General features: G+C 39.8%; 1 protein-coding gene across 2 annotated transcripts; it reads right to left on the bottom strand.

The window, feature by feature from the left end:
* Nucleotides 1–19,826: 19,826 nt before the first annotated feature.
* LOC123516511 (arginine and glutamate-rich protein 1-like) lies at nucleotides 19,827–54,784 on the bottom strand. 2 transcript variants are annotated; one of them, XM_045275919.1, is made up of 5 exons: nucleotides 54,521–54,784; nucleotides 48,989–49,099; nucleotides 42,756–42,981; nucleotides 40,783–40,866; nucleotides 19,827–22,069 (listed from the first exon to the last, which is right to left on the bottom strand). In XM_045275919.1, exons 1-5 carry the CDS (start codon nucleotides 54,658–54,660, stop codon nucleotides 21,917–21,919), a joined length of 714 nt encoding a protein of 237 aa, XP_045131854.1. In that variant the 5' UTR covers nucleotides 54,661–54,784; the 3' UTR covers nucleotides 19,827–21,916. The 2 variants fall into 2 exon arrangements, 1 of the variants encoding a protein (XP_045131854.1); XR_006678211.1 differs by having other exon boundaries at nucleotides 21,998–22,069; nucleotides 41,755–42,981.
* Between the last annotated feature and the right edge of the window lie 17,305 nt (nucleotides 54,785–72,089).

Genomic DNA, 72,089 nt, shown 5'->3' with positions numbered 1-72,089 from the left:
TGATACTACAGGCGACTCGGGATCACTCCTGAGCCAGGCCTTTGGATCGGCAGCTCCTGTAGATGACAAAAGAAAGGCACACAGAAAAAAAGGAAAAAAAAGAAGAAAGAGTAAACAGGGTTTTTTGCTCTAACCGTCTGTACATCTGGCACACCACATTCTCTCCAGAAACTCCTTCACCGCCTCAGTCATCCTTTCATTCGTTTTTCTACTCAGTCCCAGCAGCACCACCATCCACTCCCTCCCCGTCTTTTCCACTCTTTCGTTCCTATTATGCCCTAACTCAGTCAACACCACTTGCATCATCTCATACCTGTCTCTGGCATACTTCACACACTCCAGCATCACATGCTCCACTGTCTCGTCCTCTCCCGAGTCACACATCTGGCACACTTTGCTGCGGGACTAAGACCACCTGTAACTCCTTGCATTTACATCCATACACTGTGCCCTAGCTCTGAAGAGAAGATCACCATCCAGGCTTACATCGTACCACCTCTCATACATTGATACATCGGGACCTCTTTCACCTTGTACCATTCCAGAGTAGTCTTTCGTTCCATCCCATTCCTCCATTCATTCAGTCCCATACCATCGAGGGATTCATCGCGACTCCAAGGGTTCCAGCAAGGGCCCATGCTCCACGCCGCTGGACTTACGCTACCGACCCTCTCATTCTGAACTGCCAACAGACGCTCGCTGCCTACCGGTGACATTGGCAGCTCAACCCAGCAGACACAGAGTCACAGGATGCCATGGTTACCGTGGCTCAACACCTCACGGATCTGCGGCAACAGGAGAGGAAGAAGTACTGGGTCTCCTTCCTGGATAAGGTGCGCAGGACCCGGTCCCTCTGGGAGGTGTGGCACCATGTCAACAGCGTCCGGGGCAAGTCCAGACGGCAGGTGTGTGACCCTGATCCTGCAGGCAGGGCACGAGAACTCGTCTTGCAGTGGAAGGAAGCCTCATCCTTCTCTGGCTTGATCAGCAAAGCCCACGAAGGATGGAGTTGCTATGCCACAGTGTTCCTATGCTGGACGACACCTGTGTGCCTATCACGCATGACGAACTCCTCTTGGCAGTCAAGTTGGGCAAGTCAACAGCTCCTGGCAAGGATGGCATCACCTATGATATCCTCAATGCTCTCCTGGAGGTAAAGTTAGACAACCCTATCTTGGATTTATTTAACGTGTCTTTCACTGCAGGCAAGCTTCCCCGCTCTTGGAAAACAGCCATTGTCATCCCAATCCCCAAAGGTGATGGCACCTTTCGCCCTATTTCTCTCACCAGCTGTCTGTGTAAGATGATGGAATGGGTAATATTGAACAGACTTATATATAAGGTGGGCCATGTACTCTCTGGCAATGTACATGGCTTCCTAAAAGGTCACTCTACAAGTCATTGTTTTGTTGAGTGTCTTATAAATAAGGATGCTACGTGCAGAGCTTTCGTTGATCTCAAGGGTGCCTTTGACAGGGCCAACAAAGATGTTATTATGGAGGAACTCATTCTCAAAGGTGTCAAAGGTAGATTATTAGGATGGATCAGGGACTATTTGTACAATAAAACAGCACAGGTTTGGTTTCAAGGTGCAGTCTCCTCTGAGGAAGTTTTTGAGCTTGGAACACCACAGGGTGGGTGGGTATCCAAGGCTTTTCAATGTTTTAATGGACAAAATTGCACGCTGTTCCTTTCTGCAGGGCACCCAGGTCCTCATCTATGCTGATGACATACTCCTCCAATGCCCCACACCCAGGATTCTCCAGGTTGCTTTGTCACAACTGGCAGTGTTGTGTGACCAAATGGGACTAGTGATTAATGAATGTAAACAAAATTTCAAGCTAACTGGAAGGTCTCTCGGCTGCCCACTGTAAATAACATTCCCATCCCTAGAGTTCACATACACAAGTACCTGGGTGTTCAGATGAGCTTTAGGAAGTCTCTTCAAGCCGTCCACTATGTTTGAGACCTCTGTCTGCCACGGCTAGCACCACTTTGGCTGCTAGCCAACAGGGGCCTGAGGGGGGGCATTCCAGTCCTAAGAATGTTCTATCTATCTGTCATACAGTCCCTTATTGATTATGCCGCCCCTGTTTTAATACAGTTTAGTGCCACTCAACTCCGTCCCCTGGAGCTTGTTCAGAATGAAGCCATGCGGATAATCTTGGGATGCCCCAGGACTGCACGGATTGAAGTCCTCAGAGCTGAACTGCACCTGCTGAGTATTATGTGTAGGGTACAGGAAATTACTTGTTGCACAATTAGTCGGATGCTATGCACGGGCTCTGACTCTCTAAAGGGATCACTGACCCCCTGTATCATGATCCTCGCACTCCTACAACACCATACCTCAGGAAGATCTTGGGAGTACTGACAAGTGTAGGTGTAGCCGAGGCTTGTATTAACGTTGTTATGTCACCGCTGCAACCCGCCTGGAACCCTCACCGTGTCAGTGTTGATATTCACTCACTGCATCAGCCCAAGAGGGACTGGCTCCCTCATGTGCTGCAAGACATGTTCATGACTAAATTGTCCAAGTACCCACACGTTCAGGCTATTCATGTTTATTGTGATGGGTCAGTCAATGGCAGCAGGTCTGGATGTGGGCTGTTCATCCGTGACTACATCTCTGCCAGTCTCTACACTGACACTGAGGTTTCCAGGCGGCTCCCTGCACCCATGTCTTCCACTAGAGCAGAACTGTATGCTGTTCTGGAGGCGCTCCACATTGTGGCGCCTCTCCATAAGAATGTATATTTCTTTATTGACAGTCAGGCTGCATTGTACGCCCTTCAATCCACCTCCCCCATGGACTGTGATCTAGTTAATAAGTGTCTTGATCTCATCCACGCCCTAGAAGGTGCTGGTGCCATGGTCCATTTCATCTGGATACCTCTCATGTGGGTATCCCGCTAAATGAAAAAGCAGACCACCTTGCTCAGTGTGCCCTACAAGATGACACAGTGAACCCTGGCACTGAGTACACTCTGGGTTATGTTAAGAGTAGCATTAAGGACTTTGTACAAAGTAGCATTAGTGATCAGTTGGAGCTTTGTTGCCATAGGGGCAGTAGCACTAGTCTTCACTATGCACGTGTCTCCCAGAGCTGTGCTTACACCTACGGGAGACATACTGTATCACGTGACAGGGTGGCAATGAGGCTCAGATTAGGCTACAAATACTTTTGGGAAGTCAGTGCTTCTCCTGGTGTGTGCTGTGTGCTACACCAAGGGGACACACTCTGCGTCACTATATCATAGAATGTCCTCTCATTGCTAAATTTAGGCCACAAGGTCAGCATGACTTGTACTGCCTCATTGACCATCTCCTAGACTCTGCCACCCTCAGGGATATACTCAGGGAATATCCTCAGTTTGCTCCCAAACTGTAGGATGTCTTAGGCAATAAGGCAATATGTGTATTTATTTATTGAAATACTTGTATTCTTGTTGTGTATACTGTCCAGAGTTATTTTTGTGATACTTTAACCTTAAGTCTTTGCCCAGGGGTGGGTGGCAAGGCCCATCCTCCTCCTTTGTTGTAATTATTCATTAATTCAACAATAAATGTATCAATCAATCAACAAATAGCTGCGAGGAGGGACAACAAAATGATGGCCCAGCAACCAAGCCCCTCCCACTCTGACCCCACTGAGTCAGCCAGCCAGGCTTCACACCCAAACCTCGCTTGCCGCTCAGTATGCCGTCAAACCCAAACACCAGCAGACACACAAACAGTGCCAATCACAACAACAAATATGTCACTGAAGGTGCTACAATGGAATATTCACGGTGTGGTGAGCAAGGCAGCTACTTTTCTTCAGTACATACACTCCAACAACACAGCCATTGTTCTCCTTCAAGAGACTGCTCAGCGATGCCACCTGTGTGAGGTTTGGAAATTATCAAGTATTTAAACAATCTTACCAGCAAGGCGGCTCTCGGGGACTCATCACTCTGGTTCGGAAGGACATCCCAGCCACCCTTTCACAGACTCCACCACACCTTGGGGAACAGGTGGACTCACTATGTGTCAGGTACACATTGAGTCCTCCACCAGCGTGGATGTGTGCAACGTTTATTGCAGACAATGATCAAACTTTGATTTGCTACTTACAATGATTCATTCATATGAATAAAAGTGCTCATAAATCTCTGCAAATACAATAATGAACATTATTATTATTACTATCATTGTTATTACTCCCATTAAACATAAGATTGTAAGTTAAGTGTCCTTTTTGGGCCACACAGTCTTTTTCACAAACTATGTATATTTTTTGTGAATAAAAGTTATGAATCTGAATCTCATCCTTGCCGCACTTCCTAAACGATACGGTAGGTTATGCAGGTGTCTTTGGAATGGTCTTCAGTGTTCTAGAATTTAACATATTTATATACTTTTATTCCGACTGAAATTCTGTGTTTAGTATAACTTTTAGCATAACTGACTTTTTAGAATAATTTTAGCATAATTCTGATATGTTTGGAGTAACAGCAGCACATTTGTCTTATTAAAGGCAGGTTCACACATGCCAATTTAAGACTGAAAATTCTAGCTCTTAAATAATATGATCATATTCATCACATTCCAGGCGTTTCATACTTGCTTGATATACCAAATTCCTTTTCCTCTATTTTTCAAGGCTAAAGATAACATTAATAACTCCTCTTCCTCCATCACCTCCTCCTCCTCCTCTACGTCAAGACCTGTCAGTCAAGTCAACCGGCGAATGTCTCGCCTAGCATCGCGCCTAGTATGAACATACCCATAGCAACCAAAGTCAGCTCGACTCGTGCGTCGTGTACCTTGTCTCCGGTGTGAAACTGCCTTAATTTAAACCTGGTTTCCTCCAGTGGCCTTCATAGTGATCCGTCCTTGCCATTTATCTGTCCTCCGTGGCGATCTGATGGCGTGAATGGCAGCAGCGTATAACCATCTCATGGTTTATTGCAGGGAGCTGCACATGGTGGTATAGCGCTGTCCAGAGTCCTATATGCAGTTGCCAACCTGGCTCTGATCCTCAATGCAGTTACCAATCTGGCTGTTTCCAAACAATCCTTTTGAAGCCGAGTGCAGCAATGCAAATCACAGATTTTCATCTGTAGTGGTATTAAGTCTTTTAGGTAAAGTACCGATCTGGTCAGCCAAGAATAGAAAGGTAGATTGATTGATTGATACATTTATTGTTGCATAATGAATAAATACAACAAAGGAGGAGGATGGACCTTGCCACCCACCCCCTGGGCAAAGACTTAAGGTTAAAGTATAAAAAATATAACAATAGACAATATACATAACAAGAATACAAGTACTTCAATAAATAAATACAGATATTGCACACCTTATTGCATAAACATCCTACAGCCTGGGAGCAAACTGAGGATATTCCCTGAGTATATCCCTGAGAGTGGTTGTGTTTAGATGGTCAATGAGGCTATACAAGTCATGTTGACCTTGTGGCCTAAATTTAGCAATGAGAGGACATTCCATGATATAGTGGCACAGAGTGTCCCCTTGGTGCAGCACATAGCACACAGCACACGCCAGGGGAAGCACTGACTTCCCAAAAATATTTGTAGCCTAATCTGAACCTCATTGTCACCCTGTCATGTGATACAGTATGTCTTCCATAAGTGTAAGCACAGCTCTGGGAGACACGTGCATAGTGAAGACTAGTGCTACTGCCCCTATGGTAACAAAGCTCCAACTGATCACTAATGCTACTATGTACAAAGTCTTTAATGCTACTATTAACATAACCCAGAGTGTACTCAGTGAAAGGGTCCACTGTGTCATCTTGTAGGGCACACTGAGCAAGGCAGTCTGCTTTTTCACACATGAGAGGGTATCCAGGTGAAATGGACTGTGGCACCAGCACCTTCTAGGGCGTGGATGAGATCAAGACACTTATTAACTAGATCACAGTCCATGGGGGAGGTGGATTGAAGGGCGTACAATGCAGCCTGACTGTCAATAAAGAAATATACATTCTTATGGAGAGGCACCACAATATGGAGTGCCTCCAGTACAGCATACAGTTCTGCTTTAGTGGAAGACATGTGTGCAGGGAGCTGCCTGAAAACCTCAGTGTCAGTGTAGAGATTGGCAGAGATGTAGTCACAGATGAACAGCCCACATCCAGACCTGCTGTCATTGACCGAGCCATTACAATAAACATGAATAGCCTGAACGTGTGGGTACTTGGACAATTTAGTCATGAACATGTCTTGCAGTACATGAGGGAGCCAGTCCCTCTTGGGCTGATGCAGAGAGTGAATATCAACACTGACACAATGAGGGTTCCAGGCAGGTTGTAGCGGTGACATAACATTAATACAAGCCTCGGCTACATCTACACTTGTCAGTACTCCCAAGATCTTCCTGAGGTATGGGGTTGTAGGAGTCCAAGGATCATGATAGAGGGGGGTCAGTGATCCCTTCAGAGAGTCAGAGCCCATGCATAGCATCCAACTAACTGCGACAAGTAATTTCCTATACCCTACACATAATACTCGGCAGGTGCAGTTCAGCTCTGAGGACTTAAATCCATGCAGTCCTGGGGTATCCCAAGATTATCCGCATGGCTTCATTCTGAACAAGCTCCAAGGGACGGAGCTGGGTGGCACTAAACTGTATTAAAACGGGCGGCATAATCAATAAGGGACCGTATGACAGATATATAGAACATTCTTAGGACTGGAATGCCAGCCCCCAGACCCCTGTTTGCTAGCAGCCGAAGTGGTGCTAGCCGTGGCAAACAGAGGTCTCTAACATAAGGATAGCTTGAAGAGACTTCCTGAAGCTCATCTGAACACCCAGGTACTTGTGTATATGAACTCTAGGGATGGGAACATTATTTACAGTGGGCAGCCAAGAGATCTTCCCTTTAGCTTGAAATTTTGTTTTACATTCATTAATCACTAGTCTCATTTGGACACACAACGCTGCCAGTTGTGACAAAGTTAACTGGAGAACCCTGGGTGTGGGGCATTGGAGGAGTATATCATCAGCATAGATGAGGACCTGGGTGCCCTGCGGAAAGGAACAACGCACAATTTTGTCCGTTAAAACATTAAAAAGCATTGGGCTAAGGACTCCACCCTGTGGTGTTCCAAGCTCAAAGTCTTCCTCAGAGGAAACTGCACCTTGAAACCAAACCTGTGCTGTTCTATTGTTCAAATAGTCCCTGATCCATCCTAATAATCTACCTTTGACACCTTTGAGAATGAGTTCCTCCATAATAACATCTTTGTTGGCCCTGTCAAAGGCACCCTTGAGATTGACGAAAGCTCTGCAGGTAGCATCCTTATTTATGAGACACTCAACAAAACGAAGACTTGTAGAGTGACCTTTTAGAAAGCCATGTACATTGCCAGAGAGTACATGGCTCACCTTGTATATAAGCCTGTTCAATATTACTTGTTCCATCATCTTGCACAGACAGCTGGTGAGAGAAATAGGGCAAAAGGTGCCATCACCTTTGGGGATTGAGATGATAATGGCTTTTTTTCAAGAGTGGGGAAGCTTGCCTGCAGTGAAAGACATGTTAAATAAATCCAAGATAGGGTTGTCTACCTTTACCTCCAGGAGAGCATTGAGGATATCATAGGTGATGCCATCCTTGCCAGGAGCTGTTGACTTGCCCAACTTGACTGCTGAGAGGAGTTCGTCATGCGTGATAGGCACACAGGTGTCATCCAGCAGAGAAACACTGTGGCAAATCAACTTCATTCTTTATGGTCTTTGCTGATCAAGCGCCTCCTGGTGTTCCACAGGAAGGCCAGAGAAGGATGAGCTTCCTTCCACTGCAAGACGAGTTCTTGGGCCCTGCCTGCAGGATCAGGGTCACACACCTGTCGCCTGGACTTGCCCCGGACGCTATTGACATGGTGCTACACCTCCCGGACTGGGTCCCGTACACCTGGTCCAGGAAGGAGACCCAGTACTTCTTCCTTTCCTGCTGCCGCAGATCCGTGAGGTGTCGAGCTGTGGTAACCATGGCATCCCGTGACTCTGTGCCTGCTGGGTTGAGTTGCCAACGTCTCTGGTAGGCAGCGAGCATCTGTTGGTAGTTCAGAATCACAGGGTCGGCAGCGTAAGTCCTGCGGCGTGGAGCATGGGCCCTTGCCAGAACCCTTGGAGTTGCAATGAAGCCCTCAATGGTGTGCAGGAGTCCACCGTGCAGTGCCTCTGCATCAACAAAGGAGCCCTTCACGGCAGCACACCACGCCACCACATGGACGACGAGGCCCTCCATCCTGGATGGTGGCACCATCAAGCACTTCCTAGGCACTACCAAGGCAGACTGCACAGGGAGGATTCTCTCCAGGGCAGAGTGGTCACTCAGCAAGGACCTAACAAGAAAGGTTTCAGCAATATATGTTGGCATATTGACAAGGGCTACATAGTCAAGTCTGCCTCCTTGTACATGTGTGGGTGCATGTTCCCCAGTAAGCATAGCTGTATCTGTGGTGTCAAGGAAAGCCTTCCAACGCACACCATTGGCATTGGTGTTGGAAACATTGTAATAATTTCTTCCTTTTATTTATTATCAATCACTCTAATGCTGGGGTCACACTACAGCTTTTTTTTACTACGATGCCCCCGACGGTCATCGTACAGGCCAATTTTCTGCGACTGAATACAACTGCCGTAATGGTTGGGAGTATTTCAGTGCAAGAAGGAAACGCAAAACGCAGGACGTCCACCTTCGTGGGGGTCTGAAGGTAGATGTTTAGTCCTGGTGTTGGAGGTGGCCCCTCCATAGTCATGTCCAATATGCCTGCGATGTCTAAGGATGTCCAAAAGAGATCTTGCGACGACGATGGGACATCATACCCATTATACCCTTCCTGTCCCATCGTCTTCAGTGTTTTTTTTTTTTTTTTTTTTTTTTTTTTTACTGGCGACAACACATGATCGGTCACGCTGGTCACAATGATGGTAGCAACAACGTTTTCGTGCGTTACTGCCAAACGTATGTTCAAAGACCACTCGTAACTCAGTATTTTAACAATTTTTGACTCGTACGATGTTGAACGATGTCATTAGCAGCACATATCTCTCATAACGTCATTTTACGTCATCGTACGCCTGATGAATTGGCTTTGTCTGTCGTGATTCTCTTCCCAACAGTCAAATGCAGCCCTCGATTGTTGTAATGCCTCTACGATGTCATGTGACAACAAGAACATTTTACGACATAGTACGATATCGCCGCATTAACATACAACTTAATTTACGACATCTTATGAGAGGCCAAAAGTCGTTAAAATGACGTCATTGCTGCCGGCAACAGCCCTCCTATGACCGTCGGGATGTCATAGTAAAAAACAATGCTGTAGTGTTACTCCAGCAATAGGTTTCTTTTTGAAGGCGAAAAAAAAAAAAAAAATTATGAAACCTTTAATTTTCTATTTTTATTTTTGACAAATGGTAGCGGTAGCTGAGTTAAGGCGCTGGTTCTTATTTAAACTGAAATCACGCGAATACAAATTTACAACACATTTTAATAAATTTAATGAGAAGGAAAAATATAAATAAACTGATTGAATAACACCAAGAGAACTTTCCCTCCCCAATCACATATGCTCTGACTTACAGTCCAGCTCACTGGAAGAGGATTTATCACTCACCACGAAGTAAATACTCAAAAAATAATTACATGGCAAAATTCTCTACTTCACAGAACAGTACTGTACTTTTCTCTTTTCATCTGCGATGTTTTTATGCCGACACGTACCACTTGCTTTACAATTCCTTATTTCCTCAAGAAAAACTCACTTAGCTTAGTCCTTGGCCTAAATACACTGTTTTATGGGAGGGACATACCCAGTGGTGACATTCCCCCTTCCTTTCTCAACACCACTGTCAAATAAATAATTTCACATCTTTCTCCTACTCTATAAAATATCCTAATCAAAATCAAACACACAAGAATATCAAGTACAGAGAGAGCAACTACTGCTGCTGTCTGCTTGGAGAGAGAATGAAGCCTGACTGCATAAACATATATATATATATATATATATATATATATATATATATATATATATATATATATATATATATATATATATATATATATATATATATATATATATATATATATATATATATATATATATATATATATATATATATATATATATATAGAGTCATACCTCGCCGAACATGAAACTCGCATGTACACGAATGGTAAAATATCTCATATTTCACCGAGCACGACTTTGACTTGTGATTGCACGATATGGTCTCCATTTGAATCTCCCGCTGGTCCTGGTGGATGCACGTGACCTTCCCTCCCAAGCGTCTTGGACTTGCCTCAGGGCTTGCGGTAGCACGCTGCCTCCCACCACTCACTCTTTCCTTGTTGTGCTGTTATGTACAGATGTGGCTCCCTTGCGCTCTCTTCATTTCATTTTGGCCATGGTCCCCAAGCGTCCTATCCCATCTACTCCTGCTGCCAAGAAGAGGAAGGTGCTGAGCCTAGCACAGAAGATGGAGGTGATTGAGAGTGTTGAAGGAGGGCTGGGGTGGATCAAAGCTGCCAAGAAGTTTGGGCTGCATGAGGCGTCTGTCCACATGATTTACAAGGCGCAGGACAAAATCAGGCAAAGTGTGCATTAAGTTCAAGAGGGGTGTTGAGGAGCTTTTTTTGCCCTACAAGGAGACCTTATGCCATATGGAAGCATCTGCCAGTCAGAGGCCCATCACTTCATATTTCAAGGCCTCTGCAACCAGCAAATAAACTAAAGGTACTAGTACTATAATTAAATAAAATGTGTGCTGGTACTTCATTTATTGTTTTTTTTCAGCCTTTTTGGTAAAAAAAAATTTGGGGGCAGGAGGATCTGGGAACGTAACCCCCATTTTTCCATAGGGCCTATTATTCACCGAACACGAATCTCGCCATACACAATGAGCTCAGGAACGTAACTGTCATGTTGGGCGAGGTATAACTGTGTATATATATATATATATATATATATATATATATATATATATATATATATATATATATATATATATATATCCTCACATCCTCCACAGCCGCGACAGAAACTCACTTACCACAGTGGCAGCCCAGAAGAGCACAGAACAGACGGCAACAGACACAGGGATACTTCTAGGCGAAAATTCGTGGCTAGCAAGGGGAAGCAAGGCACAATTAATTAAATAAAAGGCACAATTAATTAAATAAAATGTGTGCTGGTACTTCATTTATTGTTTTTTTTCAGCCTTTTTGGTAAAAAAAAATTTGGGGGCAGGAGGATCTGGGAACGTAACCCCCATTTTTCCATAGGGCCTATTATTCACCGAACACGAATCTCGCCATACACAATGAGCTCAGGAACGTAACTGTCATGTTGGGCGAGGTATAACTGTGTATATATATATATATATATATATATATATATATATATATATATATATATATATATATATATATATATATATATATATATCCTCACATCCTCCACAGCCGCGACAGAAACTCACTTACCACAGTGGCAGTCCAGAAGAGCACAGGACGGACGGCAACAGACACAGGGATACTTCTAGGCGAAAATTCGTGGCTAGCAAGGGGAAGCAAGGCACAAACACACACCCTAGACTCAGGCAGACTCACTCAGAGAGGCAGGGTAACAAGAAACACTTGGCACTATTTCTTTAGTTTACTGGCACAAAAAGTAAAACACAGCACAAAGTGGCACACAGAGTACTTACATTACACCATTATATACAAGTGCAGTGAAATGGCAGTGGTGGGCAGGTAACAGGTAACTCTCGATGTACGCAATAGATGTGTTCCAAGAGGCATCGCATATATCAAAATTCGCGAAAAACAAACATGTAATTCTCATAAGAAACAATAGATAATAGGGGGGATGTGGGATGTGGTCCAAAAAAATTTGTACAAAATACTCTATTTATTTGGCTAAATTAACATGTTTTTATTATTTACCATTCTAAATACTAGAAGTATATTTAAAGTAAGGGGAAAAGCAAGATATAATAAGAGAAAGCAAAAAATAATGAGAAAACAACAAAACAAAGAATATGTAAACAAAACACTCACTGCGTCACTGCCTTCACCACTCACACCAGTCAGTCACCATCTTCCTCTGAGCTTTACCACTTGATCAAAAATCCATTTATAAAAAATAACCCCATGAGAAGATGAAGGATGTTTTAGGGCCATCTTGGGGAATTATGGGCAGATTGAAGAGATTCCATCTGTACTCAGTGCTGGCAGACTGCAAATGAGGCATCAAAAGAGCAGGAGCTGGATCCAAGATTCTTTAACAACATCAGAGCAACCTCCTGCCACGAAATGGCATCCATGAACGCTTGGAGGGACTGTGACTGGGTCCTTGTGGCATTGGAGGACGTAGTGTGGCCGAGGACACCCTAATTCAGCAGGAGGGGGGCAGTGTGAAGCCAAAGACAGCCCCACAATAGGAGACTGGGCACAGCCGGCAGAAGCTTAGTGCATCACTCTCAGAGGCCCGAGGGGTAAACAGTGGTATCTTGAGATATGAATTTAATTCATTCAGTGATGGAGCATTTATCAAAAAGCTCAAAACAGTACAGGTAACTCGATTTGTGCGTGTTTGATTTACGCGTTTTTGTTATAACACGACCAAAAAGATATTATAATATAATTTAATTTGTGCAATCAGTTTGCTTATACGCGATTTGGCCCAACCACATTTTCAAACTGAGCGCCAGACGCAATTTCAAATTGCACGCCAGAGAGTTCCGCAGCTGGCCGATAGGTGGGAGCTCCAGGGCCCAGGTCCAAGAAGCAGGTTGCTGTCTATGTTGGTACAGACAACCTCCATAGCAACCTCCTGCTCACATACCAACCTTCGTAAAATAGCATCCACAAAGATTCGTTGCTGTTGGCGGGTGGAGGTTGGTAGCTCGCCTAAAAGTGCTCATTGGCTGCCAGGAGCTGGATCCAAGAAACTTTAACGTCAGAGCAACCTCCTTCCGCGAAATGGGATCCATGAACGCTTGGAGGGACGGTAACGAGGTTGCTATGAGGTTGCTCTTAGATTGCTGGGAACACCACCTCTTGAGGTGGTATTACTGTCTTATATATATTTCTATTAGCTTTTTACAAACCTTGCCCCCAAGAAAGGATTGTTTTGTAATGCATAAAGTGAAATCTTACATGGAATACCAAAAAATAAAGCAGAGATGAGATCGGCCACAGTCGAGGCGGAGACTTGCAGTGACTTGGCCGCTTCTTCTTCGTCTTGTGACCCTTTCAGCTTGAGTGCTGCTTTCACTACAATATTTATATTTCCACTCTTCTATTGCCTGCTATAATGGATATCATATCTTAGTATTCATATACGCTCATGCCATGAGGATAACCTCGACTCCATGGCACTGAGTGATAGTGAATTACTAATGAAATACCGTGGTATTTCATTAGCATTTCACAGCAGGAGGTTGCTCTGACGTTGTTAAAGTTTCTTGGATCCAGCTCCTTTTCTTTCTTGGATCCAGCACTTTTAGGCGGGCTACCAACCTCCACCTGCCAACAGCAACGAATCTTTGTGGATGCTATTTTACGAAGGTTGGTATGTGAGCGGGAGGTTGCTATGGAAGTTGTCTGTACCAACATAGACAACAACATGCTTCTTGGATCCGGCCCCGGAGCTCCCACCTATCGGCCAGCTGCGGAACTCTCTGGCGCAGTTTGAAATTGCATCTGGCACTCAGTTTGAAAATGTGGTTGGGCCAAATCGCACATAAGCAAACCGATCGTGCAAATTAAATTAATTACAATATTGTTTTGGTCGCATAATAACAAAAACGCGTAAATCAAACACGCGTAAATTGAGTTACCTGTACTGTTTTGAGCTTTTTGATAAATGCTCCATCACCAAATGAATTAAACTCATATCTCAAGATACCACAGTTTACCCCTCGGGCTTCTGAGAGTGATGCACTGAGCATCTGGCAGCTGTGCCCAGCCTCCTATTGTGGGGCTGTCTTTGGCTTCATACTGCCCCCTCCTGCTGAATTAGGGCATCCTCGGCCACACTACGTCCTCCAATGCCACAAGGACCCAGTCACAGCCCACAGTCAGGCAGGGATGCGACCTACTTGCCAAGGTGGTAGTGCGGTAGATGTACAGCTGCTCACCCAAGGCCACAGCGTCTCAGACGTAGAGAAAGAACTTGCAGCGACAACAAGCAGAAACTATTGACGGTCCCTCCCAATGACGCCCACGCAAACTTCATGTTGAAGGGGGTAGGGTAACCATACCTGAGTCCTCCATCTTCAGTGTCAGGCAGCAAAGAGAGTTGGGGGAGGGGGGGTGAGCAGCACTGTTCGCCCTCCCTGGTCTGGGTTGCCAGGAATCACTGGTGGGGGTCATCTAAGTCGTTCATCTCTGCTTCTACCAGCCAATCACCCAATCTTTGAGGAGCATTCACTCTTTGTGCATAGAACCATGATTGTGACTGCGTGTGATTGTTTTATGTTATTTTATATCTTTAGTGGAGTAAAGAGGAGACCATAGAGCTCGGAGAAACCTACCAGAAAGAAGGACTTAATTTGATTTAGGAGCCAAATACGGTGAAGATTCAATACTCGAGCATCTAAATAATCAAACTTTTCAATAGTCAAATGCAAAAGTTTGACTCAGTACTCAAAAAAAAAACCTAATAGTCGAACGTTCATCCACGTGGCTGTAAACAACAGGTCTCTCCCTTTCCGCTGTCCCACACGCCCTACTGGGCCACCACAACCAGTTGATCCTTTGCTGTTGTAAGAATAACATTGTCCTGTGCTTTCTCTCTGGAGTTTTTCTTTGCATTTAGAAGTTTACAATGGCACCAAAGAGGCTTGTTAGTGGTGAGAATAAGCCTACAAGAAAGAATGTAGTGACAACCATCAAAAGGAAAAAGATTATAGATAAATATGAGAAAAGAGGAAGAATAACCAATTTTGCAACTGAGTACTGTATGGCTAAATCTACAGTAGCCACAATACTGAAGAAGACAGAGCTCATTAAAAGACCTGATGTGGCAATTGGTGTGAAAAGGCAATTTAAGCGACCTGCGGCAGTGGAAAAGGAAAAATTGTTGATTGGATAAACCAAAGACAGATGCAGTTGGTGATTCTTTGTCAGAGGGCATAATTTGTGTGAAGGTTAGACTGCTGCATCATGATCTTATTTCTGATCCTACATCTGACTCCAATGATGATTTTAACCCCTAAAACTCAGGACACGTTGATAGACGTTCATCATGCAAGACTCGGTGCATGTCGATAGACGTTTAGGCGTTTTTGGGCTATATTTTGGCAATTTTCTTCCCATTTTTATTTATTTTTCAAATTTTTTGCTTGCGAGCTGGCAACACTCATCAGGAGTAAACATATGCTATATGTCACTGTGTCACCAACTCCCACAATGCATGGTGGGAGCGACAGTGATTTCATGGTGTCCAATTCCGCCACATCTCCCGCCTTACTTCAACATCTCGGATCTCTTGCCATGTTCCAGGGAGACAACTTTTGAATGAGAATGGTATCAGAAGGGCTTTTGAATTAAGTTTCTACAATAACAGAGAGCGAAGATAGTGATGTTCTGGGCTCTGATATGGATATAGGAGATTCAACCACTGAGGGGGAGGACATTCCACCAGCAACTCCTATTGTGTGTATTTCATATATTTTTTGCAAAAATATACAAATTAGATCACTTTGTGAACAATTTGATTGATTGATTGAGAGAGAGAGAGAGAGAGAGAGAGAGAGAGAGAGAGAGAGAGAGAGAGAGAAAGAGAGAGAGAGAAGATACAAGGCGCCCGTTTTCTATCGCTCTAGCCAATGCCGCTGCACCTGATCGGATGCAGGGCCACATACATTGATGATACCACCTCATTCAACCTGTGATATTTTGGTAACCATAGCATCTAGAGACTTCTGGTTTTTTTGCATTGCAAAGAAGAGGAGTTCCTTGTGAGCAGAACACCATTTGTTCTCACTCTTTATTGAATTTCTAAGTGTAATCAGTATGTGAATACAGGCTATTTTGTGTGTTTCTCGCCAAACCTCCCGAGTTAGCATGAGCTAAAAATCCCAACATCCCCGAGTTTTAGGAGTTATAACAAGTAAAGGGTCGTTTGGGAATTTCAAGAAAAGAACTGGAATTCATTCTGCTTGTGAGGCACGGTGAGGCTGTAAGTGTTGACAGAGGTGCCACTGAGTTAGTTGTGCCTGAATTTAAGAAATTTGTGGATAAGGAGTGCTTAAGCCCACAACAGATCTTTAATTGTGATGAAACTGGCCTGTCTTGGAAATAAGAAACTACCAAACATGATCTATATGACAAAGGAAGAAAAGTGTTTGCCAGGACACAAGCCTATGAGACAGGATAACCCTGCTTCTGTGCTTCAGTGCTAGCGATAACTGTAAAATTAAACCGCTGCTTTTTTTCTAAACTTGGGTTTGGCAATGGCTGGAATGAATTACCTGATTTATAGGTATCAATAGTTGAACTTTTTAATACTCGAACAGCCATTTGGAACAAATTAAATTCGAGTATTGAGTCTCCACTGTATATGTGGACCATTATAATCAGCATTTAAGAACAAGCAGGGAGGAAATTGTCAAGGAAATGGGAACAATGGTAGATGTGTGCAAGAAGAAAGTGAATGACACTATTGCACAACGAAACAATTGTGATATTCGGATACAAAATCTTGTTGGAACATATTGTATCACTGGTTGATATGTAACAATGATGTGATACAGGGAAACGCAAGAAGTGTATAATTGGCTGAAGGCATAACGATGAACATGTGGTTGCAATGCCAACAGTTCTCTGCCAATAAGACATTAAGTAACTTGTGATGTTTATTAACACCCACCAAATGTGGAAAGTTATCATCACATAATGAAATGAAACATTGTCTTTTAAAAAATGACAATGAATCTTAAAATCTGAAAGGAATTATAATGTTTTACTTACACATATCTCAACAAAGTACAGTGGTTTCCATTTAAAGTAACTTTCATGGGCCTAAATAGATTTTACTAGGTGTGTGTGTGTGTGTGTGTGTTATTCACCATGGTTATCTGCTGGTCACTCAGCCAGCCTTTCCCCTATGGAAAGAGGTCCAAGCTCACACTGATCTTCAGATAGGACTGAGACTACATCACACACCAGACACACCAAGAAAGTGAGGCTACAACCCCATGAGTTACATCCCATAACTATTTACTGCTAGATGAACAGAGGCTACACATTAAGAGGCTTGCCCATTTGCCTTGATGCTCCCAGTTATCGAACCTGAGCTCTCTTGGTTGAGCCAAGCTTGCTAACCACTACACTATGAAGTGTATTAACCTAGTCGTATTTTTTTTTTTGTATGTAGCAAAGAGGGCCAGCCAAGGGCAAAAAAAAAAAAAAAGCAGGGTTCATAGAATCCTGTCTCCATATCTGCATTTGTCTAATTTTTCTTTAAAGCTATGCACATTATGTGCTGCAACAACTTCATCATTCAATGCATTCCACTTTTCCACCGTTCTATGTGGAAAACTGTATTTTCCAATATCCTTCACACATTGCCTCTTCCTAATCTTTTTTGCTGTCCTCTTGTCCTTCCAGTTTCTTCTGTCACCAGCACCAGGTCTTTCTTGTCTTTTTCAATGCCATTAACTATTTTATACATTGTTATTAGGTCTCCTCGCTCTTCTATATTGTAAGGTTGGCAGTCCCATTTCCTTCAACCATTCTTCGTATGTTAGGTCCTTTAGTTCAGGCACCATCTTTGTAGCTATCCTCTGGATCTGTTCTAATCTTGTATCCTTTTTCAAGCTCGGCGACCACACTACTGCTGCATATTCCAACTTTGGAGGTACTATACTCATAATCATTTTTTTCATATCCTTGTCCAAGCACCGAAATGCCACCCTAATATTAAATATTTTATACATTTATTCAAATATTTTACTTATGTTTTTTGAGGGTTAGAGTTTCTTGTATAACCACTACCAGATCTCCTCTTTTGTCTTCATTATTTGTTCTTCTCATCAAATAGTTCCATACTAGTCTTCTTCTCTTTCTTAATTCCATTATGTGGCATTTCTTGCCATTGAATTTCTAACTTCTTACTCCATTCATAAATTTTGTCTATATCTTCCTGCAGCAGTAAACAGTCATCTCGGGTCTTGATTACTCTTAGCAATTTTGCATCATCAGGAAACAAATTAATATAACTGGCCATTCTATTCTGTATGTCACCTATATGTATCTAGAACATAATGGGGCTAACACTGACCCTTGTGGCACTCCACTTGTTACTTTAATCCAAGATGAGTATGTATCTCTGATCACAGTCCTCATCTCTCTGTCTTTCATGTAATCCCAAATCCAATTTAACATTCCTTTCAGTCCTCCAATGTTCTCTAACTTCCAAAGTAGTCTGCTATGAAGAACTTTATCAGAAGCCTTTTCATGTCTAGGTACACAGTGTCCACCCATCCATCTCTGCTCCCCAGTCCTTCTACTACTCTTGAGTAGAAACTTAGTAGATTTGACACACATAATCTTCCTGTCCTGAACCCAAATTGTCTGTTCGATATATCTCGTTTTTCTTCCAGATATTTAACCCATTTATCTTTTGATAACAATTTCATATATCTTCCCCACAACACTTGTAAGTGACACTGGTCACTTATGGTGTGTCTGTGTGTGTGCATCATCTATGTAGAACATATCTATTTATGTAATACATTATAAAGACCATTTCAACTGTTAGTGGTAACAAGCATGAAGTGTCAAAAAAAAAAAAAAAAAAAAAAAAAAAAAAAATTAATAAAAACAATTTCTGATGACTGACTTGGATTGGCATTTCCCTAATTGATCCAACTTATGTGGGGGTTACTGTACGTGCGCACAAACACACATGCACACATGCAAGCATGTACGCATATGCACACACACGCGTGCGCACATACACACACAAAAATGGCTACAAGAATGGTTCCAGAATTTGAAGGAATGACATATGAGGAGACTAAAGGCTATGGATCTACCAACCCTGGAACAGAGAAGGGAGAGAGGGGATCTGATACAAGTTTATAAATTGATTAACAGAATGGATCAAGTGGATAATGAGAAACTGATTCTGAGAGAAGAATATGACATTCGAAGCACAAGATTGCATAGCAAAAAACTGAGGAAGGGAAGATGTCTGAGAGATGTTAAAAAATATAGTTTCCCGCAAAGATGTGTTGAGACTTGGAACAGTTTGAGTGAGGAAGTGGTGTCAGCAAAGAGTGTGCATAGCTTTAAAGAAAAATTGGATAAGTGTAGATATGGAGATGTAAAGCCCAGGCCCTGTAAAACTACAACTAGGTAAAAAATGCAGACACACGCGCACGCACACACACACACACACACACACGCTAGAGCGCTTGCTTCACAAGCCAGAGGACCAGAGTTCGATTCTCCGGCCGGGTAGAGATATTTGGGTGTGTCTCCTTTCACGTGTAGCCCCTGTTCACCTAGCAGTAAGTAGGTACGGGATGTAAATCGAGGAGTTGTGACTTTGTTGTCCCGGTGTGTGGTGTGTGCCTGGTCTCAGGCCTATCCGAAGATCGGAAATAATGAGCTCTGAGCTCGTTCCGTAGGGTAACGTCTGGCCGTCTTGTCAGAGACTGCAGCAGATCAAACAGTGAAACACACACACACACACACACACACACACACACACACACACACACACACACACACACACACACACACACACAGTAAAAGTAAAATTCAACTAAAGGATAATAGTAAATTAAGAGATATAATTTATTGGGATATAAAGAACATGAATATTGGCAAAAATTTTACACATATGAATCCTGCCTGTAACATAAAGCTGACAGTTTAGTTGTTCTACAAGAGCAAATTGTTAACTTTGTACATGGAGGGTAAATGAAGGCGCAAATAATGAAGGTAAATGTGACTGCCAATCTGGCACAGATTTTGAACAAATAAATGACAAGGTTAATCAATCATGAATTCAAGTAAAGATACTTGAAAGGCTATACTATAGTACCAGTAAATCTTGCCTTCTTCTTAGTGTAGTCCTGTTTTGAGTACTGACTCCTCTGGAACAAAGACTTTAATATATATATTTTTTTTTTTGACTCACCTTAAGGGGTTCTTCAAATAAATTTAGCAATGCTGCATATCAAACCTTTCTCTCCAGGTATATAAGTAATAGATGCTAGCCCTAATATACAGTCTCCAAGCAGTCTCAATCTTGTGTGCAGGGCTCACTTGGAATATTTTACTGAAATTCATTGCTTTTGGGAAGTTATTAAAAAAAATCAATGTGGATATATATATATATATATATATATATATATATATATATATATATATATATATATATATATATATATATAAACACAAGGTGTCTTGTCAACTTAGTTTTTATTTAGCTCCAGAAGTGAAAGGTCAGATCATAATAGAAATTTAAAGATATATTATGAATAAGTGTTTTCTGTGCTACCCTGTATTTTGGGTGAATGTAATTCTGACTCAAATGCATTGGCTGATGACAAGTGGCAACTCTATATATATGAAGGTACTGTATTAATCCACTAATATAATTCAATTCAACTGAAATTATTCAAGTAAAAAAGTAAATAAACAAAACAAAAACAAAAGCACAAGTAAAAATAATAAAACAACTTTTAGCTTAGGGTTGGATGGACTGAAAGACTGAGGTACTGCATTAAAGAAATCATGTGACACTGGGCATAATCTACATTAAAATACAATGAAGGTATATCTTCATTGGTATAAATTTTTACCTGCTGTACAGGTATTACATGTAGTGCCAGAAACCAGCTTATAACAGTGTGTTATTGAAAAACGTGCTTCTTTGGAAATTCTAAAATATGCTGATAACTTTCAAAGCAGTGAAAACAGCAAGTGTAATACCTTACTCCATTGAAACACTGAGAAAAATATCTAAAGGTAAGATAAATTCTCACCAGAACAGTGAATTGAACTCCTGACTGGATGAACAGAGGGCAGTGTCTCTGATGTAAGGACCATAACAACCACCAGGTCACATGGTTTCTACGCCATTGTACTCCTACCACTATATTAGCATACAAAACATTTTCTTGTTTTGAATGACCAGCCATTGTGAAACATTTAATGCTAGTATAATCAAGATAATTAGGATTTGTGATCACAGTCTTAATATATTCTTTAACTCTCCTCTTATAAGGCTGTCTGCTGCTGCCCTATACAACCATACCACAGATATTCATTCCACTTTGAACTTAGTAATAGGTGAAAAATAGATAAAAATCAATAAATCTATAAATAAAAGAAAAAGTAAATACGAATACAATTACATTCAATTAGATAAACAAATGAATATATATATATATATATATATATATATATATATATATATATATATATATATATATATATATATATATATATATATATATATGAATGATATGAGCTTTAATTTCTGAAGCCAATTAAAAGCTTACAAGACACAAAGTGAATACCCACCTAATTTCCTAACATTGGCCCTATCTTACTCATAACATATATACATATGTTCTAATAGTAAAAAACCAGACACTTTACAGTGATTGATTAGTAATATTTGAACTTAATGACAATCCTGACAGCAGTATAAAATACACTTCTAGTAATGAAATATGAGATGGTATGACAGCAAGTATCTGGGTTTTTACAAGCACACATTCTGTTGACTTCCATGCAGGAATTAAAGCAACAGACCTGAAAAAAAAAAATAATAAAGAGAGAGAAATATAGAATAAAAAATAATATGAAGTCTGAAGAGTGCTGATGTACACATAAGGCCCATGCAGATTGGTACGCAGCTTATATTGAGAAAGATATCTTGGGTCGGGCATTATTCTTCCCCAAGATGATCTTCTGCTCCTCACGAGTCTTTTTCTCAAGTGCTCTCTTGATTTTCTGCCGCTCCTCATCAATCTTGCGTTGTTCCTCAACCATCTGCAGCTGCTGTTCTGCCTAAAAATTCATAAATAACATGTAAATGAAAATACATCATTATATATTGAGCTCTGTATATATATATATATATATATATATATATATATATATATATATATATATATATATATATATATATATATATATATATATATCAAAACAAAATTTGTACTGTATACTATACCCAGTGTGACATTAAAGGCATTTCATATATTTCATAGATGCAATTGTAACCTTCTATAACAAGTCAATTAGTTCCGCTATCTTACTCCCTCTTAGGGTAATTGAAATATATGTACGGGATGGAGTTGGAGAGAACAATTTAAAAATTGTTATAAACAGCTCCTATTTTCATCTACAATGGATCCTTGGACTTGAAAAAAATTTGGACTCGGAACAAAAATTTTAACAATTTTTACCCTTGGTATTGGAATAAATTTTTGGACTTGGAACAACTCGAAGGCGGCCGAATTTGGCAAATCCAACTTACATTAGTACCATTGGTGGGAGGTAAACATATTTTTTTTTTACACAAGAGGGAGGGATGCCAAGGGCAACAAAATATTAGGAAAAAAAAAAAAATTTGCTGGAACTACAGTCTCCCTAAAAGATTAGAAAGAATTAGCCAAAACTCTGGGACAAATGTCTTCACACCTCTCTCTTAAAAGAAGTCAAATCGTAGGAAGATGGAATTACAGAAGCAGGTAGGGAGTTCCACAGTTTACCAGTGAAAGGTATGAATGATTGAGAATAGTGGTTAACTCTTGTATTAGAGCCGTGGTTCCCAACCTTCCCTTACCTAAAAGTTTGAAACCCATGTGACCCCCTACTTAGGACTTATTATCAGCAGCTTAATTTTCCTTTTATTTTGTGACACACACATTCACACAGGCATATTCACTCAGAAACATGCATACATACACCAATAATATCACCTAATGACATTGAACTAATATAGCACACGTTTTGCTTTGCACTGCAAAAAAAAAAAAAATAAATAAATAAATAAATTAAAAAAAATTAAATAAATACATAAATAAATAAATAAATAAATAAAAAAAAAAAAATAAATAAATAAATAAAATAAAATAAAATAAAAAATAAGAGCACAAAAAATGTAATTGATGAGATAAAATCAATATTATCCCAAGCTACTTCTGGAAAGGCTATGCGACTCCCCTACCAAGGCTTTGCAACCTCCCAGAGGGTCGCGACCCACCAGTTGGGAACCCTTGTATTAGAGGGTTGGATAGAATAAGGATGAGAGGAAAAAGAAAGCCTTGTGCAGCGAGGCCGCAGGAAGAGGGAAGGTATGCAGTTAGCATGAAAATAGCGATTAAAGATAGAAAGAGATGCAACATTTCGGTGGTGAGAAACAGGCTGAAGACAGTCAGTCAGAGGACGGGAGTTGATGAGACAAAAAGCTTTGATTCCACCCTATCTTACAGCTTTATTAGCTGTATGAGTGGAGCCCCCCCTCCCCCAAACATGCGAAGAATACACCATACAAGGACGGATAAGTCCCTTGTACAGTTGGAGGGGCGAGAAAACTGGCAGAGACGCCACAGAACACCTAACTTCATAGAAGCTGTTTTAGCAAGAGATATGAAGCTTCCAGTTAGGATCATGAGTAAAGGACAGACCGAGGATATTCAGTGTGGAAGAGGGAGACAGTTGAAGGTCATTAATAAATAATAGGACAGAACCTGAGGAACACCACTGTTAATAGATTTAGAAGAACACTGGCCGTCTACCATGGCAGCAATAGAACGGTCGGAAAGGAAACTTGAGATAAAATTGCAAAGAGAAGGATAGAAATTGTAAGAGGGCAGTTTGGAAATAAAAGCTTTGTGCCAGACTCTATCAAGAGCTTTTCATATGTCTAACGTGACAGTTTGGAAATAAAAGCTTTGTGCCAGACTCTATCAAGAGCTTTTCATATCACGTTAGCAAAAGTTTCACTGAAATCTCTAAAAGAGGATGACCAAGACTCAGTGAGGAATGCCAGAAGATCACCTGATAGAAGCCATACTGGCTATCAGAAAGAAGATTCTGAAGTGACAGATATTTAAAAATCTTCCTACTGAGGATAGATTCAAAAACTTTAGACAAGCAAGAGATTAAAGCTATAGGATGGTAGTTTGAGGGATTAGAACAGTCACCCTTTAAGGAACAGGCTGAATGTAGACAAACTTCCAGAAAGAAGGAAAGGTATAAGTTGTTAGACATAGTTGAAAAAGTTTGACCAAGCAAGGTGCAAGCACGGAAGCACAGTATTTGAGAACAATAGGAAGGACCCCATCAGGTCCATCAACCTTTGAGGGTTTAGGCCAGAGAGGGCAAAGAAAACATCATTACAAAGAATTTTGATTGAAAACATGAAATAGTCAGAGGAAAGAGGAGAGGAAGGGACAAACCCAGAATCATCCAAGGTGGAATTTTTAGCAAAGGTTTGAGAGAAAAGTTCAGCTTTAGAAACAGATGAGATGGCAGTGGTGCCATCAGGATGAAATAAAAGAGGAAAAAATTAAGAAGTACAGTCAACCTTCGGCTATCGCGACTTCGGCTATCACGTTTTATTGCTATCGTGCACCCATGAAAAACTGCTAAGATTTCATTATCGTGACCTCAGATGCCTGCTATCGCATGCCCACCCATGATGTCATGGGATATCTGAGCGCTCATTGGCCAAAACCGCCTTCACGCCAAGATCAATTCCGCTATCGCGTTTTTGACTATGGCACGGCTATTTCGGCCCCAATTGGGCGCGATAGCCGAGGGTTAAGTGTAAAGTTATTGTAGATGTTTTTTTGGTCAGATGCCAGAAGTCACAAAGGGAGTTTAAGTTTAAAAGATCTTGACATTTTCTACTTATACAGGAGTGTTTGGCAAGTTGAAGAACAGACTTGGCATGATTCTGGGCAGAAATATAAAGTGCATGAGAAGGTTTAAATTGAGAAAAAGAATGAGGAATGTACGCCTCCATGCCAGACACATCACCTCCATTATGCGTTCAGCACACAGAGATGGGTCTTTTACATGGAAACAGTTATCATTCCAGGGAAAATCAGCATAATACCTCCTGAGGTTCTCCCCATCTGGCAGAGGTAAAATGCCAGAGGCACCTCCACTTTGGCAGATCCTGAGGAGGGATTGGAAAAATAGGACAAGATACAGAAATGAGATTGTGATTGGAGGAGACCAACAGAGAAGATAGGGTAACAGCATAAGCAGAAGGATTAGAGGTGAGGAAAAGATCTAGAATGTTGGGCGTATTTCCAAGATGGTCAGGGATATGAGTAGGGTGTTGCACCAGTTGATCTAGGTCATGGAGGATAGCAAAGTTGAAGATTAGTTCACCAGGATGGTCAGTGAAGGGAGAGGAAAGCCAAAGCTGGTGGTGAACACTGATATCTCCAAGGATGGAAATCTCTGCAAAAGGATAGAGGGACAGAATGTTCCACTTTGGAAGTTAAGTAGTCAAAGAATTTACTATAGTCAGAGGAATTAGGGGCGAGACAGACAGCACAGATAAATCAAGTTAGAGAGTGACTATTGAGTCTAAGCCAGATGGTGGAAAATCTGGAAGATTCAAGAGCGCGGGCACGAGATCAAGTTAAGTCATTGCGCACATAGATGCAACATCCAGCTTTGGAACAAAAATGAGAAAAGATAAAGTAGGAGGGAACAGAGAAGGGGCTACTGTCAGTTGCCTTAGACACCTGTGTTTCAGTGAGAAATAGACGATGAGGTTTAGTAGAAGAGAAGTGGTGTTCTACAGATTGAAAATTAGATCCAAGACCACAAATGTTGCAGAAGTTAATGAAGAAAAGTTGAGGGAGGCGTCAAAACATTTTCAATTGCCAATAAGAAAGCAGTCAGACCTGGGGACATTTCTGGTCACTTCCCCAGAGGGGAACTCCGAGGCTGGATATGGAATCACTATTTTTTTTAATTTTGAATTCTAAGTGAAGGGTGTGTGTGTGGTAACTGCATGCAGTTTTGTGATAAGCAAGAGTTGTCTTTAGAGTGCAGGCTGTGACTGCCCCCTTGAGTTGTGAGACACAAAGGGAAATGTTCAGTGAGATCACAACTAGCTTTAATGGAGAGTTCACTGAGTTAGTGCTATTAGACCTCGCTGGGAGTAAATGATCATTTTGGTAGGTGTCTACTACCTCCTCCTTGTTTTTATTCTGTGTTGTGGCCTTAATCTTATTCCCAGCTGTGGTCAGAACATTTGACCAGTTTTTCATTTGACCAGTCACTTAACCAGGTAGGTTGGTTGAGTAATATTTCATAAGTGTACACTGATCTCCTAACTAACAAAAATATCACTTAACTACTGCAGTGACAAGGTGTAACAAACATGAAACAGAGAATCCACATAGGACTAACTGACTATGCTAATGATATTGCTGCCACAACCCAGTATATTCTTCATACCTGTTTAAGTGACACTTGTCACCTAAAGGGAAATATTGATTTTACATAGTTCATTTCTTAACTATTTAGGTAAAAATTTTGGGTCTTGGAATGGATAAAAATGATTTACATTACTGGTGTAGTCTTGTGGTGGTGGCCACTGATGTTTTCATTATTATTATCATCATCATCATTATCATTATTATTATTAACATTACAATGGCACTGTATTATGTTTATGTATGTGCCTTGTGCCTGCACTCTCTCTGTTTTTTTTTTTGCCTCGGCATCTCTCAGTTGCTGTTAGTGTCTTATGCCGCTATGCTCTCATACACTCCACCCTTATTATTCTGCATCTGGCTGGATTAATACACTGTGTAGTCCACACAGTCTTTGCAATTTATATCTTGAGACTGGACTGCTGCGTGTTAGCCAAATGTCCCTACCTAAAATAACCTCAAATGCAAATATCACCCAAAAAACAACCATCTGCATTAGTAACTACATAATGCCAAGCCTCCCTTGCCCTCCTATGCCATCATCTACATGTGCCATGTAGATGATATTGATTTTACATAGTTTAATTCTTATTTACTTAGCCAAAAATCTAAGATCTTGGAACAGATTAAAACAATTTACATTATTTCCTATAGGGAAAATGGTTTTGGACTTGGAACAATCTGGACATGGAACAGCCTTATGGAACAAATGATGTGTCTTTGTCTAGCTACAAATGGTGAACACTGACAACTCTCCCAATAATAGTGATCATTTGATGATAATGATACCTCAGTAGTTTAGCATCACAAAATTAAACATTTGCACCATCTCATGCTACCACTTCTGCCTCCCACAATTGACTGAAGGTTACACCTTATCTACATATCATTAGTTTTCAGATAATTATTATCACTACCATTCTACATCTATTTGATTGCAATGTAAATGATATTAGAGGAGAGATAGGGCAGTTTAATCTCAGTGCTGTTGCAGAGGCAGTGTGTGTAGTTGTATTTACCAATTTGTATTGTACAGGGTTCAAGTGGGGCTCATAGTGTCCTGCCTCCATATCTCCACTTATCTAATTTTCCTTTAAAGCTATGCATCATTTGATGCATTCCACTTTTCCACCGTTCTATGTGGAAAACTGTATTTTCCAATATGCTTCGCACACTAATTCCTAATCATCTTTGCATGTCCTCTTGTCCTTCCAGCTTCTTCTGTCACCAGCACCAGATCTTCCTTGTCTTTTTCAATGCCATTAACTATTTTATATATATTAGGTCTCTTCTTTCTCTTCTATCTTGTAAGGTTGGCAGTCCCATTTCCTCCAACCATTCTTTGTATGTTAGGTCCTTTAGTTCCGGCACCACCTTTGTAGCTATCCTCTGGATCTGTTCTAATCTTGTATCCTTTTTCAAGCTCAGCGACCGCACCACTGCTGCATATTCCAACTTTGGACGTATTATACTCGTAATAATTTTTTTCATCATATCCTTGTCCAAGTACTGAAATGCCACCCTTATATTAGTCAACATCTTATACGTTGTTCCAAATATTTTTATTTATGTGCTATTTGGGGTTCAGAGATTTTTGTACAAACCACACATAGATCTTTTTCCTCTTTAGTCTTCATTATTTGTTCCTTTCCCATCAAATAGTTCCATACTGGTCTTCTCTTACTCTTTCCTAATTCCATTAAATGGCATTTCTTGGCATTGAATTCTTCTCGGGTCCTAATTAACTCTTAACAATCTTGCATCATCAGCAAAGAAATTGATATAACTGGTCAATCCATATTGTATGTCATCTATATATACCTAGAACATGATGGGGCTAAAACTGATCACTGTGACATTCCACTTGTTACTTAACTCCAGGATGAGTGTGTATTTCTGATCACAGTTCTCATATATCCTTGTGTGTGTGTGTGTGTGTGTGTGTGTGTGTGTGTGTGTTTACCTATTTGTGTATTACAGGGCCAGAGCTAAGCTCTATGTGTCCTGCCTCCTTGGCCACTCCTGTCATATCTCTCTTTCATCTGATTGACACACACTGCATCAACGACATCACTGCTCAGTTTATTCCACTTATCAATACTACGATGCGGGAAACTGTACTTTCTCATGTCATTTAGACGTGTTTTATTAGTTTTTTTTCCATGTCCTCGGAGATGATTACTTGTGGTCACCTTTATCAACTCTCTGTCCAATATGTCAATCTTGTTCACATAGTTATCATGTCTCCCCTTGTTCTTCTCTCTTCTAATGTGGTCAGCCCCAGTTCCCTCAGCCTTTCCTCATAGTCTAACTCCCTGAGTCCTGGTACCATCCTTGTTGCCAGCCTCTGTACCCTTTCCACCTTCTTCACATTTTTCTTCATATGCGGTGACCAGACACAAACTGCATATTCTAACTGGGGTCTTATTAAAGTGCATAGTATCTTCTTCATCATTCCTTCATCTAGGTAGTGGAATGCAAGGCCAATATTTTGAAGCATGTTATATGTTTTCCAAAATATCTTGTTAATGTGTTTCTCCGGTGACAAAGTGTTTTGCACGGTTACTCCTAAGTCTTTCTCCTCATTGGTCTCTTTAATTTTCTCATCACCCAGCCTGTAATCCCTGTTTGGTCTGTATCTACTTCTTCCCATTTTCATAACATGGCTCTTGTTTATATTAAATTCCATCTGCCACTCTTTACTCCACTCATATATTTTATCAAGATCTTCCTGTAACTTGTTACAATCTTCCACATTCTTTACTCTCCTCATAATTTTAGTATCGTCCGCAAACATGTTCATGTAACTGTCAATTCCTACTGGCATATCATTAACATAAATCAAAAACATGATGGGACCAAGCACTGACCCTTGTGGAACTCCACTGGTTACCTTCTTCCACTTGGACTTCTTCCTCTCACCACTGTTCTCATTTCTCTTCCCACTAAGTAATTTTCCATCCATTTTGCTAGTTTATCATTTACTCCTCCAATCTTCTTTAGTTTCCACATCAGTCTATTGTGTGGTACTTTATCAAAGGCCTTTCTCAAGTCCAGGTAGATAGCATCCACCCATCCCTCTCTATGTTGTAGTATGTCAGTCACTCTTGAATAAAAACATAATAAATTGGATACGCACGATCTTCCTTTTCTGAAACCAAACTGCCTTTCACTCAGAATGTTTTCACTTTCTAGATACTCACTCCACTTAGCTTTAATTACTTCTTCACATACCTTGCACAATATACTAGTCAACGATACTGGTCTATAATTTAATGGTTCCATTCTACTACCATTCTTATATATAGGCACAATGTCAGCTCTTTTCCACTCTTTCGGGACTATTCCTGTTCGTATGGAGGTTTCCACAATATCAAATACGGGGTTCAACAATTGATCCTTACATTCTTTAGCAACCTCCCAGATATGCCATCAGGCCCCATTGATTTATTAATATCCAGATTGCTTATAATTTTCCTTACATCTTCTTTAGTAACCATGATGTCCTGCATTTGCTTTATTTCCGTAGGCCTTCCTCCCATAAAATGCTCCTCCTTTGTAAACACTTTGCAAAAGTTGTCGTTCAAACTTTCAGCTATATCTCCAGCATCCTCATATACTTCTTCCCATTTTTACCTTTTCTATTGCCTCCTTTTATTTAGTTTTCCATTTATGAATTTGTAAAACATTTTGGGTCACTATCACAGTTTTCCACCACTCTCTGTTCATATTTCTTTTGTGCTGTTCTCTTTACTTCAACATATATATTCCTTGCTGTTTTGTAAACTTCTCTTGATAATACTTTACTGTTTTTCTTAAGTTTCTTCCATGCCTTTTCTTTGTTCTTTTTTGCTTCTTCACAATTTCTATTAAACCACTGTTTATTATTTAAAGTCCTCTTTCTGTGATATGGCACAAACTTCTTCACAGCAAAGTTATATAAATCCATAAATTTATCATATTTCAATTGCATATCCCCTTCCTGGTATATCACAGACCAGTCAATTTCATTAAAGAACTCTTATATGGTTATAATTTGCCTTAACATAATTTAATTTTTCCTCTCTATGCCCCACACTCTTTTCCGTGCTTAATTCCGTATCCAGCTCAAAACTTAGGACATCATGGTCACTTTTCCCCAAGGGACATTCATGTTCAATTTCCTCTTTTAGAGAGATGCCCCTGGTAAATACCAAATCCAACCTTGCTGCAACATCTTGTCCCCTGCACCTTGTTGGTGATCTCACCCACTGTGTCATCAAGTTATTTGTTACTACGTTTAACAATTCCTCTGCCCACTCACCACCATTCACCACTTCGTAGTCTTCCCACACTATTTCCTTACAATTAAAGTTCCCGACTATCATCACTCTATCCTTTCTGATGAGTTCCTGCTTCATTCTGTCTAGAGTATTTCTCATCACCATTTGATACTGTTCATATTCCCAAGTACTGGTTCTGGGTGATATGTATACTGTTATAATATTAATGTCCCTCTTACCATCTGTTATAAGCATACTTATCACTTCCTCATTTCTCTTACTATAGTTCACCTCCTTCACTATCAGATCTTCTTAGTAAAAACCATTATACCACCACTCCTTTATTCTTTCTATCATTTCTCCATACTTTGTAGTGTTTTACATCAAACCAATCTAGCTTTATTTCGGGCCTTAACTTTGTTTCCACCACACACATTATATCCAGTTCACTGTTTCTTAGGTAATCCATACATTCTAGCCTCTTAGACAGAAATCCATCTATATTCGTGTATGTCACTTGAATTCCATTCCTAATCTCTTTCTTCCATGTTTCAGTCAGTGTAATGTCTATTCCGTCTGTTTTATCCACCACTTCTTCAGCCTCCCATTTCTCATCCTCCAAAAAAACTTGGTCTTTTCCTTCTCGGTTCTTTCCTCATTCTTCTCTCTCACTTCAGTTACAAGCTCTTTCATTTTCATTCTTTCATCCTGTGTCATATTTCTTCTTATGTAAATTGTTTTGGTTTCCTCAGAGTCTTTAAGTTTCCAGGCCCTCCTCAGCAAGGCCTCGCTGCCACCTGAGACTTTAATTTCAATTTTAATGGTCTACTCTTGCCTTCTTCAAAAGCTCCTAGTCTCACACTTTCCTCTACCTAAGCATATAGGCATTCTTCCTCCAGAGATCTTATTTAGTAAAACTTAATCCTGTCATTTTCCTTATCCCTACTATCTTGCCAGTTCTTGTTAGTTTCCTCCCTCAAACCTGTTATGATCACGCATTTTTTCTTTTCAGCAATATCTCTCACCACATACTCATTTCCTTCAATGCCTTTACCATTTCACTCTGTGTAATCCTTTATTTTCTTCTTGCTTTTCATTATCTCCTAAAGGACTTTTGTACTTCTTGGTGTTCATGTTTCACTTCCTTCATTTTGGCATCAATTAGGTTAAGGCATTCCTCCTTCCCCAAGTCTCCTTCGGATATTTTCTTTTCCATTTCGATGAGTTTAGCCTTCATTTCGTCACATTGTTTCCTTAGATGTTGATTTTCTTTCTCCATTTCCACTTTCTCCTTCAATAGCTCTTTATTCTCTCTCATTAACATATAGATTTTTTTTTTGAAGGTATCGTTCTCAGCTATGACTCTATCTAATTTTTCTTCTATGGATCTAATATTCAGAAACTTACTTTCTAATGCCTGAATTCTGGAATCCATGTCTAATTTATCTAGTCCACTTGGAGTGGTCACGAAGTCTCTCAAATTTCTAGGCGTAGATTGCATGATTTCTTGCATGATTTCTATCTCCAGCTATTTCGGCCAAAACAAAACAAAACACCGCCGACACTCTTCGACTAAGGACCACTCTCCATTTTCACTTGAAAAATGGCTCACTTTCTGTACTTTTCGAGAGTAGGACACTAACAGGACACTAACTGTACCCCACAGAGAAACCCGGGTCCTGTAAACACCATAGGTAATTTCCCCCCTTCCCCGGTCCTCAGCCAGAGACAAGTCGTCTTCAGGACTTCCTCTCTCGACGGTGGCGCGCGTGTGTATATGTGTGTGTGTGTGTGTGTGTGTGTGTGTGTGTGTGTGTGTGTGTGTGTGTGTGTGTGTATTTACCTAGTTGTAGTTTTACAGGGACTGGGCTTTATGCTTGTGTGGCCCTGTTTCCATATTTACACTTATCCAATTTTTCTTTAAAACTATGCACACTCGTTGCTGACACCACTTCTTCACTCAAACTGTTCGACGTGTCAACACATCTTTGTGGGAAACTATATTTTTTAACATCTCTCAGACATCTTCCCTTTCTCAGCTTTTTACTATGCGATTTTGTGCTTTGAATGTCATATTCTTCTCTCAGTTTCTCATTATCCACTTGGTCCATTCCGTTGATCAATTTATAACTTGTATCAGATCCTCTCTCTCCCTTCTCTGTTCCAGGATTGGTAGATCCATAGCCTTTAGTCTCTCCTCACATGTCATCCCTACAAATCTTGAAACCATTCTTGTAGCCATTTTTTGTAGTCTCTCCAACTTCCTTATATGTTTCTTTTTATGAGGAGTCCACACTACTCCTGCATATTCCAATCTGGGTCTTATTATAGTACTTACCAATTTCTTCATCACTTCTTTGTCCATGTAGTGAAATGCTAATCCAAATGCTAATCCAATATTCCTTAGCAAATTATATCTCTCTCTGAAAATTCTATCAATATGGCTTACCGGTTGATTGTTTTCTTCCATCGTCACTCCTAAGTCTTTTTACTTTCTCCAGTTCTACTCTATCTCCCATCTTATAGATTCCTGCGGGTCGTCTTTCACTCTTTCCCACTTCCATGACATGGCTTTTGTCCACATTGAATTCCATTTCCCACTTTTTACTCCATTCCCAGATCTTATTTAGGTCTTCCAGCAGTATTTCACAATCCTCTTTTTGCTTTATAACTCTGCACAGTTTGGTATCGTCCGCAAACAGATTTATGTACCTGTTCACTCCTTCTGGCATGTCGTTTTTATATAAGAGGAAAAGTATTAGCGCCAGTACTGACCCCTGCAGCACTCCGCTTTCTACAGTTCTTCACTTGGACTTCATATCTTTAACTACCATCCTTATTTCACTCCCCCTCAAATAATTTTCCATCCATGTCAATGTGCTTCCTTTTAAGCCACCCTTCTCCTCTACCTTCCACAATAATCTTGCATGTGGCACTTTGTCAAACGCCTTTTTAAAATCCAAATAAATACAGCCAACCCATCCCTCTCTCTCTTGTACTCTATCAACTATTCTAGAGTAGAAACTCAGTAAAGTAGTTACACACGACCGTCTTTTTCTAAAACCAAATTGGCTATTTGATATTAATTTGTTGTCTTCAAGGAACTCGATCCATTGTTTCTTTATTATTCTTTCACACATCTTGCATATTACACTAGTTAGAGATACCGGTCTGTAATTTAAAGGTTCTTCCTTCTGCTCTTATATATGGGAACCACCTCAGCTCTTTTCCATTCTACTGGTACTGTTCCATTTTCTATTGAGCATTTTATGATGTATATAGGACTTGCTAGTTCTTCCCTACATTCTTTCAGTATTCTGCCTGAGACTTGATCTGGTCCCATTGCCTTCTCTTCATCTAATTCCTTCATTAACTCTTTTATTTCAAGCTTGGTTACTTTAACCTCTTTCATACACACGGTCTCTCTAGTACCCTGTGGCCTTTCAAATTTGGATTCCTTAGTAAAGACCTGGAATTTATGATTTAATAGTTATGCCATACTTTTTGGGTCTTCCACCATCCCGTTCTCTCCTTTTAACCTTTCTATTGTTTCTTTTTGCCTAATTTTTCCATTTATGAATCTGAAGAACAATTTCGGTTGCTTACATTTTTCGACAATGTCCTTTTCATAGTTCCTTTCCTCATCCTTCCTCACCTTAACATATTCATTTCTTGCTGCCTTGAAGTTTTCCTTATTTACTCAGCTCACTCTGTCTGTTCTTTGACTGTCAGTAAAAGCTCAATTATAAAACCAGTCCTTATTTGTCCGACTATGTGCGATAATGACCCATTTTTACCATTTCTTTATTTTTGTACCTTACTTCACTGTCATTCATTTTGCACCCTCTACTGCAATTAATTGCAGTAGAGGGTGTACTTAACCTTTTTGCAGCATTCTTAATCTCAATCTCTTGAACAGCAACCCCAACGCCCACCTGTTGCCGATGCCACTTCATTACAGCTTCCTCAAGTTTTTCCAATCTCCCATACTGCAAATCCTACTTCGCAGTTTTTCACCTTGTGGGGGGGGGTTCTGGTATCCATTAATTGCCATACACGAAGGATCACTGTATATGAGGTCCATTCAAAAAGTATCTGACCTTGGTCCATAAAAGAAAAAATAATTTACCATTCAGCAATTAATTTTTGTGCGAGGTAACGGTACCCTTACTGCACATGCGTGGAAATTTTCAAAGCTCTAGTGCACACTGATTCCCACCTTTGAAGGCTAGAGTGCAGATATCCAGCACACACTCGTCAGATTATCTTTCTTACGCAACATGTCAAGCAGCACTACTGCATTCTTCTGCCACAAGCTTAATGATACGCAACTGCAAACTATCCAGAAGATCCAGCAAGCCTTTGGCGATGAAGCCATGGGAATAACACAGATAAAGGAGTGGTATAACCACTTCAAACAAGGCCAAACCTCACTTGAGAGCAAGCCATGGTCTGGCAGGCCATCTACCAGCAGAAATGAAGAATTCCTTGTGAATGTTCATTGAATAGTGGATGATGACCATCATATAACCATCAATGAGATTGTTGGAGAATTAGGAATAAGCACAGGATCAGTTCATACAATTTTAACAGAAGATCTGGCCATGACACAAGTGTCTGCAAAATTCCTTCCCAAGTTGCTGATGGAACAGCACAAACAACTCTACCTGGAAATTGCACAAGACCTAATAGACTGTGCTAACAGTGCCTCTGACTTCATGAAGACCATTATCACTGGTGATGAGACCTGGGTGTATGGATACAACCTGGAAACAAAATTTCAGTCATCACAATGGAAGCATCAGACATCACCAAAACTGAAAAAAGCACAACAGGTTCTCAGCAATGTCAAGGTAATGTTGACATTTTTTTTTGACTCCAGTGGTATCGTGCATCATGAATACGCACCAACAGGACAAACAATTAATAAGGAGTATTATCTGGAGGTTATGTGACACCTTCATGATGCTGTGCGACAAAAACGATGCATATGCTAAACACGCATAAATGAAGAAATCCCTGCGTGTATGTATGTGTGTGTGTGTGTATAAATATATACCACTTCAATTGTAAGTATTGAGTGCTTAGGTGGTTTAATTTGTCTTTTACACTGCTTAGCATTAAAGAAAAAAATGAATTGTACAAAATGTGTTCATAAAATTTATAAGTAAATATGGGAATAATCTAGCTGAGCCTAGCCTCAATGTAGGAATAAAAATATAAATGAAAGAGGTTTCACCTCTTCTTACTATATATATATTTTCTTATTTACTTTTTTTTTAACCCTTTCATTCCGGGGACATTTTTATACGTCCTCTTCGCTATACGCTTTAGTCCGAGGATGATTTTATACATCCTGCTGGCTACACGCTTTAGTCTGAGGACGTTTTTATATGTCCTGCTCGCCATAAGTGTTTTAGAAAAGTTTATCCAGCAGTCAGCAGCCACATGTTTTCTTAGACATGGATGTTCTAAGAAAATTAATATGGGTAACAAAAAATTACTCTGCAGCCAAGAACAACGTTTCCCATGAATGCTTTTTTTTTTAGCAGTAGCAGCAGTAGTAACCCGAGAACCTTTCTCAGTTACTACTGCTGCCACTGCTGAAGCTATATGCTGGACCACACTCCTAATATACACTCTGGCATGGGGTTTCAATATTACTACTTCCTTGTGTTGTCTCAGACATCACTTATCTCTCTCTCTCTCTCTCTCTCTCTCTCTCTCTCTCTCTCTCTTTCTCTCTCAGTGCAGTGATATGCCTTACTTATCAACCCTTCCTCCCCCCTAGCTCTTCCTGTGTAATTCACTGTTTGATCTGCTGCAGTCTATGACGAGACAGCCAGACATTACACTACGGAACGAGCTCAGAGCTCATTATTTCCGATCTTGGGATAGGTCTGAGACCAGGCACACACCACACACCGGGACAACAAGGTCACAACTCCTCGATTTACATCCCGTACCTACTCACTGCTAGGTGAACAGGGCTACGTGAAAGGAGACACACCCAAATATCTCCACCCGGCCGGAAATCGAACCCCGGTCATCTGGCTTGTGTGTGTGTGTGTGTGTGTGTGTGTGTGTGTGTGTGTATTTACCTAATTGTATTTACCTAATTGTAACATACGGAAAAGAGCTATGCTCGTGTTGTCCCGTCTCCATATCTATTAATGTCCAGCTTTTTCTTAAAATCATGAATATTCCTTGCGTTGACCACTTCCACGTCTAAACTATTCCATGCTTCCACCCTTCTATGAGGGAAGCTATATTTTTCACATCTCTCCTATAAGTGGCCATTTTAGTTTTTTCCCATGCCCTCTCGACATTCTTCCATTCCACATACACAGATCTTCCCTATCCATTTTTTCCATGCCAATCATCACTCTGTATATTGCTATCAGGTCTCCCCTTTCTCTTCTGTTTTCCAGGGTTGGAAGTTGCATTCTTTTCAGTCTGTCTTCATAAGTCAAATCTCTTAAGTCAGGCACCATTTTCGTTGCAGCCCTCTGTACTTTCTCTAGTTTCCTTATGTGTTTCTTTAAGTTCGGAGCCCACTGTATTGTTGCATATTCAAGCCTCGGTCTTATCATTGCAGTAATTATTTTCTTCATCATTTCTTCATCTAGATATACGAACGCCACTCTTATGTTCCTCAATAAGTTCAATACTTCTCCAATTATTTTGTTTATATGTCTCTCTGGCGATAGGTCATTGGTAATTGTCACCCCAAGGTCTTTTCTTCATGACTGGTTTTATGTCTTCATTTCCTATCTTGTACATACTCCTGATTCTTCTTTCACTCTTGCCAAACTCTATTTTCTTGCATTTTGTCGTGTTGAACTCCATTTGCCATGTACAGCTCCATTTCCATATTCTGTCCAAGTCTTCCTGGAGTAGTTCGCAATCTTTGTCACATCTCACTTTTCGTAACAATTTTGCATCGTCTGCAAATAGGCTCACATAACTGGACACCCCATCCACCATGTCATTTATGTAGACTGCGAACATTACTGGTGCCAACACTGATCCCTGTGGAACTCCACTCTCCACCAATCCCCATTCTGATGGTCTGTCCTTAATTATTGTTCTCATTTCTCTTCCTACCAAAAGTCTTCCATCCATTTTAGTAAACTGCCATGCACTCCTCCTACCATTTCAAGTTTCCAGATCAGTCTCTGGTGTGGTACCTTATCAAAGGCCTTTTTTAAATCCAGATATATTCCATCAGCCCAACCATCTCTTTCCTGTATTACATCTATCACCCTCGAATAGTAACATATCAGGTTTGTCGTGCATGAACGCCCTTTCCTAAAACCAAATTGACACTCACAAAGTATGTCATTTTTCTCCAAGAAGTCTGTCCATCTATTCTTCACCACCCTCTCACACATCTTAGCTACCACACTTGTAAGTGACACTGGTCTATAGTTCAATGGGTCTCTCTTGTTACCTGATTTATAGATTGGGACAATGTTAGCTCTTTTCCAGTCTTGGGGCACTACGCCTTCCCTTAATGAGGCATCAATTACTTCACAAACTTTTTCTGCCAATTGCTCCCTGCATTCTCTTAAAATCCATCCTGATACCCCATCAGGTCCCACAGCTTTTCTCACTTCTAAACTCCCCATCATGTTCTTGATCTCCTCCACCGTTACTTGAAACTCCTTCATAATCCCTTTCTGTTCCATTACCAGTGGTTTGTCAAAAGCAGTCTCCTTTGTGAATACCTTCCGAAAGCATCCATTCATAGCCTCTGCCATTTCCCTGGGATCTTCACTGTATACTCCATTTACTTCTAAACTTTCAATACTTTCTCTATTTTTGATGTTGTTGTTCACATGTCTGTAAAAAAGCCTTGGTTGGTCTTTACATTTATCAATTATATCCTTTTCTTGTTTCTTTCTTTCTTCTCTTCTAATCAACACATATTCATTTCTTGCTCTTTTGTAACTTTCCCACTGCTTAATCCGTCTTTTCCTTCTCCACCTCTTCCATGCATCCTCTTTTCTTGTTCTAGCCTTTTCACATCTATCGTTAAACCAGTCCTGCTTTCCAACTTCTCTATGTTGTCTTATTGGTACAAATTTTTCTCACCTTCTTTGTATATTTTTATAAATTCCTTCCACTTTTCATTTGCTCCTTAGCACTCTTGAATTTCATCCAATTTGTCTCTTGAAAGAATTTCTTTAGGTTTCCAAAATCTGTCTTGGCATAATTCCATCTTCCCACTTTATATTCTTCATTTCTTCTAGATTTCTCTTCGTCTATCACCTTGAACTCCAAAACTGCATGATCACTCTTTGCTAAAGGGCACTCCACCCTCATCTCCTCAATGACCATTGGCTCTGTACTAAAGACCAAGTCCAGTCTTGACGATGCTCCTCTCCTCCAAACCTAGTATCTTCTTTGACCCACTGAGTTAACACATTTTCCATTGCCAGTGTCAATAGTGTATTTCCCCATGTTGTCTCTGATCCTTCCATTGACCAGTCCTCCCAACACACCTCTTTACAATTAAAATCTCCCATCATTATAGTTCGTTCACAGCCACCCAACATTTCTTCCAGACATGTTCCTGTATCACTTATCATTTCTTCATATTCCTGTACTGACCATGCATTTGTCTTAGGTGGTACGTACACCACTATGTAGTGCCTCTTTTTCCTTCATTAGTTTCTGCTCTGATCTTTAGCACTTCTGCCTTTCCCATACCTTTTTCACTTGATCCACCTTTATATCTTTTTAACCAGCAACATCACTCCTCCTCCCATCTTACCTACTCTATTTCTTTTCCAAACGTTATATTTCCCTTCTCCAACCTTCATCAGGTCTTCTCCCTCTCTCAGTTTTGTTTCAGTAAGACCCACAATATCTGGGTTCTTGTCCCTCAAGTAATCGTTGAGTTCTAAAATCCCCGATATCACTCCATTTATGTTGGAATACATTACATTTCGCTCATATGTAAGTTTCTTTAGTCCTTTAGTGTGTGTGTGTGTGTGTGTGTGTGTGTGTGTGTGTGTGTGTGTGTGTGTGTGTGTGTGTGTGTGTGTGTGCACCCACAGATATTTATAGCTACACTCATCTCTCTACCTCTCTCTCTAATCAAGGCCTAAATTATCAACCACCACTCCCCTTCTGTGTGTGTGTGTGTGTGTGTGTGTGTGTGTGTGTGTGTGTGTGTGTGTGTGTGTGTGTGTGTGTGTGTGTAATTCACTGTTTGATCTGTTGCAGTCTCTGACGAAACAGCCAGACGTTACCGTACGGAACGAGCTCAGAGCTCATTATTTCCGATCTTGAGATAGGTCTGAGACCAGGCACACACCACACACCGGGACAACAAGATCACAACTCCTCGATTTACATCCCGTACCTACTCTCTGCTAGGTGAACAGGGGCTACACGTGAAAGGAGACACACCCAAATATCTCCACCCTGCCGGGGAATCGAACCCCGGTCATCTGGCTTGTGAAGCCAGCGCTCTAACCACTGAGCTACCGGGCCGTGTTTGTGTGTGTGTGTGTGTGTGTGTGTGTGTGTGTGTGTGTGTGTGTGTGTGTGTGTGTGTGTGTGTGTGTGTGTGTGTGTGTGTGTCTCTCTAACCAAGGCCTAAATTAAATTATCAATCTCCACTCCCCCTGAGTGTTGGGGGGCGGCGGCAGCATTTGCCTACCAGTGCTACACATGTTCCGAGACATCATTCTTCTTTCAAAAAAAAAAAAATTTTAAATATACATATGAAACAGGAAATGCACATTTCAGTAATATGTGGCAATGATTCAGCTATCTAATGGTGTATACAGACTAAATGAGCAATTCCTCTTGGTACAAAAGGAAATTATACAGGAGACTATAAGGATATTACGTTTTACAGTTGGAACGCGCGGGCTGACAACGGATAGAAGGCCATGAGAAGTTTGAATTGTCTGGCATGGAGAGGTTAAACAGAGCCTACAAAGGACTATTTTTCCAACCTGGGTGCAAAATGTGTAACTCATGTGAGAAACATATTTATGGTTAATTAAATGCAAAAGCAGAGAAAACATACCAGCTTCATCTGTGCAAGTTCCATTTTTCGTTTGTTCTCTTCCATGATGCGCTCCAACTCCTCTCGCTGTTTACGTTCCTCCTCCTAGAAAGTAGAATGGAGGGTCAGACAAAATTTATAATTCAACACATAGAACAATAGTCAGAAAAGAGCTGGTCACCAGATATTTCCACACTTCTTTCAAAAATCATTGATCTTACCTAGAGTACATACTCTTCCATCTTTGGAAAACATCACTGATAAGCCACATAATATAATATGATTTATTCACACTAGTTCCAATTTGCAATTCTGAGTCAATTGTAATGATAACCACACACATATGACAATGATATGAAGATACATTTAGTTTTCATTTTCCTTTTACAAGTATAATTTTTTTTTTTCAATTTGCATTAATAATGACAATAAAATATAAAAGGACAAGCTTAAAATGGTTGAGAAGTGAGAAACATCTAGTGACAAGCAGATAGTCACTACCATAAACAAGGCAATTCATATTAAACATCAATGGTAACAACGGGTACAAAGGCAAGGGTAATATATATGACAATTAAACTTTTAAAAATAGCACTTCATTTAAAGTTAAAAACTCTATTAGCAAGCATGTTGATTTATACATTTATATTGCAACACTTGTGTGAATTAGTCCAACATGCTTACTTCCAACACTAAAGACACAAGACACAGTATCTCCCTGCAAAGAATCATGGATTAATTATATTACTTGAAAAAAAAAGATAAATATACACAAAAAAAAAGAAGAGAAATTTGATACTTTGCAAGAAGAAATATGATACAACAAAATCCATTAAGTGGGTGAGATTATTCCAATAATCATGAACGTAAGTCAATGAAGTCTAATAGTCTAAGATTTCCCACTGGACTAAATCAGTCAAAATGAAAATTCAGGTACTTAATGAACTTTTAATTGCACCAATATAAAAATCACTATACCTGTTATATAGTTACCATATGGATGATGCCAAATCCACTCCTAGAACTGCTCTGCCCTAAAATCCGCAGCGCACAATTCTTGGTTGCAAGTCGCCATTATTATGTCTAGTCTGTTTAAAGTGGTTGTCCACTAAAGTGTCTCAAAGCCAATGCCATGTTTGTTTCCAGAGACAAAACAAACCACTCATTAACACATTCTCTCTCCAGACACACACATATACTTTCACACAAAAACACAAACACACAGACAATAAGAATTATAAGACTGGAAACTGATAGAAGAGATTCTGCTGAAAAATAATAGAGCATTCAAAGAACAAAAAGGAGGAGGTATTTGCATTCAGCCAGACATTCAACTTTGTTACCATGTGGACTAAAAAAATGTCAAGCTGTATCATGTGCCAGAGATTAGGACATTTGTACATTCTCTGGAATCATAAATTGGCCCAAACATACATTTTCTTTTCAAAACAGAAAATTCAGCTGAAAGAGTATGAGTTAGTTTTCATGCAAAATGGATATTTATTATTTATTTTTGCCTATAAATTAATCACTCAAGAGCTTTAAGCAGTAACCTTACAAAATATGTCTCTAAAATATTTATATCAATCTACTCAACTTGAAATACATATTCATAACTTTCAATCATACTGAATGCTTAAGCAAATGTTTAACCAGTGACTCTCACTGGTGTAAAAACACGAATTTCCCAAGTTATGGGAACTACATTCCATTACAAATAGTATATTAACATGAAGATGGAACAATGCTCCATTTCTTTGCGGATAAAACCCTGCAATTATCATCTGGAACAAATTCTAAATCCTGAGATTCTGTCTGGTAGTAAGACCACATATTTTCACTAAAGTGGCTTGCAGGTGCTCCTTGCTGCAGCAGAAACACCATCATCACCACCATCTCCTCTCTCCCACCCTTGAAATGAACACTATAACTGCAGACATGGCTGAATATAGCCACAAAAGATCCCCAGTGACATATGGGGAAGAAAGCTTTACCTCTCGCTTCTTTTGATCCTCTTCTTGTTGGCGACGCTTTTCCTGAAGTTCTTCTAACATCTGCTGCTCCATGAGGCGCTTAGCCTCCTCCACTCTCCGTAACACCTCAGCCTCTATCTCTTCTCGTCTTTTCTCTAACTCCTCTTCCACTCTACGTGCCACTAATTCTTCAAGTCTTTTAGCTGCTACTTCTTCCACCATCTTTTGTTCTGCTTCCCTTTGTCTCCTTTAAAAGAAGGAAAATCATATGTTGTGATTCAAGAGAGATGGAAGTGAAGGAGTGAGGTTAGGTGGAAGGCTATGGCTGGTGGGATTGTATGGATAGGGTTACATGAAAGTTAAAAAGGCATAAGGAGGATTGCATAGTTCTGATGTCTGATGTTGTGAAAATGTTTGATTCAATATAGTGTACATGGAAAGTTTTGATGCCAAGGGACCAACAACACTTTCATGGTAGGTGGTTGAGGATCACAGCTACCTTCCTAAGAAGACAAGATGTTCTAATACTTTTGGAACACTTAAGTAGCATTCTCTTAATGGGGCGTCCAGTTTAGAGACCAAAAAAATATGAAACAATGTTTTTTGTGTAAAGAATATATGTGGTAGGTATACACGTTGGCTATTATTTCACAAAGTTTTATGGCAAAAAGCACACTGGTTGGCGTTTAAATGCCATTTAAAGGTCTCGTACTCAACCACGTTGTTTACATCAGTGGCGTCAACCAAGGCACCAGCGAGACTCAGTATGGGGAAAGCTATCAGAGAAAGAGGTTGTTGCTGCGTCTCTCGCTACCCGCCCTTCACTCTGCTAAACAGCAGGTAATTTAGTTACTGCATCCTGCTTTTTACCTACAGCCAACCATAGGACAGGTGTCTAAGAGGAATAAGCAGAGTAAGGATGCCTGGAATATGAGTCTGGAAGCGCAAAGAATAAAGAGCGTGTTGAACCTGACACCTCAGATGCTCCAGTACATATCCTTGTGTGACCCACCACCACCACCCTCACCACCGCCACACCACAGCCCACCACATCTCACACAGAACAAAGACAAGGAAATGAAAAAGAAAAGGCCTCATTACTCACAGTTAGAAAAGCTCTTCTACAAAATATTGAGAAAGGAAATGAAGATGTGGAAAATGACGACGAGCTTGTCATACTGACGAAAAGGAGGCTGAAAAATCTTCTTTCCTCTCATTATTCATGCCCAGATCCTGCCTTTGACTACAGTTTGGAGCCTGATGTATATGAGAACACCATAACTATGCAATGCACAACATGCAACTTGAAGAACACATCACAACCAATAAAAGTGAGAGCTGGACGTTGGAAGAAAAACCTCTTCAGGACCAACATATCATTGACAGGAGGGGACTAGGAGCCACATATACATCTAATTGTATTATGAAATTGTAGATAATAAAAAAGAACATATAGTAAACCTGAAGAAGCTTCCTAGTGTTATAATGGGATCGAGATTGGCCCATATCTCAAAACATAAGTTATTCCCCTTCTAAAATCTATTTTCAAGCCAATTTTAACCTGACTTAGATGAAACAAAAACTAAAAAGGAGAGGAATACTTCTTCTTTCAATTCACGTCGCTATTACTTTATGTGTGACCTGGAATTTGGTATTAATATTTTTTTTGTCAAAAAAAGTAAAAAGAAAAACAGATTTTGAAAAAATTCATAAAACAAAAACGAAAGATGATATAAAAAAATATAACAACGTAGAAACGTTTTGTCTAATAACGTGTCTTTGCCACAGGAAAATGAAGGTTATGCAGCAAATAATAACGCATTCATAACATATCTGTAATAAAGCAGCAACTGCTACTGTCCCTGCTGCTGCTCCTGTAGTAGTAGTAGTAGTAGTAGTAGTAGGAGGAGTAGGAGTAGGAGGAGGAGGAGGAGGAGGAGGAGGAGGAGGAGGAGGAGGAGAAGGAGAAGGAGAAGGAGGAGGAGAAGGAGGAGGAGGAATACAAATGACGGAGCAGACAGTAACAACCCTACTGGGCCTAATGAGGCTGTCTGTGTGCCTATGCTACCACTACAGATTCTATGAGTTAGAGGCTGAAGGACATCAGGATTCAAGGAAGAAGAAAAGAGGCCACAGGGAGAGAGAAAGTCAAAGATGTGATAGGAAAGATTGAAGAAGTGATACTATCTAGTAAAGTAATTACAAACATAAAAAAAGATATCTTATGTAGGCACAAAGTATGTCATTTGAAAGTTAATGTGAGGTGAATGTCCAACCTTTTTTTTTAAAGTTTCTATCGTATTGCTACAGACAACATGTGCTGGGAGACAGTTTCAGACATTTACAATTCTATTGAAGAAATAATGTTTAGCCTCGTCTGATCTGAAACGCTTACCTGTAATCTTGTAGCCATTATTTCTAGTGGTGTTGGAGCTGTCAATGGTTATCAAAGCCCCAGAACATTTTAAATAGTTCAATTAAATCTCCTCGCATATGCCGCTTCTCTAAACTGAACAAGTTGAGTTCCCTCAAACGCTCCTCACAAGGCTTGTTTTGCAGTCGTGGGATCAACTTGGTGACTCTTCTTTGGACTCTCTCCAGGTTGTCTATATCTTTCCTATAATGGGGTGACCAGAACTGGACACAGTACTCAAGATGAGGTCGGACGAGCGCATTAAACAATGTGAGAATTACTTCTTCTGATTTAAATTTAAAAGTCCTACTGATAAACCCAATAAATTTGTTTGCCGTTTTAACTACTTCCGAGCAGTGTTTACTTGACTTGAGGTCTGAAGTAATTATGACGCCTAAGTCTTTTTCCTCATCAACCTTAAGAAGCTTGGAACCTTTCATTGAGTAATCAATATGATCATTATTGCTACCAATGTGCAACACTACATTTATCTACATTGAAGCTCATCTGCCACTTGTCTGACCAAGTGGCTAAGCGGTCGAGATCTGATTGTAGTTTTCTTTTATCCTCTGACATGACTACTTTATTCATTATTTTAGTATCATCAGCATACTTACTTACTTTACAGGTGAGGCCTTCATCAATATCATTAACATAAATAAAGAAAAGAACAGGGCCAAGCACAGATCCCTGTGGTACACCACTTAAAACTTCTCGCTATTTTGAAAATTAACCATTTAAAACAACGCGCTGTTTTCTCTCAGAAAGCCAGTCTTCAAGCCATTTGAGAAGTATTCCATCTACACCATGTGACTTCAATTTACCTAGTAGCCACTTATGGGGAACTTTGTCAAAAGCTTTTTGAAAATCTAGATACACAACACCTACTGCCTTTGTTTCGTCGTACATGGTGAAAATATCATTAAAGAAATCAAGTAAATTAGTCAGACAAGAACGTTTGTTTCGAAAGCCGTGCTGTGAGTCACTGATTAAATCACTTACTTCTAGAAAGTTGACTAAGTTATCGTGAATTACAGTTTCCATTAATTTGTATACTACAAATGTGAGGCTGATGGGTCTGTAGTTACATGGGAGTGATTTGTCACCTTTCTTATGTATGGGGGTTACGTTTGCTAACTTTCAATCCCTAGGAACGTGTTGCTTAAGAGAACAGTCTAATAAACTATTGTACAAGTCATGACCTGAGCGAGAGAGTCATGACAGGAGGAGGAGGAGGAGGAGGAGGAGGAGGAGGAGGAGGAGGAGGAGGAGGAGGAGGAGGAGGAGGAGGAGGAGGATGGAGGTGAGGGGAAAGCTTGGAGTTTATGGGAAGACGAGTTAACTTGTATACGTCTACAAAGGTATTTTCAAAATAAAAAATTACAAAAACAGTAATTACAAGCTGTTTTTATAATCAGCATGGAAAATACTATATAGAACCAAAAAAAAAAAAAAAAAAAAAAAAAAATAGTTTGAAAAAGAAACGTTTTTAACTAAAATGTTGTTGGGGAAGGGGTTAAAGGCCCTGGGGTTCTCAGAATGATACACCAACAATGGTTTGACTTTACAGTTACTACTAGCGTTAGCGCACAGGGCTAAGTCACAGATACGCACACCACGTTCATATTTTGCAATTATCTTGTGTTTCATATCCATTGCGAGACTCTTCTAAGTTTCTTCTTTTCAGTCTTCTTATTTTTACTTTTGGAACCCATGATCAAGAGATCTTGAGTTCACAAAACTTAAGAAAAAATACACACTGCCAAGGAGCACAGACACATACATGCACAAAGGATGAACAATGATACACAAAGCGAACTGAATGTTCAGGTGGACGCGGGTAGCTGATCGATCGCTGCGCCACCTACCGATGGCTATTCGTATCTTAAAAATATCTTAGTATTTCGAGGCGTAAATTATATCAAATTTTTTGTCATATATAAAAAAATTGTATGTTGGAGCATTCGTATCTCGAAGTATTACTGTATTGACGTTTAAAAAATGGGGCTCTTGTCTTATCGTCTATATAGACGCTTGTTCTTATTTTACTGCACCAAGTTGTAGCGTCATCTATATATAGACGATTCCTAACAAATAACAAAATTCATAAAATAAATATTTATTTGGCATCTCAATCACCCAAACACTGGTCAAAATGGCCTCTCAAGGCCGGTCACCACTTGTGCTTTGTTGATAGTAGATGTGCTATGCATTAAGTTAATACTGGACATCTTTTCATTATTTACACTTTTTTTATCATTAGCCTATCATGTCAAAAAAGAGAAAGAACTGTACCACACGCCAGCAACGTTGCCTACAAATGAATAGGTACAAAACAAGTATGTATGTGAAAAATACAAAGAAAAGTGGAAGTAAATTACATCCAGGTCACAAGTCCTCGATGTGAGTAACTAAAACATTCATAAAAGCATATTGACATATATTATCACCAATCAAATGCAAACAACACTTTCACATAGATTCAATTGTTTGTTCAGTTTTGCGGCAGTCTATATACAGATGTCACTTGCTCAGTTTTGTGACAGAGTCTATATATAGATTCAATTGTTTGTTCAGTTTTGGGGCAGAGTCTATATATAGATGTCAATCAGGAGCATCCATTTGCGGGGAAATTATATAGACATATGGATGAAAGTCAGTAGCATCTATATATAGACAATTTTTTATTTGGTAGTTCTCTCATCTGCCCTGCTGCCGAGAAGGGGTTAATGTAAATTTATAAATGATACTCCTCTCTTAAAAGGAGTACATTTACCCATAAATTGATCAGAATTAGCTGTGCACTCTCTCTCTCTCTCACTTTAAATATTTCTTCTGACAAAGGTTATCTATCATAAGTTATATTATTTCATACCTTCCTTGTCTTAACAATGCTTCATTGAATTCTTGTATCAAAACAAAGTAAACGTCATAGCATTGCAAGTACAATATACATTTAACTTTTGGGTTCATTGTGTAGTCATGCTAATCAATCAGGTTCTGGTACTTATACATGATGTAGTGTAGTATATGATGAATTCCAGAGAGCAATAATCATATTGTTTGCTAGGCTCAGAAGGTTCCTATATGTAATCTAATTATATACAATAATACTAAAACTATCCAAGGACTGTGGATGGATACCGCGAACACTTGTGGATGATAAATGGACGCTGAATAGATGTCCGCCCTACGTCCATATATGTCCACTGCTGGTAACAGACGATGCAGATGCTTTGAGGATGCTGAAAGGACTAGCGTCCAAAACATGTCCAACATGTCTGGACACTAATTTTTTCTATGACTATTTTCATAATTGAAATCATCTATAGTTTGCTGTACAGTAAAAATGTTAATGCAGTGATTCCACATTTAAATATTAACCACTATGGACAACCAGAGGACTGTAGACGGACACAGTGGACAATTGTGGATCATAAATGGACATTGAATAGATGTCCACATGTCCTTAGATATCCAATGCCAGCAGGGTTGGCCAGCATGCTCTCTCTCTGTCAGCTGAATAGCAAACTGAGGTGACCCACAAACTGTTGCTTGTGCTCGAGTGTAAAAAAGTTGCCACTTAAGTGATCCAAAAGCATCAAAACATTTTGCCTTCCCAGAAAGTTAGTTATGAGTCTCCACCACTTACCACAAAAAATTATGTTGGCCCTGTGGCGTCAAGACTTTCTGCATATTTATATTTGGAAAGGCACAAAAGCATGATATTTTCCAGTGCATTTCTCATCAAATTATGAACAGAACAGGCAATAACAATTCAGCTCTAAATATAAACAATTCCATTTCTGAATACAAACAATGTACAATAGATAAAACCCACCTAACTCTCTCAAGTTCTGCCAATCTGTCAACTTCATCAATCTTTTTCTCTCTAGTTCTTGGTTCTTCATCACTAGTTGAGGATGATGATGATGATCGGGATAACTTGCGACTGAAATGAAAGAATCTTTGTCAAATACGCAAGTACAACAGTGTCAATAGGTAAAATAATTAATCTTATATTTGGAAAATGTTCCTCTCTCCCTCTCTCTCTCTGTGTGTGTGTGATTTCTATTCCATAATTCAAACTACAGTAAACAACAACCTTCCTTGGTCGGCCATGCAAAAGAAAACAGTAAAAAATAAATAAAGTTAAGACGATAATAATAATAATAATAATATGGATACCATTACACCAATCAAAATAAAAAAAAAAAAATTAACAAAATAAAAATAAAACTATATTACTAAATAAAGAATTAAATGACAACCTATTTTCTACTTGTATTAAAACTAAGTTAGACTCTGCACACAACTTACATCCTTACAAGCAAAATTTAATGAAACAGCATAATGTTATCATGCCATATTAATGTCCAACCCATCATGGGGAGAATTGAGGTTCATATCCCACTACCTTTCCTACCACACTGAGAAAAATACATCATCATAAAAAGCAATAATCTAAAAATAAAGAAAAATAGAAATTATCATAAAAAAGCAAAAATCTAAATGAGAAAACTGGAATGTGACATCTATATACTACGGCATGTCAAAATGTTTTATGAACAACTGTTGTCTCAAATGGCTTCCCAGTATCTCTGGGAGTACACAACATAGATTAAAAGGGTAGTTATGTGAAAAAATTACAAACACACATACACACAAAAAAAATAAATAAATAAAATAGATAAATAAAAAAAAGTCAAGGGAGTGGAACAAATCAAGGTTTACAGAGAGAAGAATGATATTTAGCAAATCTGACTTTGAAGGCCTCAGGAAATTGTTACAGGAAATTAAATGGGAAGAATTAAACAAAGAGGAAACTACTGTTCAGGAGAAATGGATCAGTGAATGAAAATCTACAACAGAAGAGTACAGACATATGTACCAAGGTTGGAACACAAAGTCAATTTCATACAGGATTGGTTCAACAGCAAATGTGGAGAGGCCAAGGCAGAAAGAGACATGGCCTGGAATAAATGGATAAAAATTAGGTACCCCCAAAAATGGCCAGTACACCACAGGAAGAAATACACTTGTTTAAAATATCAAAGAGAAAAAAAAAGTAAGAGAAAGATATAATCAGTAAATCTAACATGAAATTTCTTTAATGTGACAGCCTTGTAAAATTATATATTGCATTGGAGGAAGATTGTATATACTGCTGTGGACAACTTTCAATTATCAATATATTGGTAAATTGGCACTGTGTTAATATAGACATCTGTCCCACTCTTCTTGTTTCCCAGCTTCTCCTTTGAAGCTCTTTCACTCAGCTAATTTGATGTCACATGTATGAAGCCACACTATTGGTCAACAAAAGAAAGAGAAGAGATAATAGATGGAGGAAATGGGATTAAAAACATGAGATAGAAAGGAAATGGATAATAAATAATATATAGAGTTGGGATGGAGTGTAGGGGGTGAGGTAGCAAATACATTCCAGAAGAAAGATGCTAGACATAAATTAGATAGGATAAACAGAGATAGTGAAAAGATTAGGAAAGATTTCCAGGTGCAAATAGGAGAGAATAAGATTAGGATTCCAAATAAGGAGACAGCATCTAGGAAGGTAGCTGGACTTAAATGTTTTTATGTAAATGCCAGGAGTCTTAGGAACAAGAAGGACGAGTTATCTAGTTATATAGTTGAGGAGGATTTAGATGTTGTATGTGTCACAGAGGCATGGGTAAATGAGGAAAAGTTTAGGAAAATAGGAAAGAATATGAAGTAGATGGATACATTATGTATTTACACCAGAGAATTGGTAGGATAGGTGGAGGAGTAGTTATTTATGTAAAAAAATCCTTCATTTCCAGTCAGGTTAATGGTATTAAGGTAGATAACAGAGTAGAGTCCTTATGGCTGGATGTTAGAGTAAACAAAAGTAAGGTTATTAGAGTAGGAGCTTTTTATAGACCACCTAACCAGTCAGCAGAGGTAGACAACCTTATGGTAGATGAGATAAATAGGGGGTGTACTAGTCAGACAATTATCTTAGGGGATTTTAATCTTAAGTCAGTAAACTGGGAGAGGATGGTAGGAGATGCTAGTGAAAATAAGTTTATGGAAAGTTTTCAGGATAACTATTTAGTGCAGATGGTAGATAAACCTACTAGGGGAAGGAAGGTTTTAGACATAGTACTAACAAATATTGAGCATTGTTTAAAGGAAGTTGAGGTAGGAGAGACTTTAGCAAACAGTGACCATCATATAATTAGATTTATCATTAATTCCAGTAGGGATAATATAGTGAATAAGACTAGAGTCCCAAACTATCAGAAAGGCAATTATGGTAGGTTACGTCAGTTATTAGGAGAGGTAAACTGGGAAGATAGTTTTGGAAATAAAACTGCACAGGAGATGTGGGATATTTTTAAGGTTGTAGTAAAGGGTATAGTGATGCAGTGTATCCCTTATAAAGATATAAGGCAGAGAAACAGGAAGCCATTATGGTGGACTCATGAGATAGGTAGCCAGATCAGAGAGAAGAAGAGGGCATACAGAGAGTTGCAGAAAAGTGGGAAGATGTAGATTTGATTAGGTACAGACAGGTCAGAGATGATTTGAGTAAGGTTATAAAAAAGTAAAAGGCAGGCAGAGATAAAACTAGCTAGAGCTGGGAGTAAAGATCCCAAAAAATTATATAGTTATTACAAGGTCAGTGATAAAAGAAATAAGGATAGGATTGGACCACTCAGAAAAGATGGTGTAGTAGTGGATCAAAATGAAGACATAGTAGAATTATTAAATGAACAATTTTCTTCAGTATTTACTAGGGAAAGAATAGGAAATTCTGTTACAAACAGTGCGACGAGTAGTTTAAGAGCTTTAGAAAATATTGATATAAAACCGGGAATTGTTAGGAAATTTATTCTTGAACTAGACGATAGGAAAGCTAGTGGTCCTGATGAGCTACATGCCAGAGTACTTAGGGAGGGTGTAGACAGTATTTCTGAAGCACTTAAGTTAATCTTTGAAAGATCACTTAGGTTTGCTGAGATACCACAGGACTGGAAGTTAGCTAATGTTACTCCAATATTTAAAAAAGGTAGGAAGGATGATGCGAATAATTATAGACCGATCAGTTTAACTAGTATAGTATGTAAGATCCTAGAGAAAATCATTAAGGGTAGTATTTGGGAGCATTTAAATGAGAATAGATTAATTAGAGATACCCAACATGGCTTTAGATCAGGGAGGTCCTGTCTTACAAATTTGCTCGATATCTTAGAATATATTACCAAGGAGTTAGATGATGGAAATAGCATAGATGTTATATATCTAGATTTTAGCAAGGCGTTTGATAAGGTACCGCATAGGAGGCTAGTGTACAAATTGAGACTACATGGGATAGGGGTAGGTTAGTTGATTGGATTAGTGAATGGCTTTCTGATAGGAAACAGAGAGTAGTATTAAATGGGGCAATGTCTGAGTGGAAGGAAGTGGTTAGTGGGGTACCCCAAGGATCAGTGCTAGGACCTCTTCTTTTCTTGGTGTACATTAACGATTTAGATATAGGAATTAGTAGCAAAGTATCAAAGTTTGCAGATGATACTAAGATAGCATGTGCAGTACAGGGTGAAAAGGACAATTACAGAATACAACGAGACCTGGACAGGCTGATAGCATGGGCAGACAGGTGGCAGATGGAGTTTAATTCTAAAAGTGTCAGGTTATGCATTTAGGTAAAGACAACACAAACTTTAACTATGAGATGGAGGGATGTTGGCTAGAGGCAGTAGATGAAGGAAAGGATTTAGGAGTAGTGATAGACAGGACTATGAAATTTTCAAAGCAATGTTTAGAAGCAAGAAATAGGGCAAATAGGATCCTGGGTTTTATAAATAGAAATGTTAGTTATAAAAGTAAGGAAGTGGTGCGTAGCTTATATAATTCCTATGTTAGGCCCCATTTAGAGTATTGCATACAGGCCTGGTTACCCCACTATAGGCAGGATATCAACATGTTAGAAGCAGTTCAGAGAAGAGCAACTAGGATGATACCAGCTTTGAAGCACCTGGAGTATAGAGATAGATTAAAGGCATTAAACATGTTTTCATTTGAGAGGAGATGTATAAGAGGGGATATGATAGTTATTTAAAATGTTCTCAGATACAAACTACATAGATGTGAGATCTTTCTTTACCTTAGAGGAGGAAGTAGGACTAGAAATCATGGCAGGAAGATTAGAAAGCAAGGCTGCAGGTTAGATATAAGAAAATATTTCTTTAGTCATAGGGTGGTAGACTTCTGGAATGCATTGCCAGAGACGGTTGTAAATAGCACTAGTTTGACAATGTTTAAAACAGATTAGATAAGCACTTAAATTTATTAGATTTATAATTATGTATAGCGCTGCATGATAGTTTTTATAAGAAATTTACTATAGTTAAACAAGACATGATCCCCATGTATGGGGATTACAGATTGTAGAGGAATTCGATGCAGGACTTAGCCCTGTTAATGGGCCAAATATTTAGAATTAGTATATAATGTATTGTGTACTTGTAAGTGTATCTTTAAGTACTGATGACGAGGTCGCTGTGCGACTGATACAGGATAACCTAGATGGGTCCTGGTGGCCCTTTGTTATCCTATTATTTATGTTATGTTATGTTATGTTAGAGGAAATGGAAATAAAACAGCTTACAAAAAAGGGATAATGAATGGAGGAAATGGGAATAAAACAAGATAGAAAGAAAAAGTTAGCAAAGAAGAATAGGAGGATATTAGGGCACTGTCATATGGACATGTGTGTTGTTCTCATTCCCTCCATTTATTATCTCTTTTTTAACTTTCTCTTGTTGACCAATGGCATATGTATATGAAGACATTACCAGTGTATCCTTAAACAATTTTATGCATTGCTGCCTGCCCATCACTGGCTGTCACAGTGCCTGAACTGGACCAAGCCTTCAAGGATGTTAGAGATTTACTCAAAAACACAATTATAATCCTTTGAGGTGTCATTTGCAATTAGGGAGGTAATAACACTAGATTTGGTTTAATTTTTAAAGCTTTATATGTTACATGAAGTTAATATTGATAAATTTTTAGGCCCCACAGTGTTCCGTACAATTTGGTATCCAACTCTACGTCCTTTGCTTCAGCATTCACCAGGTCAGTCAGTTTGGTGGAAACAATGCTGCAGTGCATGTTAAATAATTCAGTTGCTATTCTACTAATCTACCACAAGATGCTGCTGTCTAACTTAGTCAAGAGAGAGAGAGAGAGAGAGAGAGAGAGAGAGAGAGAGAGAGAGAGAGAGAGAGAGAGAGAGAGAGAGAGAGAGAGTGTCCCATGAACTTATTACCCCTGAACCCCCTGGGGCCAGCGGGCCCCGCCCCGTGGTGCCTGGCAGGCTCACCTGGTCTTGGCTCGTTCCTTGGACCTCTCCCGCTCACGGTGCCTACGTCGCTCTCTTTCTCTGGACCGTGACCGCCTCTTATGGGACCTTTTACTCTTGTGTCGCTTTGGTGTCCTGCTTCTTGACCTAGACCTCCCCATCGTTAACTTCTTACGTGCGAGTTTTCCCACACAACAACGGAAAACGCAGTTGCTTTAGCAAGGCTACCTAATCCTTCCCTGTGTTTGGGTCGCCATTTGCTGCTCCTACACGACTAACATCCGCTTTCAATGAAATAATCAAATGTTACATTCCTTATACTTTTAGAAATAAATATATTTCTATAAATAAATCGTATTGACTTAATTATGTGAAATATTTCTATTGTTTATTCAATTCAAATTAAATATTTTTTTGTGCACCACTAAGTTACCGCTCTGAGTTAAACAACTTAATTCTATAATTTATATATTCACTTTAATACAGCATTTCCGCTATTCGTAGGAAATATACTTTCAATAATGTGGTCATTTAATTTTCCAAATTCTGAATCATTCATCGTTTACACTATATCACTACAAGTTCTTTGCAATCATCTCATTGGCGGATCCAATTAAGGATTCTACATTTCCTTGGGGGATCAAACCAAGAATTTGAAGGTTGAATTTAATCAAGATAAAGAAAATAGAATGTGATATTTCCAGTTTAGATAAGTAAAAGACAGACCGAGGCGAGGATATTCAGTGTTGAAGAGGGGAGACATGCAGTTGTGTATCATTGAAAAAGAGGGGGATAGTTGTTTGGAAGGTTGTGTAGAGGTGATAGATGGGGGAATTTAGTTTTCTCTGTTCCAATCAGAAATCTTAGAAAGATCAGAAGTCAGGCAGGCGTTTTGTGGCGTCCCTGCATGATATGTTCATTCTGTTGACTTCTCTGAGAGGAGTCAAAGAACGTGAACGGAAAGGTGTAGGATGGTATATATATATATATATATATATATATATATATATATATATATATATATATATATATATATATATATATATATATATATATATATATATATATATATATATATATATATATATATATATATATATATATATATATATATATATATATATATATATATATATATATATATATATATATATATATATATATATATATATATATATATATATATATATATATATATATATATATATATATATATATATATATATATATATATATATATATATATATATATATATATATATATATATATATATATATATATATATATATATATATATATATATATATATATATATATATATATATATATATATATATATATATATATATATATATATATATATATATATATATATATATATATATATATATATATATATATATATATATATATATATATATATATATATATATATATATATATATATATATATAAAAAAAATAAATAAATAAAAATATATATATATATATATATATATATATATATATATATATATATATATATATATATACATACATATATATATACATATTCAGTATATATAGTTAAAGGTGATGGCCAATTAGGCATTAAAGATTTTCCTTAAGATATTTTCTTTATATCTTAAGAGTGTCTTTTCTTCTTTTTCTAATGCTGTACGTAATGGCTTCGCTATAGCTAGCCATTAATGTTAGACCCGGATTTCAGGTCTCTTGACCCTTCCTCGGTAGCTGCATGATGTTCCTTCTGTGGTGGAAGTAGGAATGACAGCAAGTGTTTACGGTTTACCTTAATGTTTACGTTTTATATTATAGAAAGGTGGTGAAAGATGAAGAGTTTGGAGAGAATAAGGAAAAATGAAAGAAAATTAAAGAAATTAAGAGATGAAAGTTTGTGACAGACTACTCTGATTGCTATTTTCTTTATTGTATCATGACACTGAGGTTTCCAGGCGGCTCCCTGGCCCCTGCACACGTTTTCCACTAGAACAGAACTGTATGCTGTATTGGAGGCGCTCCTTATTGTGGCGCCTCTCCGTAAGAATGTTTATTTCTTTATTGACAGTCAGGCTGCATTGTATGCCCTTCAATCCACCTCCCCATGGACTGTGATCTAGTTACCAAGTGTCTTGATCTCATCCACGCCTTAGAAGGTGCTGGTGCCACGGTCCATTTCACCTGGATACCCTCTCATGTGGATATCCCGCTAAATGAAAAAGCAGACCGCCTTGCTCAGTGTGCCCTACAAGATGACACAGTGGACCCTGGCACTGAGTACACTATGTTATGTTAAGAGTAGCATTAAAGACTTTGTACATAGTAGCATTAGTGATCAGTTGGAGCTTTGTTGCCATAGGGGCAGTGGCACTAGTCTTCACTATGCACGTGTCTCTCAGAGCTGTGCTTACACTTATAGGAAACACACTGCATCACACGACAGACTGGTAATGAGGCTTAGATTAGGCTACAAATACTTTTGGAAAGTCAGTGCTTATCCTGGTGTGTGCTGTGTGCTGTGTGCTGCATCACTATATCATGGAATGTCCTCTCATTGCTAATTTAGACCACAAGGTCAACATGACTTGTATAGCCTCATTAACCATCTCCTAGACTGAATCACTCTCAGGGATATATTCAGGGAATATCCACAGTTTGCCCCCAGACTGTATATAGGATGTTTATGGAATAAGCTGTGCAATATCTATATTTATTTATTTAAGTACCTACTTGTATTTTTGTTATGTATACCGTATATTTATACATTTTTAATACTTTAACCTTAAGTCTTTGCCCAGAGGGTGGGTGCCAATGTCTATCCTCCTCCTTTGCTGTATTTCTTTATTAATTCAACAATAAATGCATGGTACAGTACCATGAATAAATGTATCAATCAATCTTATTCCGGTGGATGTACTTTCGCTCGCGCTTGGCCTTTAGACATATCACCCTGCCTAAAAGGTATCTATTTATTAGTATTTATTTTCATTTATTTGTTTTTGTATTCTACTTATTTCTTTATATTTTTTATTATTTGTCTTATTTCATTATGATGAACAGAGCCGCAGCTAACCATCACCTTACCGTATCACAAGACTGCTCTTTCCTTTTTTTTTTTTTTTTTAATGTGTGTTTGTGTTTGTGTGTGTGTGTGTGTGTGTGTGTGTGTGTGTGTGTGTGTGTGTGTGTGTGTGTGTGTGTGTATTCACCTAGTTGTATTCACCTAGTTGTAATTTTACAGGGCCTGGGTATCATACTCGTGTGGCCCCGTCTCTATATCTACACACATCCAACTTTCCTTTAAAACTATGCACACTCCTTGCTGACACCACCTCCTCACTCAAACCATTCCACACCTCCACACATCTTTGTGGGAAACTATATTTCTTCACATCCTTCAAGCATATTCCCTTGGCTATCTTTTTACTATGCGATCTCGTAGTTCTATTTAAGTTTTCCTCTCTCAACATCATTTGCTCATTATCCACTTCATCCAGTCCGTTCAACAGTTTATAAACCTGTATTAAATCTCCTCTTTCTCTTCTTTGTTCCAAGGTAAGCAAATTCATTTCTTTTAATCTCTCCTCATAGGTCATTTCTGCCAATTCCGGAACCATTTTTGTTGCCATTCTCTGCAATCTCTCCAACTTCCTTATATGCTTCTTTTTATAAGGGGACCAAACCACTCCAGCATATTCCAATCTTGGTCTAATTACCGTACTAATTAATTTCTTCATCATATCTTTATCCATATAATGAAAGGCTAATCCAATATTTTTATCAAATTATACGTTTCTCCAAACATCTTATCAATATGAGCCTCAAACTGCCCATGGTCTTGTATTATCACTCCCAAATCCTTTTCCTTTTCCACCTTTTTCAACACTACTTCTTCACCCATCTTATATGACCCTCTTGGCCGTCTTCCACTCTTCCCATCTCCATCACATGACTTTTGCTCAGATTAAATTCCATTTGCCACCTCTTGCTCCACTCCCAAATCTTATCCAGATCTGCCTGTAAAATTTCACAATCTTCTTCACTCTTCACACACCTACACAACTTCGCATCATCCGCAAACAAATTAATATAACTGTTTACTCCCTCTGGCATGTCATTAATATATACAAGGAAAAGTATTGGTGCCAGCACTGACCTTGTGGGACTCCACTCTCCACCACCAACCAGTCCGACTTTGCATCCCTTATTACCGTTCTCATCTCCTCCATCTCAAGTAGTTTTCCATCCACTTTAACACTTTTCCTTTCAGTCCTCCATAAATCTCTAATTTCCATAACAGTCTCATGTGAGGTACCTTGTCAAAAGCTTTTTTAAATCCAAATATACACAGTCCATCCATCCCTCTCTCTCTGTATTTTGTCAACCACTCTTGAATAAAAGCTCAGTAGATTTGTTACACATGACCTCCCTTTCCTAAAGCCAAATTGATGATCCGATAATAACTTATGATCCTCCAGGAACCGTATCCAATATTTCTTTATCACCCTCTCACAAATCTTACCGACCACACTTGTTAGAGACACAGGTCTATAGTTAAGAGGCTCTTCCTTACTGCCTCCCTTATAAATGGGCACCACTTCAGCTCTTTTCCACTCTACTGGTACTTCCCGGTTTCTAATGAGCACCTTATAATATCATATAATGGATCAATCAATTCTTCTCTACATTCCTTCAATAATTTTCCTGAAACTTCATCTGGTCCCATCGCTTTATCATCTTTAAGTTCCTCCAACATTTTATATAACTCCTTTTTAGGTATCTTAATGTCATCCATGTGCACATTTCCTTGTACATTCTGAGGCTTTACAAACATTGTTTCTTTAGTAAATACTTGCTGAAACCTATTATTTAGCAATTCCGCGATATTCTTAGGGTCATCTACTATCCCTTGCTTTCCTTTTAATCTTTCAATGGACTCTCTCTTTTTAAGTTTACCATTTATGAACCTGTAAAACAATTTTGGATGTTCCTTACTCTTGTCTACATATATTATATATATATATATATATATATATATATATATATATATATATATATATATATATATTTTTTTTTTTTTTTTTTTTTACTTTTGTAGTTTACTTATTTGACTGAGTGCGTGGGTATGCGAAGATAGTCTAGTATTATATTGGTAGTACAAGAGCTTTACCAAGTGGATTTTATTTTTTTCTGGCATTTTGTATAGTCTGTATAGCTTTTTTAGTGCTACTAGTGCTTTGTTGTTCCTGTCTTGGATGTGTTTGCTATACCCATGAGTTGTTATGATTAACCCTAGGCATTTTCCTTCGTTCTTAAAGTGAATTAAGTCTTCAATGCTGAGAGGAATAGTGTCTTGATAAATTTGTTTTAATTTTCTATAACTTCAAAATTGTTAACTTTCCTGATTTCTCTTTTTGTTTGGATGTTCATCATGTTTTCTGATATGCCATAGTATCCAACTATTTGTGATAGGTCATCTGCGTAGCTAATGTTGAGGTTTTTGTTAGATGGTTCTATGTCATTGGTATATATATTGTGTATAACGTAAGTGAGAGGACACTTCCCTGAGGTACGCCACAGGCCAAGTCGAAAGCAGGACAAATATAGTTGTTTATTTTAATTGAGACAATACGGTCATCCAAGAAATCGCATAATAGTTTTTCTACGTTGTGGGTAATTGTAATTTTATTATTTTGTACATTAGTCCGCAGTGCCAAACTTTATCGAAAGCTTTCGTTACATCTCTTAATATCATCTAACATTGTCCTGTGTTGGCTTTATTCTTTGCAATTTTTTCTGTAACCTTTTTCCCCTGAAACCTAAGATTTCACTGTATCTATTGTTAACTTCCAGATAAGTTCTTAATCTATTGTTTATTACTCTTTCTAATATTTTACCAGGAACTTCTAGTAGGGAAAAGGGTCTGTGATTTTTTACTTTATGTGGGGTTTTTCCTTATTTTGGGATTAGTCTAATTATTGCTCTTTTTCATCTGGAATGACAGGCTTCTATCTTCTTTTGTTGACATGGGATAGAAAAAAATAAGAGTTTGGACAGCAAGAAGAAAAGTTAGTGAAAAGGAAAATAGTAGGAGTATAAAACTGGTGGGCAAACCACCTTGCTATTGTTAATTTGTGCTGTTTCTCTTCTTTTCGCCCTGCTAGTGCATGGTGGTTGGTTTGACGTATATGCTGCTTGCATAGTTCACATAGTCTATGCACTGCTGGTGACTGCAATAGTTCTTCAGTTGATGGTTCAACAGTGTGGTGGATGGGACGAAGAACAAGTGGCGTTAGAGACTTCTTCGTGGTGTTCACGTTTCTCCTCTTCTTTCTCTGGATGGTCCAGCCGTGGTCTTCAGCTTGAGAGGGGGAGGGTGGCGGTGGCTGGCTCACGCACGCCGCGGTGTCCACGCGGCTGTGGGCGAGTCTTCCTCACTGCCTTCTATGTTCACTATCTCGTTCTCCAAGTCTTCGTCACTGCCGTAATCTTTACCCATAGGGCCAATTGTGGTCGTGATTTTTTCATTCGCCTCAAGGCCTCCGGGGCAGGGTTGACCTTTTCCCTGCTTCACACAACGCTTACTTGCTGGCTCGCGATGGTATCCATTGGGCGTGGTAATTTGGAGCAGGATAGGACAGCAGGAGGCAGACACCGCCGATACCCACACGGCAGGTCCAGCAGGGACTAGAGGGAGGAGTAGGAGGCTAGGAGCTCCGTGGGACGCGCTTGATCTAGCAGGCTTGTCGCAAGCTTGCTCCGTTCTGACGGTCCTCAATGAAGGCAGGCAGACATCGCCTCGCCTCGCCTCGGCGCCACGTTGGCAGCTGGGCCTGGACAGTGAAGCAGCGAGCAAGATATCAATCAGACTCGCTCGCTGCCGAAGCTTGTAGATGAAGTTTTCTGGCTGGCAGTGAAACGCAGGCTAACAAGCAAACAATTAAACCTGTGTGTGTGGGTATGAGAGTGTGGTAGTTCAGCCTTTACAAGAACAGAGAAAATGATATATGGAACTTCTATTGTGGGAAGTCCATTGTGCTTGAGGAGGAGTGGAATTAGCACTTGCAGGCTGTGGTGGTTATTTCCCACAAGAACTTTAGCTGTATATATATATATATATATATATATATATATATATATATATATATATATATATATATATATATATATATATATATATATATATATATATATATATATATATATATATATATATATATATATATATATATATATATATATATATATATATATATATATATATATATATATATATATATATATATATCATTAAAGGTGAGAGCCAATTCGGCATTAATGATTTTCTTTAAGGTATTTTCTCTACACCTTAAAAGTGTATGGGTGTGATGGCTTCGTCATAGGTAGCCATGTCTGCTACATCTGGATTTCGGGTCTCTTGACCCTTCCTCAGTAGCTGATGGGTTGGTGTTTCCTCTGCCGTGTTTGGAGTGGAAGTGACTCGGTTTCACAAAAGTTTCAAAAGTTTATTTAGAAAAGAGGGGTTACATAAGAGAGGGGGAAGAGTGTACATAACTGGTACAATAGAAGGAAAAGAGAGGAAATACAGAAATATAGTAGGAGTAAAAAAGTTGCTGGGTGGTCCGCCCTGCTACTGTAAAGTAATGAATGTCAAAGGGCAGTACGTGATGGGTCAAGGGTGAAAACCGGAATTCCCGGAGGAAAATCACCCATACTGCTGTGAAATAGTGAAGGAGAGAGCTGGAGGGTTACATTTAGGTGTCCATAGTTTCACTACATTGTTATTCTTATTATATGATGGAAAAAAATTATAGTGTATAGAAATATAGGTTAGTTCATAATGTCCACAGACAGCACAAATGCCTTCCTGGGTGGAAACCGGAGCTCCTGGAGAAAAACCACCCGTGTTGTTGTGGACGAGTTAGTATCACTGCAGGAACCGGCACTCAGGCTGCCGTCGGTGTCATCTGGGGGAGACATCAGCACTGGCAGTGTCCCGGGTTGCTGTAACTCCACTACGCCGCTGCATCCGTATCATCGTGGTTCTCGACTCTCAGTAGGGGGATAGACTTGCTCTTTCCATCAGCATCCATAGTCCCGGTTGATGATGGTCAGGCAGGTCGGTAGTGGTGGCCTGTTGGGGGTATGGGAGGGGAGAGTTGGAAATGATATAGTTGTAATTACACTGGGGCGGACAATAGGGCATGTACTAAGTACCTTCACCTGTACCGGGGTTCTGGCGGCCCATCTTCAAAGCTCAGGAGGCTCCCAGGGAACCAGGCATGTTGTTGGTGTGGAGTCTCCTTGTGTAGAGCTTTCAGCGGCACGTACTGATTCCATCTCTCGTCTTCCATCCTTTGCTACAACTTGGTGGCCATCTCATGGAGGCGGACGTTGAGGGCTGGGAGGGACGCGGCCTCATGGAGCGACGCCGAGCCGGTAAAGTCATCCCATCTGGTACCGGAGGCGAACCTCAAGGCGCTGTTCTGCTCTTTCTGTAGTCTGCTGATCGCTGTCTTGGAGAAAGCATGCAAAGGAACAGGAGGATAGTATAGAATGGGAAGGACTAGAGCCTTTATAAGCTGGAGTTTGAGACCAGTTACCAAGTCCCTGAAGCAGAACAGCCTGGTGAGGGCTGATTTCGCTCGGACCACACGCTGGGTCACGTGGCTAGTGTACCCCATAGAGGACACCGATAGTCCCAGGAGTGAGCCCCTGGGGCTGAACCCTACATCATTCCCGTCTACAAGTAATTGGGCGGGGTTCTTGGTGGCAAGGGGTATGACCGTGAATTTGGCGATGTTGGTCCTGATTCTCCACTCCCTCTCAAAGACGTTGATGCGGGTAATTTCTCTGCTGGTGCGGGCGTTCGCCATCCTGCTGGAGCGGCCTGGGTGGTACACTACTTGTGAAATATCGTCAGCATACAGTACATTAATGCCAGCGTGTGAGGCTGGGCAATCGCTGGTGTAAATGCTGTATAGGGTAGGAGACAACATACTTCCCTGTGGGACTCTCGTAGCCAGGGAGAAAGCAGGGCCAAGGTGACCCCCAAATCTAACCCTGGCAGTCCGGTCATCCAGGAAGTCACAGAGCTGGCGCTCAATCGGGGCTGGCAATCCTAGGTGAAGAATTTTATACTTCAACCCCAAGTGCCAAACACGATCAAAAGCCTTGCTCACGTCTCGCAAGACCAAGTTACAGCGAGACCTGTTGGCTTGGTGTAGGGCCATGGTCTCCGTGGCTAAGGCAATGGCATGGACTGTTCCTCTGCCACTTCGGAAGCCATACTGTGCTGCATGAAGGTGGTTACCAGTCTCCAGGTGGATACGAAGCCGTGCGGTGACTACTCTCTCATTTAAAGCGTTACTAAAATTTTGTTGGTATACTCGAAATCCAGGAATCTTAAGTCTCATATTGTCACTTAGTCCGTGGCTGTTGATGAGAATGATGTCAGGGTCGTAATGTCTGTAAGTGTTGATGAGGTCATACTTACGATTCTCCCAGGAGAGAACGTTGCGCTGAATTACATGAAATCGAGGCAGTACTCATGTGCTAAAGGATATCTACCGTGAAGCATATCTCCTATAGAATTTGGCGGGAGTCATTCTTGATCCTGTCGAAGTCTTCAGTAGAGCAAACTGTCCAGGTGTGGAGGGAAGCCAGGTTTTTCTTGACGTAGTTCAGGATCCTGTGCTTCATCTCCAGAGGGCCAGTGTGGCTCAGAACCAGACTCCCAATACGGAAGCACTGGTCGAGCTCGGTGCGCGTGCTGGGCGTTTTCATCCTCTTGCTTCTTGCGAAGAAGCCGAATCAAACTGTCTAGGCTCTTTATCAAACTGATAAGTGTCACGACAATCCAAATCAGAAAAGAAAGATATAGGAAAGGGGGGGTGTAAGGGAAGAGTTGTAGGTGCAAGTAAAGTTGGAAAAATTAAAGAAAGTAAGAGAGTAAAAGGTGGCAGGCTAACTGCCTTGCTAATTGTGACTTGTTAACATTTGATATTTTTCTGTTTTCTCTTTTTAGGTTGGCAAGACCACAGCTAAGTAGTTCGGGTCTAACAACAAGATTACCAGCCAGTTGTTGATTTAAAAAAAAAAATTTGTATATACAATCGTTTGTTCTTTATTCCTTTTCTGCTACTCTAACTATCTTGTCGTAACTGATCCGCCGGTGCTCAAGGGAAGTTAAGGGAAGTTTTTTTTTGTGTGTGTATTTACCTATTTGTATTTACTTATTTGTGTATTTCAAGGCCCGAGCTAAGCTCTCTGTGTCCTGTCTCCTTGTCCATTCCTGTCATATCTCTCTTTCATCTGATTGACACACACCGCGTCAACGACATCACTGCTCAGTTTATTCCACTTATCAATGCTACGATGCGGGAAACTGTATTTTCTCACGTCATTTAGACAGATATCTTTTATTAGCTTTTTTTCCATGTCCTCGGAGATGATTACTTGTGGTCACCTTTATCAACTCTCTGTCCAGTATGTCAATCTTGTTCACCAATTTATACATAGTTATCATGTCTCCTCTTGTTCTTCTCTTTTCTAATGTGGTCAGCCCCAGCTTCCTCAGTCTTTCCTCATAGTCTAACTCCCAGAGTCCTGGTACCATCCTTGTTGCCAGCCTCTGTACCCTTTCCACCTTCTTCACATTTTTCTTCATGTGCGGTGACCAGACACAAGCTGCATATTCTAACTGGGGTCTTATTAAGGTACATAATATCTTCTTCATCATTCCTTCATCTAGGTAGGTGGAATGCAAGGCCAATATTTTGAAGCATGTTATATGTTTAAAAAAAAATCTTGTTAATGTGTTTCTCCGGTGACAAAGTGTTTTGCACGGTTACTCCTAAGTCTTTCTCCTCATTGGTCTCTTTAATTTTCTCATCACCCAGCCTGTAATCCCAGTTTGGTCTGTATCTACTTCTTCCCATTTTCATAACATGGGTCTTGTCTATATTAAATTCCATCTGCCACTCCTTACTCCACTCATATATTTTATCAAGATCTTCCTGTAACTTGTTACAATCTTCCACATTCTTTACTCTCCTCATAATTTAAGTATCGTCCGCAAACATGTTCATGTAACTGTCAATTCCTACTGGCATATCATTACCATAAATCAAAAACATGATGGGACCAAGCCCTTGTGGAACTCCACTGGTTACCTTCTTCCACTCGGACTTCCTTCCTCTCACCACTTTTCTCATTTCTCTTCCCACTAAGTAATTTTCCATTCATTTTGCTAGTTTATCATTTACTCCTCCAATCTTCTTTAGTTTCCACATCAGTCTATTGTGTGGTACTTTATCAAAGGCCTTTCTCAAGTCCAGGTAGATAGCATCCATCCATCCCTCTCTATGTTGTAGTATGTCAGTCACTCTTGAATAAAAACATAATAAATTGGATACACACGATCCTCCTTTTCTGAAACCAAACTGTCTTTCACTCAGAATGTTTTCACTTTCTAGATACTCACTCCACTTAGCTTTAATTACTTCTTCACATACCTTGCACAATATACTAGTTAACGATACTGGTCTATAATTTAGCAGTTCCATCCTACTACCATTCTTATATATATGCACAATGTCAGCTCTTTTCCACTCTTTCGGGACTAATCTTGTTCGTATGGAGGTTTCCACAATATCAAATACGGGGTTCAACAATTGATCCTTACATTCATTCAGCAACCTCCCAGATATGCCATCAGGCCCCATTGATTTATTAACATCCAGATTGCTTATAATTTTCCTTACATCTTCCTTAGTAACCATGATGTCCTGCATTTGCTTTATTTCCGTAGGCCTTCCTCCCATAAAATGCTCCTCTTTTGTAAACACTTTGCAAAAGTTGTCGTTCAAAATTTCAGCTATATCTCCAGCATCCTCATATATTTCTTCCCCATATTTTACCTTCACTATTGCCTCCCTTATATTTAGTTTTCCATTTATGAATTTGTAAAACATTTTTGGGTCACTATCACAGTTTTCCACCACCCTCTGTTCATATTCCTTCTGTGCTGTTCTCCTTACTTCAACATATCTATTCCTTGCTGTTTTGTAAACTTCTCTTGATAATACGTCACTGTTTTTCTTAAGTTTCTTCCATGCCTTTTCTTTGTTCTTTATTGCTTCTTCACAATTTCTATTAAACCACTGTTTATTATTTAAAGTCCTCTTTCTGTGATATGGCACAAACTTTTTCACAGCAGAGTTCTACAAATCCATAAATTTATCGTATTTCAATTGCATATCCCTTTCCTGGTATACCACGGACCAGTCAATTTCATTAAAGAACTCCCTTATATGGTTATAATTTGTCCTAATATAATTCAATTTTTCCTCCTTGCGTTCCACAATCTTACTCGTGCTTAATTCCGTATCCAGCTCAAAGCTTAGGACATCATGATCGCTTCTCCCCAAGGGACATTTATGTTCAATTTCCTCTTTTAGAGAGATGCCCCTGGTAAATACCAAATCCAACCTTGCTGCAACATCTTATCCCCTGCACCTTGTTGGTGATCTCACCCACTGTGTCATCAAGTTATTTGTTGCTACCTTGAACAATTCCTCTGCCCACTCACCACCGTTCACCACTTCGTAGTCTTCCCACACTATTTCTTTACAATTAAAGTCTCCGACTATCATCACTCTATCCTTTCTGATGAGTTCTTGCTTCATTCTGTCTAGAGTATTTCTCATCACCATTTGGTACTGTTCATATTCCCAAGCACTGGTTCTGGGTGGTATGTATTTAGTGATGTATCGGAGGTCAAATTTCGTCTCCGCAGGCACACATCAGTTTCTCAAAAATGCGGATGCGGATGTAGTTGCGGAGGTTATGGAATAGTTTTTCGGAGGAGGACACAGGTTGTTGCCTACACCTCCGCGGAGGCACACAGGCGGAACAGATTTTTTTTACCCATTTACAGTACCGGTACTGCGTCGACAATAAACTCCTGTTACTCTTTTCCCTCACTCAAATTTGGGTACAATAGGAGATAGTAATCAAGTTTTGGCAGTGTCAAATCTATAACTTAATAATTCGGATGCAGCAACCAATGAAAAGAGGAATCATACGTCTGGCAGTGTGCGAGATTAGCTGTGGGTTGCATGAGATGAGAGCCGTATACGCGTATGTTTCACGTTCAGACGCGGTCAGAGACCATATGTGCGTACTGCGTACTACAGTTGCATGTTACTGTTACGCCGTAATGAAACAAACATCTTACTATATTTTTGCAACTGTGTGCCGAAAAATACAGGTACCGGTAAACATCCGCGCCTCCGCAGTTTTAAATTCAGGCACACATCTCATTTTCTGAAAATGCAGGCGGAGGCGGACATCTCATTATCTGAAAATGCGGAGGCAGGCGGAGGCGGAGGTTAATAAAACGCAGGATCCGGAGGCAGGCAGGCGGATATCCGATACATCACTAGTATGTATACTGTTATAATATTAATGTCCCTCTTGCCATCTGTTATAAGCATACTTATCACTTCCTCATTTCTCTTACTATAGTTCACCTCCTTCACTATCAGATCTTCCTTAGTAAGAACCATTATACCACCACCTCCTTTATTTTTTCTATCATTTCTCCATACTTTGTAGTGTTTTACAACAAACCAGTCTAGCTTTATTTCGGGCCTTAGCTTTGTTTCCACTACACACATTATGTCAGGTTCGTTATTTCTTAGGTAATCCATACATTCTAGCCTCTTAGACAGAAATTCATCTATATTCATGTAAGTCACTTGTATTCCATTCCTAGTCTCTTTCTTCCATGTAATGTCTATTCCGTCTGTTTTATCCACCACTTCTTTAGCCTCCCATTTCTCATCCTCCAAAAAAAACTTGGTCTTTTCCTCCTCTGTTGTTTCGTCGTTCCTCTCTTTCACTTCAGTTACAAGATCTTTCATTTTCATTCATTTTCATTCATTATGTAAATTGTTTTGGTTTCCTCCGAGTCCTTAAGTTTCCAATCCCTCCTCAACAAGGCCTCAGCTACCACCTGAGACTTTAATTTCAATTTTAATGGTGTATTCTTGCTTTCCTCAAAAGGTGTGTGTGTGTGTGTGTGTGTGTGTGTGTGTGTGTGTGTGTGTGTGTGTATTCACCTAGTTGTATTCACCTAGTTGTAATTTTACAGGGCCTGGGTATCATACTCGTGTGGCCCCGTCTCCATATTTACACACATCCAACTTTCCTTTAAAACTATGCACACTCCTTGCTGACACCACCTCCTCACTCAAACCATTCCACACCTCCACACATCTTTGTGGGAAACTATATTTTTCACATCCTTCAAGCATATTCCTTGGCTATCTTTTACTATGCGATCTTGTAGTTCTACTTAAGTTTTCCTCTCTCAACATCATTTGCTCATTATCCACTTCATCCAGTCCATTCAACAGTTTATAAACCTGTATTAAATCTCCTCTTTCTCTTCTTTGTTCCAAGGTAGGCAAATTCATTTCTTTTAATCTCTCCTCATAGGTCATTTCTGCCAATTCCGGAACCATTTTGTTGCCATTCTCTGCAATCTCTCCAACTTCCTTATATGCTTCTTTTTATAAGGGGACCAAACCACTCCAGCATATTCCAATCTTGGTCTAATTACCATACTAATTAATTTCTTCATCATATCTTTATCCATATAATGGAAGGCTAATCCAATATTTTTTATCAAATTATACGTTTCTCCAAACATCTTATCAATATGAGCCTCAAACTGCCCATGGTCTTGTATTATCACTCCCAAATCCTTTTCCTTTTCCACCTTTTTCAACACTACTTCTTCACCCATCTTATATGACCCTCCATCACATGACTTTTGCTCAGATTAAATTCCATTTGCCACCTCTTGCTCCACTCCCAAATCTTATCCAGGTCTGCCTGTAAAATTTCACAATCTTCTTCACTCTTCACACACCTACACAACTTCGCATCATCCGCAAACAAATTAATATAACTGTTTACTCCCTCTGGCATGTCATTAATATATACCAGGAAAAGTATTGGTGCCAGCACTGAGCCTTGTGGGACTCCACTCTCCACCACCAACCAGTCCGACCTTGCATCCCTTATTACCGTTCTCATCTCCCTCCATCTCAAGTAGTTTTCCATCCACTTTAACACTTTTCCTTTCAGTCCTCCATAAATCTCTACTTTCCATAACAGTCTCTCGTGAGGTACCTTGTCAAAAGCTTTCTTTAAATCCAAATATACACAGTCCATCCATCCTCTCTCTCTGTATTTTGTCAACCACTCTTGAATAAAAGCTCAGTAGATTTGTTACACATGACCTCCCTTTCCTGAAGCCAAATTGATGATCCGATAATAACTTATGATCCTCCAGGAACCGTATCCAATATTTCTTTATCACCCTCTCACAAATCTTACCGACCACACTTGTTAGAGACACAGGTCTATAGTTAAGAGGCTCTTCCTTACTGCCTCCCTTATAAATGGGCACCACTTCAGCTCTCTTCCACTCTACTGGTACTTCCCTGTTTCTAATGAACACCTTATAATATCATATAATGGATCAATCAATTCTTCTCTACACTCCTTCAATAATTTTCCTGAAACTTCATCTGGTCCCATCGCTTTATCATCTTTAAGTTCCTCCAACATTTTATATAACTCCTTTTAGGTATCTTAATGTCATCCATGTGCACATTTCCTTGTACATTCTGTGGCTTTACAAACATTGTTTCTTCAGTAAATACTTGCTGAAACCTATTATTTAGCAATTCCGCTATATTCTTAGGGTCATCTACTATCCCTTGCTCTCCTTTTAATCTTTCAATGGACTCTCTCTTTTTTAAGTTTACCATTTATGAACCTGTAAAACAATTTTGGATGTTCCTTACTCTTGTCTACAATATCTTTTTCAAATTTTCTTTCTTCCTCCCTCCTTACCCTCACATACTCATTTCTCGCCACTCTATAATTCTCTTTATTTAGTATATTCCTGCTCTTTTTTCATCTTTTCCAAGCCACATCTCTCTCTCTGTGTGTGTGTGTGTGTGTGTGTAATTCACCTCCTCGGTCGCCTGTTGGTCACCCAGCCCCATTACGGAGCGAGCTCAGAGCTCATAGACCGATCTTCGGGTAGGACTGAGACCACACCAACACACAACACACACCGGAAAAGCGAGGCCACAACCCCTCGAGTTACATCCCGTACCTATTTACTGCTAGGTGAACAGGGGCCACACATAAAGAGGCTTGCCCATTTGTCTCGCCGCTTACCTGGACTCGAACCCGGGCCTCTCGATTGTGAGTCTAGCGTGCTAACCACAACACTACGCAGTGTGTGTGTGTGCGCGCGCGCATACCTGCATGTGTGCGCGTGCGTTCTTGTGTGTGTGTGTGTGTGTTCGATTAACGTATTCCTAGTTCAAACAGGATATCCTTCGCCTCCCTCCGCTGCTGGTAGTCTGCTGACTACCGGCTGCTAGACTGCTGGGTGGAAACCGGAGTCCCCGGGGGAAAACCACCTATACTGTTGTGATGTTATGGGTTGAATACTGGGAACAATATTATTTACAATAGTACTTCGCATTAATGTGAAATAAATTTACAGGTGAGGTATTTACATTACATAAAATAGAGAAGACAAAAACGGCCAAGAAAAGTTATTTCTACGTTCACTAAAAAGAGAAAAAGGTCCGCATGAAAAACGCTTCGCGGGAACAAAAGCACAAAAGTTAATGTTATTATAATGCACTAGAAACTGTCTACCCTGCAGTCTGTCTTCTTTCCTCCTCGTCAGTGTCCGGTCACAATCTGAAGGTGGGACAGTGCATATCCTCTTTCCCGGGAGGAAGCAGCTTCGGTGGCGGATGCAAGACAGGGGCTCTCCTTCCTGCCAGGTCACACCATCAGCCCCAGTGTCCCGTCCGCCGGCATGTGGGATCCCACTGCCAATTGGGCCATCGATGAGGTGCAGGAGTCCTTCCAGCCGTCTGAAGCGAGCCAGGGTAAACTGGAAGCTGCCACCGTCAACAGACCTGGCGCGGCGAATGGGGTCTGCCGTCCTCCCTGGGAAGGAGGGGGCAGGGGTCCCCTCACACCGGTCGGACCGCCGTGAGGCGCAGATGAACCTCCTGCCCTCTGGAGCGACCCAGGGTGAGCTGGGAGCTTCTGCCGTCATCAATCCTGGTCTTCCGGCGCAGTACGTTGTTGTTGTTGTTGGTTGCCACCAGAGAGGGGTGACGCGGGCCTTTGGTCATGGCCCACAGCGGCGCAGTACAATCTTGCCAGCTTTTTACCCCCACCCTGCCAGTCGCGGCTAAGGTCAGCTTTGAGCTGCAGCGACGTTGATTGGCTGGTTCCGTGCGTCTCATCTCTGACTCCGTCAGGTTAGTCTGCTTTGATCGTCTTATGCTCGGCAGCGCTTGGAGATCTACTTGGATATTTAGCTTGGGAATATTATCCTTAATGTGGAGAGCTTCTAAGATTTGCTGACCAGTACCTGGGTTGATCTTTCTATTTCTGTCTATAAAACTGAACTTTTCTCTCAACCCTTTGCTAACAGCTCCACCTTGGATGAATCTGGACTTGTTCCTCCCTCACC

The sequence above is a fragment of the Portunus trituberculatus genome, chromosome 41 (assembly GCF_017591435.1).
Source record: "Portunus trituberculatus isolate SZX2019 chromosome 41, ASM1759143v1, whole genome shotgun sequence".
Taxonomy (NCBI): Eukaryota; Metazoa; Arthropoda; class Malacostraca; order Decapoda; family Portunidae; genus Portunus; species Portunus trituberculatus.
Note: the sequence above shows the minus strand (reverse complement) of the source record. Positions and strands in the feature narration are given on the sequence as shown.

Bases quoted from the DNA above. Each gene is read 5' to 3' on its own strand.
- LOC123516511 (XM_045275919.1), bottom strand. From the start codon at position 54,660: ATGGGGAGGTCTAGGTCAAGAAGCAGGACACCAAAGCGACACAAGAGT. The intron at 42,982-48,988 runs GTGGGTTTTATC...CTTCTTTTAAAG, and splicing joins GCAGAACTTGAGAGAGTTAG to GAGACAAAGGGAAGCAGAAC. The intron at 40,867-42,755 runs GTAAAGCTTTCT...TCTACTTTCTAG, and splicing joins AGGATCAAAAGAAGCGAGAG to GAGGAGGAACGTAAACAGCG.